At 36.4% G+C, this 70,696-nt stretch overlaps 8 protein-coding genes and 2 long non-coding RNA genes across 11 annotated transcripts; 3 read left to right on the top strand and 7 right to left on the bottom strand.

The window, feature by feature from the left end:
- Positions 1-294: 294 nt before the first annotated feature.
- Positions 295-4,772, top strand: LOC103334027 (bifunctional riboflavin biosynthesis protein RIBA 1, chloroplastic-like). Its single transcript, XM_008236952.3, has 7 exons — positions 295-592; positions 1,136-1,511; positions 1,637-1,858; positions 2,305-2,627; positions 3,093-3,222; positions 3,894-4,190; positions 4,335-4,772. The coding sequence occupies exons 1-7, from the start codon at positions 537-539 to the stop codon at positions 4,599-4,601; spliced, it is 1,671 nt and encodes a 556-aa protein (XP_008235174.2). The 5' UTR covers positions 295-536; the 3' UTR covers positions 4,602-4,772.
- Positions 4,773-12,947: 8,175 nt separating this feature from the next.
- Positions 12,948-19,725, top strand: LOC103334037 (ATP-dependent RNA helicase DEAH12, chloroplastic-like). Its single transcript, XM_008236963.3, is given in 4 exon segments — positions 12,948-14,031; positions 14,501-16,807; positions 16,809-17,625; positions 18,211-19,725. Coding segments are annotated over 4 exon segments (5,175 nt in total). The 5' UTR covers positions 12,948-13,194; the 3' UTR covers positions 19,425-19,725.
- Positions 19,726-20,224: 499 nt separating this feature from the next.
- LOC103334047 (uncharacterized) lies at positions 20,225-21,505 on the bottom strand. Its single transcript, XM_008236975.3, has one exon. The coding sequence runs from the start codon at positions 20,989-20,991 to the stop codon at positions 20,317-20,319; it is 675 nt and encodes a 224-aa protein (XP_008235197.2). The 5' UTR covers positions 20,992-21,505; the 3' UTR covers positions 20,225-20,316.
- A 1,766-nt stretch (positions 21,506-23,271) lies between these two features.
- LOC103334057 (uncharacterized) lies at positions 23,272-24,569 on the bottom strand. The gene is made up of 5 exons (XM_008236985.3): positions 24,249-24,569; positions 24,069-24,140; positions 23,857-23,939; positions 23,574-23,776; positions 23,272-23,478 (listed from the first exon to the last, which is right to left on the bottom strand). Exons 1-5 carry the CDS (start codon positions 24,455-24,457, stop codon positions 23,389-23,391), a joined length of 657 nt encoding a protein of 218 aa, XP_008235207.2. The 5' UTR covers positions 24,458-24,569; the 3' UTR covers positions 23,272-23,388.
- Positions 24,570-26,182: 1,613 nt separating this feature from the next.
- Positions 26,183-27,727, bottom strand: LOC148920956 (uncharacterized). Its single transcript, XM_008236996.3, has 4 exons — positions 27,155-27,727; positions 26,974-27,056; positions 26,614-26,813; positions 26,183-26,495 (listed from the first exon to the last, which is right to left on the bottom strand). Exons 1-4 carry the CDS (start codon positions 27,424-27,426, stop codon positions 26,373-26,375), a joined length of 678 nt encoding a protein of 225 aa, XP_008235218.2. The 5' UTR covers positions 27,427-27,727; the 3' UTR covers positions 26,183-26,372.
- Positions 27,728-29,346: 1,619 nt separating this feature from the next.
- On the bottom strand, positions 29,347-30,596 carry LOC103334067 (uncharacterized). The gene is made up of 4 exons (XM_008237004.3): positions 30,218-30,596; positions 30,035-30,117; positions 29,707-29,906; positions 29,347-29,598 (listed from the first exon to the last, which is right to left on the bottom strand). Exons 1-4 carry the CDS (start codon positions 30,457-30,459, stop codon positions 29,476-29,478), a joined length of 648 nt encoding a protein of 215 aa, XP_008235226.2. The 5' UTR covers positions 30,460-30,596; the 3' UTR covers positions 29,347-29,475.
- A 7,164-nt stretch (positions 30,597-37,760) lies between these two features.
- On the bottom strand, positions 37,761-41,503 carry LOC148920957 (uncharacterized). Of its 2 annotated transcripts, XR_016123392.1 has the most exons (5): positions 41,265-41,503; positions 39,863-40,215; positions 38,772-38,930; positions 38,246-38,693; positions 37,761-38,126 (listed from the first exon to the last, which is right to left on the bottom strand). It is a non-coding gene; the product is annotated as an uncharacterized LOC148920957 (long non-coding RNA). The 2 variants fall into 2 exon arrangements; XR_016123391.1 differs by having other exon boundaries at positions 38,246-38,930.
- Positions 41,504-46,520: 5,017 nt separating this feature from the next.
- Positions 46,521-48,741, bottom strand: LOC148920958 (uncharacterized). Its single transcript, XR_016122594.1, has 3 exons — positions 48,438-48,741; positions 47,660-47,968; positions 46,521-47,573 (listed from the first exon to the last, which is right to left on the bottom strand). It is a non-coding gene; the product is annotated as an uncharacterized LOC148920958 (long non-coding RNA).
- Positions 48,742-49,044: 303 nt separating this feature from the next.
- Positions 49,045-50,994, top strand: LOC103334089 (RING-H2 finger protein ATL16-like). The gene has a single exon (XM_008237025.3). It carries the CDS (start codon positions 49,298-49,300, stop codon positions 50,600-50,602), a length of 1,305 nt encoding a protein of 434 aa, XP_008235247.2. The 5' UTR covers positions 49,045-49,297; the 3' UTR covers positions 50,603-50,994.
- A 6,138-nt stretch (positions 50,995-57,132) lies between these two features.
- Positions 57,133-58,877, bottom strand: LOC103334098 (transcription factor bHLH94). Its single transcript, XM_008237037.2, has 3 exons — positions 58,112-58,877; positions 57,493-57,909; positions 57,133-57,355 (listed from the first exon to the last, which is right to left on the bottom strand). The coding sequence occupies exons 1-3, from the start codon at positions 58,568-58,570 to the stop codon at positions 57,254-57,256; spliced, it is 978 nt and encodes a 325-aa protein (XP_008235259.2). The 5' UTR covers positions 58,571-58,877; the 3' UTR covers positions 57,133-57,253.
- Between the last annotated feature and the right edge of the window lie 11,819 nt (positions 58,878-70,696).

Genomic DNA, 70,696 nt, shown 5'->3' on the forward strand with positions numbered 1-70,696 from the left:
ATAAACTATTACTGTATGAATCAATTGCAATTACTTGTGGAGTCAAATGATGTAATTGCCTCAAAAAAGCAGTTTCGAAACTCAATTGAAACTCGAGGTAAAATTCAAGGATCTCTGTAGTTAAAACTCCTAAAAATAAAATATTTTTACATGTCTCATGTATATTGGAACCCCCTCCCCAATTGTCACCCGGGTTCGAACTAGCATGAGTTATTGAAATCTTGTGATACCCGTTTACTGTACAGTCCCCTCCCCTCTGGCCCAAAAAAAAAATGTATATACGATGGTAAGCCTGTACCGCAACATACAAAATTTTCTCCCTTTTTGGTCTGTCTGAGCAAATATGAACCGTTGAATCATTGGTTTGCTTGGCGGTGGTTTTGGGCGACCAACCGTATACAGCCACCTATTATCCTATGCTCTATGTACTGCTCTTCTCGTCCGTACTCTTCCTTCTCTTAGCTTTCTTTCGCGGGCGTCTCTCTCTCTCAGAGGCTGCTGAGCTTAAAGGAGCTTGACCTCAAGGCTTTGAACGAATGGCTTCCATCATTATCAACCCCAATTGCTCCTCAATTTCTCTGTCCCGTTCTCAGTGAGCCTTCTCTCTCTCTCTCTCTCTCTTGCCTGCTATAAAGTTCGTAGTCCTAGTTTGATTTGATTGTTTTCGGCACAAACGTAGGAAGACAAATGATTAGAAATGTAAGTCCTAAAATTACATAGAGTATTGAGGTTTTCATGTTTTGGTCTTTCAGAAACACTACAAATTGGGTGTTATACATAAATATGCTTGCAATGTTGAAAATAGGGAGAGCAATTGAGCATCACAGTGATATACAGAGTTAATCGGATATGTGGGAATTCCCTGTTTAGTCAAGAAATGGTTTTAAACCTTTGGTTTTGTAACCCTAATAAAAGTTTTGGGATAAAGAATTTTGGATGAGGATTATGGTTTGCATGACCTAATTATTAAAGTTATATGGGATTTAAGGTTAGCAGCTCAACACTGTTTAAGGGTTCACTACAAGGTTAATTGATATGTGAAGTATTTGGTTTTGGATGGTTTGTTGGTATTGCTATTTCCTCAATTCAGATTAGCAGGTATATTTGTTGATGCCTAATTAATTCTTATCTTCAGAGGGCGTAATGGTCTATATCGTGGGACTTCATTTGCGGCAAATGGGTGCTTATATGATTTTGTCACACCAAGTTTGACTTGGAAACTGCGCTTTAGTTTCAAGGGCTCAAATAAGACAAGAGCTTTGTTGGGAGAAGATGATCTCCTGTCCTACTCTAATGGCAATAGAACTGCAGACACTTTTGTCAACTCCCAGGCTGCCAAACCAACTGGGATTGAAATACAACCTGATGCATTAGGTTTTGGAACACTTGCAGCAGAAACAACCCCTATAATTAGTGGTTTCTCTTCCGAAAATGATGAAAATGATCTGGATCATCCTGTAGAAGGATTTTCATCCATACCAGAGGCGATTGAAGATATACGTCAAGGCAAGGTTTGTCGTTTTCTGAGCTAGTTATTTTGTGTTTATAATGGATACGGTTACTCTCTTTTTTCTTGTGCTTTTCTTTTTTGGAGGTTGATAAGATAACAAATTATTAATTCAAGAAAATATTGCAGATGGTAATTGTTGTAGATGATGAAGACAGAGAAAATGAGGGAGATCTTATAATGGCAGCATCCTTGGCAACGCCAGAAGCTATGGCTTTTATTGTCAAGCATGGAACTGGGATTGTTTGTGTTAGTATGAAAGGAGAAGACTTAGAGAGGTTGCAACTTCCACTTATGGTGACACAGAAGGAGAATGAAGAAAAACTTAGTACAGCGTTCACTGTCTCAGTGGTACGTAGTTTAAACTTTCCCAAATAAAAACTAAAGTCTAAGTGTGCACTTGGAGATGTGCTATTAGGTGGCAAACAATGACCTTATCAATGATCACAGGCCTCTTGTTCCATGTCATTTTACATTTTGGTCGAGTCATGCTTTGTAACTGCATCCAAGTTTGTTGGACCTCTCAAAGGCTAGGGAAAGAGTGAAAAGGATATTGTAGATGTGTGGCCGGAATCCAGATTTTGACGCAAGTATTTTGACTCAATATTTTTGTGGGACAGTGGAGCTGAATAGAGTTGGCATTGCCAATCTTGTCTGTGTCTTGGGAATTGATAGTGAAGATAAACAAATGAATGTAATAATTTTAAAATGTCTAATGTGTTACTTTCTAAATCGACCAATTTTATGACTTGTTATAACCCTTATGTGGTTGACTTCAATTGTATTGGACTCTATAGGATGCAAAACATGGTACGACAACTGGTGTTTCTGCTCGCGATAGAGCTGTGACAGTCTTGGCTCTTGCATCAAGGAATTCAAAACCTAAAGATTTCAACCGCCCAGGACATATCTTTCCCCTAAAGTACAGGGAGGGAGGAGTTCTAAAAAGAGCTGGTCACACTGAAGCTTCAGTTGATCTTGCTATGCTGGCTGGGCAAGATCCGGTAGCAGTTTTATGTGAAATTGTGGATGATGACGGTTCTATGGCTAGATTACCAAAGCTTAGTCAATTTGCACAGGCAGAAAACTTGAAAATTATTTCCATTGCTGATTTGATCAGGTACTGTGGATGGTTGTGTCTTTCCAGTAGGAGTCCAAAGTGTACTAGCTGTAGTTACCTAATAAATCCTTGGTACTTGACAAGGTTAAACAGTTGGTACCTTACACAACTGTTTCATTAATGGATGAATGTTATTACATACTGAAACACTAGTGGATGATCTGGAATCCACTAGCTAGCATGTGTGTAAGTGAAAAATGTTTATTTGACATCTTAAATGTGCTTTAAATAGTTATAGCTTATATCGCTCTAAATCAGTTCAGAACTGTCCGCAGCTGCCAATAAGTCTGCCACTCATTTTTCTTAAGAGATTTAACATTTAGTGAAGTAATGAATAAATCTTATTGTTCCTTCTTGGTATACTTTGTTAAAACAAGTAATTATTAAATGTTGATTCTTGCCCTGCTTTTTGAATTAGTGGAAGAAATTCGAATTTTGATATTGGTTATCAATTAAAACTTTCAGATATAGGAGGAAAAGGGATAAGTTGGTGGAGCGGGCTGGAGTTGCACGGATACCCACAATGTGGGGGCCATTTGAGGCCTACTGTTATAAGTCATTGCTTGATGGGATTGAGCACATTGCAATGGTTAAAGTAAGCAAACCATTGATGTAGAGTATTCTCCTCTTAAAACTGTCTACCTTTATTACAGAACACCAATAATAAATGGCAGTTGGAATAATTGTCAATTTGTGAATTGTTAAATTTTACTCATGATATTCGCAATGCTTTTGTCTGTAGGGAAGTCCTGCAATTATTCTACAATGTTGATGTTCGGGAACTTGCTTTGACTTTGTTACCTGCGATTGTTTTTATAGCTATTTTATTGCTCACTTCTTAGAGTTGATTTTTGAAGACGCATACCAGACATTGTGTACTTGACTTGTCAGGATGAATTTTTTGAATCAGTTAATTGTAATCATTAGATGTGTATATGGAAACTGCAAAAGAATTGACAGAGATAACATGAAAGGGCTTTAAGCTTATTTTAATAGAGTTTCAGACTTTGGCTATTGATCTGATGATAAAGAACTAGGTTACTGTACCCCTTCCCTCTCGTTCTCCAGCTCTTCTCTTCAACCTCTATTTTACCTTTTTCTCTCCCCTTTTAACTGTAGCAATTTCTCTGCCTAAACTGATATCACAAAAATCTTTATCCTACATCAATCTTTCCGTAATAGGTTGTCTGATAAATGAAAACAAATTTTGCGTTTGATCAATGTTATTCCTGTAAGTAACTGTTTGCAGGGTTTTAATATGAACAGGGTGAAATTGAGGACGGGAAAGATATACTTGTGAGGGTACATTCTGAGTGTCTCACAGGCGACATATTTGGATCAGCCAGATGTGACTGTGGAGACCAGCTATCTCTTGCAATGAAGCAAATTGAAGCAGCTGGTAGGGGTGTTTTGGTGTATCTCCGTGGACATGAAGGTAGAGGAATTGGTTTGGGTCACAAGCTCCGAGCCTATAACCTGCAGGATGATGGGAGTGACACGGTTGAAGCCAACGAAGAGCTAGGATTACCAGTTGATTCTCGTGAGTATGGCATAGGTGCACAGGTACTGGTTTCTTAAGAGTCAATCGTATCTCACATGCATTGTCACTTTCAGCATGAAAGTATCTATTCTTGGCAATGTAATGTCCTGCTGCTGAAGTGTTGTACACATGAGCCTCTCTGAACGTATGATTAATTTTTTTGGCAGATACTACAAGATATAGGTGTTCGAACAATGAGGCTGATGACGAACAATCCTGCAAAGTATATTGGACTCAAGGGTTATGGTTTGGCCATTGCTGGCAGGGTCCCATTATTGGCCCCAATAACTAGGGAGAACCAGAGATACTTGGAGACCAAACGTTCAAAAATGGGGCATGTCTATGGTTCCAATTCTAATGGTAATGTAAATGGCACCACTGATGAAAGTAGTTCAAACATTGACAACCCATCTACCGGCATGTCGGAGACATGAGCACTTCAGGTGTGTAACCTGCTGTCAGAGTTATTCAGATATATGACTTTGGCTACAATCTTTTTGTCAGTCATAATGTGTTTGGCACACTGGATAGTAAAGTGCGGGATTGGACTGGATTGAATTATCGAGGACGAGATTATTATATTCATGGGTTCTACTTGTCTCTCATCTCATCAACATTTCCCTGCCATTACTGTGCCTGTGTGTGATCATTTTTCTTATTGCGGCTACCACAGCAAGTACAAATAAATATCAAGTAAAATGTTTATTTATTTGTCAGACTGGATCACATACTATCTAAAAAATAATAGTATCTTAAATCCGATTCTGTCGATCTAATATTGTGTCAGGATCAGACCAAAAAAAATTGTGTCAGGTTTTCCATTTAGATTGAAATGTTTGCACGTGTTGGTTTAAGGAAGAAATAGAAAATGTTCCGTCCTATATAAAATTTATAAATAAATAAATAAATAAAAGAAGAGAGAAAAACTGTTTTTTTAGGAAGCACGATAAAAGCGATTTTATTATAAAAATGTTGAAATTTTCATAAGAAATCAAAGTGTTTCTTGAAAAATTACTTGAGAGTGCTTTCTAAAGAAGTATATGACAGGTGCATTTTTAAAAAACGTTTCTACGACCTGTAAGTACTTCTAAACTTACTGGTTTTTAAAAAGCACTATCAGAATCACTCCAAACGGCCTTGATGGTGCTGCGTGTTCTGATGCTGGTGCAGGTAGGCATGTAGTAGGTACTGCTTGAGTTGAGAGTCGCTTTCGTTTTTTTTCTTGTGATTTTCGAGGAAAGGGTTTCACGAGTCCCTAAACGAGATAAAGGATGGTGGTCCCCAACCGACGTGGCGTCTTCTGTTTCTTGGCCCCGGCCTAATACAAAAATAAGAATTTGGAGAAGGAATCGAGTGCTCCCTCCTTTAACAAAGTTGGAATGGAAGCAGGATGAGGTGGAGCCCTTTATTCTTTCTTTTTGTCCCGCATTACTTACTTCACCCCTCTTCTTGTAAACTTTGTTGATAATAAATCCGTTAACTTTACTAACCTGACATGCGTGAAGCCCTTTTTCTTTTTCTTTTTTTTTTTCTTTTTTTTTCATATATAGAAAACTTTACTCTTGTTTTATAAACGATAATTTATTTACAAAAATACTTTTATAACGAGACAACATATTCATAACAAAGTTGCATCATCATAATGATGTTAACCACAATAAATATTGAACTCATTATAAATATATATATCGTTTTGCATCCATATAAGTCAGATCTTTGATTTCACAAACTAAATGAAACAATTACCTATGGAATGAAGACCTGTTGGTATAGCAAATGTTTTTCATTCCAACTCAAATTTAATTCTCTCCTATGAATGAGTTTATGAGACTCGTTTCTGTGAAAGATTTCTTCTTTTAATCTTTTGGGAGGTGGAAATCGATCTTAGAACCTCTTTCAATATTGTAGAACAAAAGTACCATTAGACAAATACCTAGTAGGTAATATGAAATAATTTAAAACGTGTAAAGAATAATATTTTAGGTATACACTTGTCTAAATTTTGCAAATCACATGTTAAGAATTCTAACCTCGTATAGTAAATTGTTTTCATGATATTTTTTTTCCTAATATAATATATTTCTGGCATATTAGTTTGTGGACAATAAAATTTTTCTATATGCATAGATACACAGTGGTCTTTGTTTCACAAATCTCATGTTAGGAAATCTAACCTCATTTAGGAATTAGTTTTTACGGACAACATTTTCTTAATATGATTTGCTTTTTCTATATCAAATTAAAAGCCCTAAAAGAAATAAGTCATATTAAGAAAATAATATCCCAAAAGACTACTTATTTTGAAATTAAAAATAAAACAGGAAAATAAATCAAGACCTTGCCAAAATACTAATTTTTGGAATGCATTGTGATGTTTTATAGTAACTATGAGTATCTAAATTTTGTCTACAAGAGACTATATGTGAAAAGAAATTAGGTGTGATTTTATAATGTTACTCAATAAAGAATAGAGAAATAAAGTTAATTAGTTACCAATCATACCTTTAGTGACCAAATTGCATGTTTTAAGACTAACAAAATGTTACAGTTTGAAAATCTCTTCCAAACTAGCACTTCTGACCATGATTGGTAAGGGTCGAGATGTTTGGGGAGTTTATTTGTTGAGATATGAGTCGAGATTTGGTGCATAATCTTCAATACTAATATCTCTTATTTTAACTATTATTATTGATCAAATCGCAGATCAATTCACAACCATGAACAAGAAAATAAGTTTAAGACTTTTCTACAACAACAAAGTTCTAATTAAGACTTTTATGGAATGAAATTTTTGATATGATATTGCTATGTTTCTGTTATCATATTGATATGAAATTTATTGATTAGAGTTAATAATTGTTATGTTTCTTATTGATAATTGTTATGTTTTTTTTTGTTTTGATTAATAATATGATAATTTGTTTTTTTACTGATAATGTTATGTTTTTTAGTCTTATTTTGTTCTTAAAAAAAATTCATAATTTTTACACTATGACTCCTTGTCCGGAGAATCCGGGATCCGCCATTGCACACAATCAACTCACGTGTAGTCTAGTGATATTTCTCTTTTCAATGTTGAAAGATGTACCGAATTTGAATCCTTCATGTCCTATTAAAAATAAATTGCATGCAAATGATTAAATAAGAAATTTTAGAAACTCCATTGGTTAAGAAAACCTATATTTTAAATATTTTCTTTTCTGGCCTATGTATGTTTACTTTAATTTTCAGTCTAGTTCCAACAATTAATTTTATGCATCTCTTTGCATTAATTTTTTTGGGTTCTATATGGTCTCTTCCACTAGAATTCTCTCCTAATAATACACTAAACATTAACCCTATTACACAAGGAACCTAAATCAAATAAAAAAAGCATTGCAGTTACAACCCCAAGAAGTTAGAATGTAATGTAAAATCGTATTTGATATAGTTTTATGTGGCAATTTGAAGTTTAGTTCTAAATTTCTCCACGACCAAACAGAGTTAATATGTCAATTTATTACTTTAGGGTACCAAGTTTGTTACTCTAGTTTTATAAATTTGCACTACTTATTTCTCTTATGCTTTCTATATATCAAATGAATAGAATAAAAATGAAAGTCTAAAAATATGGAGTAGGAGTGCATGTACAAAATAGAAATATGAAGCAAAAGACCCACTAGTGTAGTGGTTTAGAGTAATTGTTCCCAGGTAAGGTCTTGAGTTCGAGTCTTAGCATCTGTGTAGTGTGTGTAAGTTTAGTATATTATCGCCCCTCTCAATAGGAAATGTCTCCCAAAAAAAAAAAAAAATAGAAGTATGAAAATCATCACCCTTATTTTATTAATGTGGAACCTACTAGTATAACATTTGTAAAGAGTTGGGGCCACCACCCAAAGAAAAATTGAAAAAAGAAAAAGCTTAACTTTTGCTTTAGTTGAATGAAACTATTTGCAAAATGATACTACTTGCCTCCTTATATACTCCTTCTTGTGAATTACAATTTGACACATATACAAAAATAATTCATTAAAAACACACAAAAAAAACAAAAAAAACTTCAGCACACATATCACATTGCTATTGGCAAGAATGGAGGAGCTTCTATTTACCTGGTAAGAAGGAAAATATTTTCTTTTGCAAAATCCTATCGTATCTACATAGCCTTTGATAGCCTGGTTAGATGCTAACACAACTAAAAATAGGTGTCAAGGCAGCTCAATTTGGAGTGGCATCTCGATTGAAGCTACCAAAATAGTTCAAGGACATATATTAGGAATATTAGTAGGTGAGTTTAGAAATACAATGTTATACAAATAAAATTTATTGAGAACGAGATAAACATAAATATGATGAGTAATATTAAAAAAAAAGTATAACTAAAGTATGTGTTGTTCACGTGTGCATCATGCATGAGTGTATAGACTTCCAACCATTGATGCACGTAAAATCACGATCGTCGTTCATGTGTACATCATGCATGTGCATAAAATCTGTCAACTATTACTACGAACTAAATCCTTTCAGAACTTCTCTACACACTTATGAATCATGCTTGCTAACCCACTCCTTGTATTTACTCAAGAATACATATTAGTGCATTGTAAACTTTATTGATTTTCTATAAGAAAAAAGAAAAGAAGGGCTCTACAAACACCAAATTATTGGCATGAATGTAGGAGCTCTTACTTACCTGGTAAGAAGGTTTTTTCCTTTACAAAATCCTACCATATCTACATAACCTTTATAGCCTGGTTAGATGCTAACACAACTAAAAATATGCATCATGGCAGCTCAATTTGTATTGGCCTCTCAATTGAAACTACCAAAATAGTTCATGGACATAAATTAGGAATATTAGTAGGTGAGTTCATAAATAGAATTTTATACAAATAAAATTTATTGAGAACGAGATAAACATAAATAAGATGAGTATTATTTAAAAAAAAAGTATAACTAAAGTATGTATTGTTTACGGTGTCATGGGCTACCAACCATTGATGCACGTAAAATCATGATCGTCATTCACGTGTACATCATGCACGTGCCTAAATCTATCAACTATTAATATGAGCTGAATTCTTTCAAAACTTCTCTACGCACTTATGAATCATGCTCGCTCCCCCACTCCTCGTGTGTACCCAAGAATACAAATTAGTGGATCGTGAACAACTTTATTGATTCTCTACAAGGAAAAAGAAAAGAAGGGTTCTAAAAACACCAAACTATTAGCAGAAATGTATGAACTCCTACTTACTTGGTAAGGAGGGAAGTATTTTCCTTTGCAAAATCCTACCATATCTACATAACCTTTGATAGCCTAGTTAGATGCTAACACAACTAAAAATAGATGTCAGGGCAGCTCAATTTGGATTGGCATCTAGATTGAAGCTACCAAAATGGTTCAGGGACATATATTAGGAATATTAGTAGGTGAGTTCAGAAATAGAATTTTATACAAATAAAATTTATTGAGAACGAGATAAACATAAATACGATGAGTATTATTAAAAAAAGTATAACTAAAGTATGTATTGTTTCCGTGTGCATCATGCATGGGTGTATGGGCTACCAACCATTGATGCGCGTAAAAGCATGATCGTCGTTCACGTGTACATCATGCATGTGCATAAAATCTATAAACTATTAATATGAGCTGAATTCTTTTAAAACTTCTCTACACACTTATGAATCATGCTCGCTCCCCCACTCCTCGTGTGTACCCAAGAATACAAATTAGTGGATCGTGAACAACTATATTGATTCTCTACAAGGAAAAAGAAAAGAAGGGTTCTAAAAACACCAAACTATTGGCAGAAATGTATGAACTCCTACTTACTTGGTAAGGAGGGAAGTATTTTCCTTTGCAAAATCCTACCATATCTACATAACCTTTGATAGCCTGGTTAGATGCTAACACAACTAAAAATAGATGTCAGGGTAGCTCAATTTGGATTGGCATCTCGATTGAAGCTACCAAAATGGTTCAGGGACATATATTAGGAATATTAGTAGGTGAGTTCAGAAATAAAATTTTATACAAATTAAATTTATTGAGAACGAGATAAACATAAATACGATGAGTATTATTAAAAAAAGTATAACTAAAGTATGTATCGTTTACGTGTGCATCATGCATAGGTGTATGGGCTACCAACCATTGATGCGCGTAAAAGCATGATCGTCGTTCACGTGTACATCATGCATGTGCATAAAATCTATAAACTATTAATATGAGCTGAATTCTTTCAAAACTTATCTACACACTTATGAATCATGCTCGCTCCCCCACTCCTCGTGTGTACCCAAGAATACAAATTAGTGGATCGTGAACAACTTTATTGATTCTCTACAAGGAAAAAGAAAAGAAGGGTTCTAAAAACACCAAACTATTGGCAGAAATGTATGAGCTCCTACTTACTTGGTAAGGAGGGAAGTATTTTCCTTTGCAAAATCCTACCATATCTACATAACCTTTGATAGCCTGGTTAGATGCTAACACAACTAAAAATAGATGTCAAGGCAGCTCAATTTGGATTGGCATCTCAATTGAAGCTACCAAAATGGTTCAGGGACATATATTAGGAATATTAGTAGGTGAGTTCAGAAATAGAATTTTATACAAATAAAATTTATTGAGAACAAGATAAACATAAATACGATGAGTATTATTAAAAAAAGTATAACTAAAGTATGTATTGTTTACGTGTGCATCATGCATGGGTGTATGGGCTACCAACCATTGATGCGCATAAAATCATGATCGTCGTTCACGTGTACATCATGCATGTGCATAAAATCTATCAACTATTAATATGAGCTGAATTCTTTCAAAACTTCTCTACACAATTATGAATCATGCTCGCTCCCCCACTCCTCGCATGTACTTAAGAATACAAATTAGTGGATCGTGAACAACTTTATTGATTCTCTACAAGGAAAAAGAAAAAAGGGTTCTAAAAACACCAAACTATTGGCAGGAATGTATGAGCTCTACTTACTTGGTAAGGAGGGAAATATTTTTCTTTGCAAAATCCTACCATATATACATAACCTTTGATAGCCTAGTTAGATGCTAACAAAACTAAAAATAGATGTCAAGGCAGCTCAATTTGGATTGGCATCTCGATTGAAGCTACCAAAATGGTTCAAGGACATATATTAGGAATATTAGTAGGTGAGTTCATAAATAGAATTTTATACAAATAAAATTTATTGAGAACGAGATAAACATAAATATGATGAGTATTATTAAAAAAAAGTACAACTAAAGTATGTATCGTTTATGTGTGCATCATGCATGGGTGTATGGGCTACCAACCATTGATGCGCATAAAATCATGATCGTCGTTCACGTGTACATCATGCATGTGCATAAAATCTATCAACTATTAATATGAGCTGAATTCTTTCAAAACTTCTCTACACACTTATGAATCGCGCTCACTCCCCCACTCCTCGTATGTACTTAAGAATACAATTTATACAAATTAGTGGATTGTGAACAACTTTATTGATTCTCTACAAGGAAAAAGAAAAGAAGGGTTCTAAAAATACCAAACTATTTGCAGGAATGTATGAGCTCCTACTTACTTGGTAAGGAGGGAAGTATTTTTCTTTGCAAAATCCTACCATATCTACATAACCTTTGATAGCCTGGTTAGATGCTAACACAACTCAAAATAGATGTCAGGGCAGCTTAATTTGGATTGGCATCTCAATTGAAGCTACCAAAATAGTTCAAGGACATATATTAGGAATATTAGTAGGTGAGTTCAGAAATAGAATTTTATACAAATAAAATTTAATGAGAACGAGATAAACATAAATACGTATAAAAAAAAAGTATAAATAAAGTATGTATCGTTTACGTGTGCATCATGCATGGGTGTATGGGCTACCAACCATTGATGTGCTTAAAATCATGATCGTCGTGCACGTGTACATCATGCATGTGCATACAATTTATCAACTATTAATATGAGTTGAATTCTTTCAAAACTTCTCTACACACTTATGAATTATGCTCGCTCCCCCACTCCTCGTATGTACTAAAGAATACAAATTAGTGGATCGTGAACATTGATTCTCTACAAGAAAAAAGAAAAGAAAAGATGGGTTCTACAAACACCAAACTATTGGCAGGAATGTATGAGCTCTTACTTACCCGGTGAGGAGGAAAGTATTTTTGTTTGCAAAATTCTACCATATCTACAAAACTTTGATAGCCTAGTATGATGCTAGCAAAACTAAAAATAGATGTCAGGGCAACTCAATTTAGATTGGCATCTCGATTGAAGCTACCAAAATAGTTTAAGGACATATATTAGGAATATTAGTAGGTAAGTTCAAAAACAGAATTTTATACAAATAAAATTTAATGAGAACAAGATAAACATAAATACGATGAGTATTAATTAAAAAAAATTAACTAAAGTATGTGTCGTTCACGTGTGCATCATGCATGGATGTATAGGCTTATCAACCATTGATGAACGTAAAATCGTGATCGTCGTTCACGTGTACATCATACATGTACATAAAATCTATCAACTATTAATACGAGATCAATCCTTTAAAAACTTCTCTACACACTTATGAATCGTGCTCAGTACCCCACTTCTCGTGTGTACTCAAAAATACTTATTAGTGAATTATGAACAACTTTATTGATTCTCTACCAAACTTAGTCCTCAAGTCACAAGACCCTTCACTTCCCCAATTGATACAATACCCTTAGATCTTCCATAATCTATGAAAAAAGCGACAAAAAAGCAATTTGGTGTCAAGAGAGAGAGAGCATTAATTGACTAGCGGTGACTTCCACTCACCAAACCCCCACTCTCTCTCTCTACTCTGTTCTTCTTCTTCTCTACTCTTATAAAGTCTTTGCCCGCCACGTCTGTAACATCTCAACCGTTTCCAATTGCCCTCAAGATTGAAATTCTCATACACTCTTTTCTCAAGCCCCAACCTTTCTGCGTTTCCGTTTCTCACTCTCTCTATATCTCTCTCTCTCTCTAGGGTTTCGTCGTCGCTCTCGATGCCATGAGATCGTCGTGCGGACCATACCCTCGCGCCACTTTCCGCCAACCTCAGCCGCCGGAAATTCCCCACCGGTACCCTCCCAGGCAACCCAATTCCCTGCCGGACGGCTGCTGTCGTCGACCCCCTCCCAGGCCCCCGAGTTTCATCGTCGTGCTCCTCTCCGACCAACGTAACCACCGGAAAGCCGACATCGACGCCGTGATCGCTAAATGCAAGTTCAAACCCGAAAACGTCGAGTTCTCTCCCTCTAATGTCATAGTGGTCTCCTTGTTCTACACACAATGGGCCCACGCGCTCGAGGCCATTGTTTGTCTTTGGGAATCGCGGCTCGACCGGGTTCATAATCTGACACCGAAGTTGAACCGGTTTGTTTCTGTGCCGTCCGATCTCGAGGAGCTCCAGGACCGGCTCAGAGGCTTGTTCACCGAAAGAATTAAGAAATTGATCGACGGGGAAGCAGTGAAGAAGTGCGAGGCGAAGCGGGCCCTGTTGTCTAAGGAATTTGAGCGAGTTTCGAAGTTACTTCTGAGGCCAAGCCCTGTTTGGACTCTGGATGACTTAGCTCAGAAGAAGAGGAGGAGTAAATGCGAAATGGAATTGGTGGAGAGAAAGATTGGGGAGTTCAAGTCGGCAATGAACTGTTTGCTTGCTTATCTTGATGGGAACGGGTTGGAGGTGTGTGGTGAAGAAGGCGTGCAAGTGTTTAAATTTTCAAGTGAAGTTTATGATTGGGGTCGAATTCAGAGCATAATGGCTCGGGAGTGCCACAGGCTCGAAGAAGGGTTGCCCATTTACGCTTATCGGCAGCAAATTCTTCAGCAAATTCTTACCCAGCAGGTATAATGTGCTTAACTCTGGTTGTGTAGTTGTTTTGCAAGTTGGGTTTTATGTTATTTTGGATTTGATTAGCAATCTTCTTCACTCCAGTTTTTGTTGACATTCTTGATTAGCAACCTTGTCTGTTTGTTTAAGCACTCTACTGGAATGCCAGGTGAATGGACCAGCTTTGTTAAACTGCGCTTGATTTTTTTATTTTTTTATTTTTTTGCTTCCGTATATATTATGCTTTAAGCACTTTATTTACGTGATACATTGTATGATTTGTGGAAAAAAAATGCTAAAGCAGTATTGAGACCTGAATCATTTGATAATATGCTTTTCTTTCTACCTTGTAGGCTATTTATTTATTGTTCAAGCACTTATTAATTATTTAAGCTCAAAACTAGGAGCGTCATTTTTGGTAGATATGCAATATAGGCATTTCAGATTTTCCTTTTTGTCTTCTTTTTAACTAGAATTTGCACAGGTCCTGGTGTTAATTGGAGAAACTGGTTCAGGAAAGAGTACACAGTTGGTGCAGTTTCTTGCTGATTCTGGAATTGCTGCTGAGCAGTCTATTGTATGCACTCAGCCTCGCAAGATTGCTGCCACGTCGTTGGCCGAAAGGGTTACACAAGAAAGTAGTGGGTGTTATAGAGAAAAATCAATAAAATTTAATCCGACATTTTTGTCAGGGCAGGAGTTGAATTCTAAGGTAATATTTATGACGGACCACTGTCTACTGCAGCACTACATGAATGATATGAATATGTCTGGGATTTCTTGCATCATAATTGATGAGGCTCATGAAAGGAGCTTGAATACTGATCTCCTTTTGGCATTGATCAAAGGTTTACTAGGTCGAAGACCTAGTTTACGACTTGTTATAATGTCTGCAACAGCTGATGCAGAAGTGCTCTCAAATTATTATTATGGCTGTGGAATCTTTTATGTGGTGGGGAGGAGCTTTCCCGTTGATGTTAGATATAAACCGTCTTTCAGTGAAGGAACTTCTAGTGATGCTACTTCCTATGTTTCTGATGTGCTGAGGGTAGCAACGGAGGTACACAAAAAAGAGAAAGAAGGGACAATTCTTGCCTTTTTGACTTCCCAGATGGAAGTAGAATGGGCTTGTCAGAAGTTTATAGCACCTGGTGCAATTGCACTGCCACTGCATGGAAAACAAACTTTTGAAGACCAATATAATGTTTTCCAAAACTACCCTGGAAGAAGAAAAATTATATTTTCCACAAATGTGGCTGAGACATCTCTGACAATTCCTGGGGTAAAGTATGTGATTGATTCTGGTATGGCTAAAGAAAGCAAATTTGAACCTGCAAGTGGCATGAATGTTCTAAGAGTTTGCAGAATCAGCCGGAGTTCTGCTAATCAAAGAAGTGGCCGTGCTGGAAGAACGGAACCTGGTATATGTTACAGACTCTACTCAAAAAATGATTTTGAGGCGATGCCTCCTTGCCAGGAACCTGAGATCCGTAGAGTTCACCTTGGTGTTGCAGTTCTGAAGATTTTGGCTTTGGGCATCAAGAATTTAAAAGATTTTGAATTTATTGATGCACCTTGTTCTGAAGCTATTGACATGGCCATGCGGAACCTTATTCAGTTAGGAGCTGTGAAGCAAACTGATGATGTTTTTGAATTAACCAAGGATGGTCGGTTCTTGGTTAAATTGGGTGTTGAGCCTCGGCTTGGTAAATTAATCCTTGGTTGTTATAACCACAGCTTACGTAGGGAAGGCCTTGTTCTTGCAGCTGTAATGGCAAATTCCAGTAGTATATTTTGTAGAGTTGGTAATGATGAAGAAAAACTTAGATCAGACTGCCTTAAGGTGCAATTTTGCCATCGTGATGGGGATCTTTTTACCCTTCTCTCTGTGTACAAGACATGGGATAATTTGGCTCAAGAGAAGAAAAACACATGGTGTTGGGAAAACAGCATTAATGCCAAAACTATGAGGAGATGCCAAGAAATGGTAAAGGATTTGGAGTCTTGCCTTAAACATGAACTCAATATGATAATTCCTAGTACCTGGTGTTGGAATCCACATGAATCAAATGATTGTGATAAATATTTGAAAAAGGTTATACTTTCTTCCCTTGTGGAAAATGTTGCTATGTTCTCGGGACATGATCAACTTGGTTATGAAGTGGCATTAAGCGGGCAACATGTTCGGTTGCATCCTTCGTGTTCATTGTTAGTATTTGGTGAGAAACCTAGTTGGGTAGTATTTGGTGAACTCCTGTCAATTTCTAATCAATATTTAGTCTGCGTCACTTCCATTGATTTCAACTCTTTGTCTACCCTATCTCCTCCTCCTTTGTTTGATGTATCTAAGATGGAAAGTCAAAAATTGCAACTGAAAGTTTTGACTGGTTTTGGCAGTACTCTGCTTAAAAGATTTTGTGGGAAGGGCAACGGTTATCTGCTTCATCTTGTTTCACGTGTTAGGTCAATTTGCAAGGACGAACGTATCAACATTAAAGTCGATTATTATCAGAATGAGATTACGTTGTTTGCCACCTTGCATGACATGGATAGGGTTTCAAGCTTTGTATATGATGCCTTGGAGTGTGAACGAAAATGGATGCGAAATGAATGTTTGGAGAAATGCTTGTATCATGGTTCTGGTGTCTTGCCTTCAATAGCATTGTTTGGAGCTGGTGCTGAGATCAAGCATCTGGAGCTTCAAAAAAGGTGTTTGACTGTTGATGTAGTTCATTCAAAACTAGATTCTATGGATGACAAGGAGTTACTTAGTGAGCTTGAAAAGTATGTCCTCTGGTAGTATATGTGCTATTCATAAGTTCACTGGCACTGGGCAGGAAAGTGTTGATAAAGGAAAGTCGGCCAGGATAACATTTTTAAGTCCTGATGTGGCTCAAAAAGCTGTTGAACTAAATGAATCTGAATTTAGTGGCTCCATACTGAAGGTTATTCCTTCTCAGGTTGGGGGTGATCGTAAAATGTTGTCGTTCCCTGCTGTTAGAGCTAAAGTTTATTGGCCTCGCAGGCTAAGCAGGGGGATTGCAATTGTCAAATGTGATGTGGATGATGTTGCTTACATGGTTAATGATTTTTTTAACCTTTTAGTAGGAGGAAGAATTGTTCGTTGTGAAACTAGCAAAAGATCCATGGATTCTGTTGTGATCAGTGGACTTGAAAAAGATCTTTCTGAGGCTGAAATTTTGGATGTGTTGAGGACTGCTACAAGTAGGAGAATCCTGGATTTTTTTCTGCTGAGAGGAGATGCTGTAGAAAATCCACCATGTGGTGCTTGTGAAGATGCTCTCCTAAAAGAAATATCAACCTTTATGCCTAAAAGATACTCCCACAATAGCTGCAGCATTCAGGTTTTCGAGCCTGAACAAAAGAATGCTTTCATGAGAGCTTTGATTACATTTGATGGAAGATTACACTTGGAGGCGGCAAAAGCTTTGGAACAATTAGAAGGGAAAGTATTGCCTGGGTTCCTTTCATGGCAAAAGATGAAGTGCCAGCAGTTATTTCATAGCTCTCTATCCTGCCCTGCCCCTGTTTATCCTGTGATCAAGAAGCAGTTGGATTCGTTACTTTCAAGTTTTTTTCAACTAAATGGTACTTCTAGTCGCATATAGTAATCTTGCTGCATTTTCTTTTCCAATTTTATGCAATATTTCTTTTCTCTGGCTAACCATTAATGAATTTCATTTGATCTTAACCTTTTCTGTGGTTATAAGTACTTGGATATTCTTCTGTCTCTGCTTCACTTTTTGTATTTTATTTCTCTGTGGTTATAACTTTTTCATTTTTATTCATCCTCCTTCATGTCTTGTTGGTTTGGAGTTGCTTTATCTTTGTTTGTTCTGTGAATTACTTTTTTTCTTTCTTTCCTGGAAATGGTCTTGCACTTGATATGCATTTGGACTGAATTCTTTCCATCCTTGCAAAAGTGTGTCAACTTACATAATTGTCCTTTTGATGGAGCTTTTAAAAATATACTGCACTCTTTAGCTTTATTTCATTGATTCTTAGAAAGCATATAATACCCTGTGCATTGCACCAGCTAATTCATTCTTATATTATTTTTTATTTTTATTACTGATTGTATAATGCTTATGACTAAATTTGAGAACATCATGTATGTTTTCTTATAGATAGAAGTGCGTGTTTGACCATCTTGAGTTTTTTTCTTGTTTACAGGTGTAGAATGGAGTTTAGATAGGAATGCTAATGGCTCCTACAGAGTGAAGATATCTGCCAATGCTACAAAAACAGTTGCAGACCTGAGAAGACGTGTGGAGGAGCTTGTGAAAGGGAAGACAATAGACCATGCCAGCCTCACTCCAACTATTTTACAGCTTCTGTTCTCCAGAGATGGCATCGCTCTAATGCACTCACTAGAGAGAGAGACGGGAACCTATATTCTTTTTGACAGGCGTAACGTCAGTGTACAGGTCTTCGGTTCTTCAGACCAAGTTAGTGTGGTCCAGCAGAAATTGGTTGACTCCCTTTTAACGCTCCATGAAAATAAGCTGATTGAGATCCGACTTCAAGGTAGTGCCTTACCTCCTGAGTTGATGAAAGAGGTTGTTAACAGGTTTGGGGCAGACCTCCATGGGCTCAAAGAGAAGGTACCAGGGGCTGATTTTAGTCTAAATGTTCGCCGTCAAGTCATTTCCATTCATGGAAACAAGGATTTGAAGCAGAAAGTAGAAGATAATATTTATGAGATTGCACAGATGACAGGTAGTTCGACTGAGAGGTTTAATAGTGAAGCTGATTGCCCCATATGTTTGTGTGAGATTGAAGATGAATACCGGCTTGCGGTGTGTGGGCATTTATTTTGTCGTTTGTGTTTGGTGGAGCAGTGCGAGTCTGCAATAAAAAACCAAGATAGTTTCCCAATGTCCTGTGCACACGAGGGTTGCAGGTCTCTTATTGTGTTCAGTGATCTGAGATATCTCTTATCAAGTGAGAAGCTGGAGGAGCTCTTTAGGGCCTCATTGGGATCATTTATTGCTTCAAGTGGGGGAATCTACAGGTTTTGCCCTTCTCCTGACTGCTCATCTGTGTATCAGGTAGCTGCTCCTGGGACAGATGGTGAACCATTCGTATGTGGTGCATGTTATGCTGAGACATGTACCCGGTGCCATTTAGAATATCATCCATACTTGTCGTGTGAGCAGTACCGGGAGTTCAAGGAAGATCCAGATTCATCATTGAAGGAGTGGTGCAAAGGAAAAGAACATGTGAAGAGCTGCCCGGTATGCAGGTATACAATTGAGAAGATAGATGGGTGCAACCATATAGAATGTAGGTGTGGGAAGCATATTTGCTGGGTGTGCTTGGCGTCTTACGGAACCAGCAATGAATGCTATGACCATTTGAGGAGTGTTCACATGGCCATCATTTGAATATCAAAGTGCTCATCATGTTTACTTATATGCTGCTGCCTTTAGCTTTGTACTATTAATCTATACACAGTTTGTAGAGTAGAAAAAAGATGGAATAGGTAAAGATAAATAACAGCTGGTGTTGCTGTGGTTGCTTAAGCTAAAGTAGTTGCTTAGTGTGCCCTTATTTTTTCTTTAATTTATATTTTCTTATCGTCACAGGGCTCCTCAATCCTCCTCACACATGTATAAATGGTTAGGCCTCTCTGTACAGTGCTTTTAACTTGAGTGAATTCTAGCCAATTTTCCGTTTCTCATCCAATTTGGATGTTATGAGCTGATCTACATTTTTAGCGCTTGGTTTTAACAGTAAACAGGCAAGTGCTCTCAACTCCAACAAGCTCTTGTATTCAGTAATTGTTTACATAGAAGTGCTAAGTTCAATCGCCCATAAGTGTGAGCTGTTTTTGGGGCTCACAATTTATCTACAGTTGTGGGGCTCGTAATGTATCAATAGTCCATGAGACTCGGGCTGATCTTGACCGTTGATTCATATGGAGCTCACAATGTATCACAGTATCTAGAGGGTGATTAAAAACCCTTCTTATTTCTAACATGGAGACAGATATTTGTCTGGTATCGGCTATATGGAGAAGAGCAAAGTGGGTCCTAAACTCAATGGGACCCACTAAACCATAAGCCTAGATAATCTCACATAAACCTTTATATTTTATTTTTTCCCCATAACACAATGTTGCATAATTGCAGAATATTTCTTTGACATATGCTCTGCAGTTGGAAATATACAGATACAAGTCACCTTTTAAGCTTGAAATGTGTATTCATTTACCAGGTATGATCATGTATACACCTATTTTTCTCTTTCGCTATGGCCTTTTACAAAAATGAAATTTCAACATAAATATCTGCAGCCAAATGCAAAGCCTACCCCGGCAATGCCAAAACAAAGAGCTAAAGCTACAATCCAAGAAATGCCATCCCCATTCTCACCCTCATCTCCTTCCTTCACCGACTGCTCCTCCAAACCCTTTGATCTGCCACCCCAAAAAGATCCCTCTTCCTCTTGCTGTGCCCATTGTGACTCCAACTTGGAAACTTTAAGCTCAAGCAGCCTCACCCATTGCCTATACGCAAACAACTCCCTGGCCTCCGCAAGCAGAGCATCAGAAAGGCAGTCTTTCTCCTTTCCCAATTTCTCAGCCTTCTTCTCTGCCTCTCTTGCTCTTGTCTGCGACAGCCTCAACGCCCTGAAAAGCTCCAACTTCTCATTCTCGCCGCCGTCACCTCTGTTTCCACACATGTCAAATTCATCCCTGTTGTCATCTTCTTGGGTCATACTCATGCTGCCAGCCCTGTTCATGGATGACAAAACAGTCTTGTTATCGGAACCCGTAAAGAATTTCATCGGAGGAGGAAGATCGCAGTTCTGTATGAGGTCCAAACCAGAAGACTTGTGAGAAACAGGAGTTAAATTTAGACCCTTCAACATTTCATTCCCATCCACCGCTTTGGGAGTCAACTTTGGGTTATTTGATGTCCACCCCGCCATGGATATGGGACTGATCATCGTGCATACAATGAATATAGGCTAAATCTGAACGATTTAGCCAAATGGGTTCGATCAGAAAAGCAAAAAAGAAGCAAAAAAAGGGGGAAAAGAAACTGATGAGGCGTGGAAAGTAAGAGGAAGTTTGGTGGAGATGGGGGTGGTTGGGATAGCGTGGCCGAAAGAAACGGGGTCGTGTAGGATTGGGCAAAGCTAAGCTACAATTTACAAAGGGAATTTTTATGACTTGAATTGTTTTGTTGGTAATTGCTTTTAGTGCAAGGGAAAGGTCGTTGCTTGTTGGGTTAAACAAACATATATGCGTTATACAATTTGGTGGGTGGGGAGAGGGGAGAGGAGAAAAACTTTCCTTTCCTGACATGGGGATGCCAGGTCAGTTTTCCCCCTCATTATCCCAAGCTAATAGAATACTGCCACCTGTTCAAAGTCTTTCTTGTCTTTGTTCAATCCCTTCTCCTTCCCCTCTTCTATCCATAGAATGTTTTTATATTTTTATTTATTTATGAAGTAATGTATTTTATTGCTACAAATAATGACATTTTATTTATTTATAATGAAGTAATGCTAATAAAATTTGGTTTGATGTACAATTTTGTTCATAATATTAATAACTCAAAGAAGAAATTTTTTGTTTTTTTTCTTTTCGCTTGATATCAGTAACTCAAAGAAGAAATATGTTTTTTTCTTTGATCAAGTGTAACGTGGGTAACTGGCGAAAAGAAAAACATACTTTACCAGTTATCCATGTTACCCACCAAGGCACTGACGTCTCCACCCTCAGCGATTTGGTTGTTTGGAGTTTGGGCGCTTGGGTGGCTGGGGTGTTGGTTGGGTTACAGGGAGGCGGTGGTTGGGTGGGGTTGGGTGTAGTGTAGGGATTGGGCTAGGAGCAGTAGGGGGGAAAGAGGACATTTTATTTTTATTTTAAAACTATTTTTTTATAATATATATTGTTTCTTTTTAGAAAGGAGTGGATTTTTAAATATTAGTAGACCGAATTGCCCTTCCACAAGTAACAGAAGTTTAACCAAATTGACAGAAATTTAGAATTTTTCTTGAATTGCTTCAAATTAAAACCATAAAGACAAAATTGATCAAATTGAAACAATAAGGACCAAAATGATAAAAAATGACATTTTGTCTTTATTTTATTGCACAGTAGATAGTATCAGAGTTTTATGGGAAAATATTCAAGGAGGGTGATTTCAAAAGATTCGAGGTTACAATAAAAATATCCCTTTCATTTTATGCATATTTTTATTATTGTTAAAGGGCCATTTGATAATCATTTCAATTTGAGTAATGATACTCTTACCACATTTGTATACCACTTTATGTAGTATATAAAGTAGGCTATCAAGAGGTCCATATGCTGATGCCACAAATTGTATTCATTTTTCATAAATGAAATAATGACTTAATACATTGCACAAACTGAGATGTCCTCTCTCTTTTCCCTCTTCTCTTGTGGGATTTGATCTATGAATGATGAAGTAGCCACAGTGAAAAAGATCATATAACTTATTCAACATATACCCCCATTGGCAGCGCATGTATCTCGTGAGGGTGGGAAGTTTTATTGGGATCAACTTTGGCCTTAGTGGTTGTCTGACACTCTTGCTGCTGATGTAAACATTTCAATTCGGCTTTAATAAATTTATTCCATCGTTTGACCAAAAAAAAAAAAAAAAGACAGCCACATCAATTAAAAAATTTCAATAACTCATAAAATAAAAGAAAATGTTAAATTAATTTTAATTGATGTGGTTGTCCATCTCAACTGCCATATAAGGTGGTATGTGAATGTGGTATATAAATGTGGTGAATGTGGTATACAAATGTGATAAAAGTAGCATAATCTTTCAATTTTAGTTTTTAGTTTTTATTTTTTGTGCTAGAGTATAGAGAAAAATGAGAGTGAAAATAGGAGTGAGGATGAGATTAAGAAAGAGGATGAGAGGTAAGGAAGGGAGGGATGAGTAACAAAAGTGAAAACAATTTCAAATAGATTTTAGTTTCTAGTTTTTATTTTCACTTTTGTTACTCATTTCTCCCATCATCCCCTAGCTTCTTCCCTCTCAATCCTATTTTCACTCTCATTCTCACTTTCATTCCCCTTTATTTTTCTCTATACTCTAGCACAAAAAATACAAAATAAAATCTAAAATTAAAATGATTATCAAACGGACCCTAAATGTGCCAAATGACATGTAAAAAGGTTCTTCACTTTTTGATGCAAAAAAAATTATTCAGAGCAATTGGCAATTTTGGCATAGCATAAAAACGCAAAAGAGAAAAAAAATTGCAAATTATTTGATGAGTGATCTACAGAGAAATTGACAAGTTATTGCCAAGGTGAGTGGAAGTCTGATCAATCAATGTAGTGGTATAGTGTTGTCAAGACTTCTTCTCACCCTCCCCTTTTACAGAATCAACATCCGACCCATTAGTTAGTGCCTTCTCAACCTCTTCCTCCACTTCCTCTACCTGCAATTAAAATATATGAAAACCAAAAAAGAATCCAAATTTAATTAATTAATTAATTACAATTTGTAAAGTTAATTATGGAGTTACTAATTCACCTTGCGGATGACATCCTTGGCTAGCTCAGCTTTTTTGACTGCATCTTCAGCGAGATGTTCAACGGACTCCACAGCATCTCTGAGCTTAGCATCCTCAGGAAGCTTGTCTTCTACCTGCTCAGCCACCTTCTCTACTTCCTCAGCCAACTCTTCCACCACCTCTGTCACAGATTCCACTGTGTCTACTGCCACGTCCACCTTGTCTGATTTAATCATACAGAGGAATTAATAACTTCAGAGAATAATTTTAATCATAACAAATATTAAGAACTTGAAAGTGTACTTTTAAGGGCCAGCAAGGGTCCCCATTTGTGTCTCAAAGAAGGTATTATTATTGACAACATTAATCCCAGAATCCAGTTTTTCCTGCACAGAAAGGCAAAAATCATAGGAAACTGATGATCAAAGAGCTGCTGATGATTTCTGTTGCCTGCCACTAACAATTAACAGACTAAACACAAAAACAAAAACAAAAAAATAATTAATTAACCTCACCATGTAGATAATGGAGATTTATCTGCAGGACTTTGAGTTTCTGGTGGAGATTTTTCTGATGCTTGAGTCACCCTTCACTCCAGCCAATTTTTGGGACAATTTAGATGACTTTCAACTGAAGGATTGATGCATATAAAGAACATCCTTAATTATAATTAATGGTGTATTAGTGAAACTTACTTGGTAATTAGCAGTCTGTGATGAGCTCTGATCAATTGATGATCATATGGGAATTTGGTGAATGATGATCTTTGATAAGCCAACATGGGATGCTGCTGATCAGAAGTCAAAGGCAGGCTCTGCAAAGTGGCATGGAGGACTTGGAGCTTGGTTTTTTGGCTATGGAGGGTGGACATGGGGGGAGGGTGGAAGCCATTGATGGTTGCCATTAGATCAAATGGGAAGCAATTTCTACAACTTCAAGGCCAAAAACAGAACTGAGAAAAGAAAATAGAAATGAAAATGGGGTTTTTTTTTCCTAAGGGCTTTGCTTATTTGATGCCAGGCCCCTACTACTGTACTGTGAATTGGACCCATGTGCAGGGAGCTAAATAAATGAGGATGGAAAATTTAAGAGATATTTAGTCATATATTCATTCTTAACATTAATAATATAGATAAATTCTACATCATTTAATTTCTATAAACAAATCCAAAAACTGACAGCTGACCCTATTGAATTAAAATTTGATTATTAAATTACTTTGGTGTCTTATTGAGTGTTTTGAGTTTTTTTAATGAGGTTTTGGAGTTGGTTTTGTTTTAAGAAATCAATGGCAGTTTTGTAATTTAAAAAAAGTTAAAAGCCTTTTTATTATGTTGTAAATGAATTTTGGGTGTGTTTCCAAAGTCCATTTCATATAAGTATTTTTTTATAATTTAGGCTCCTATATTAGGTATAATAGTGACTCTCTCAAAATTTAATTGCCTCCATCGACCAATAGGAAAACACATGTTCTAATCGTTAACATAGAAAAATAAAACAAACAAATAAAAAAGGAGTTTATTTTCCTACTCCTCTTTTTTTCACTTGCACTCCTTTTTTTGTTAATAGTAATGTATTTAAAAAAATAAAATGGAGTGTAAACGGACAAAAGAAAAGCGGGAAAATTGCCACCCATAAAAACAAGAAAAAAAAAACATAGAAAACACATGTTAGTACAAATCATCTTTTACTAGAAAAAAATCTTTTGTGAATGATAAGATACTCTAGAAAATCTTTGTGAATTATAAGATACCCTCTAGGCCAATGGGCTAGTCTATTTAAAAAAAAACTTTGACTTACAAATTGATGGTCTTAAATTTGGCTGAAGACACATTATTTTAGGGCAGAAGTGTAAAACAACTAAAAAAATATTTAAAAAATAAAATAATGGCAATGGGATAACCACTGTGTTATTATTATTATTATTTTGGGGATAACTATAACTAATAGAAAATTTTAAATTAAAAAAAAAAATTGTAAGGTCTCTGTCGCCATAATTGATCTCCAACTGCAATCATCGAATTTCATTATCTTTTTTACATCGTTTATGTCGTGCAGGGATAAATCATAATCATATCCCATAGTATCTTCCACAGGATATGGATCTTTATTGTACCAGAGAGATGACTTGCAATGTTCCCATATGATTTACAGCGCGACAGAGAAAACTATGGATAGGGACCCATAAATCAGAAATTTGAATATATACGGCCCCAGGTCCATAATATTTAGGTACTGTATTTTCAGTCCAAAAAATGAAAAGGAAAGAAGTACACTATATTTATATTATTTTAATTGGTCAAAATTGGACTTGGTAAGTCATGTGTCATGTTGGAAATGATAAAGTAGTGCTAGTAAAGGCGGTGCTCACATTTAAATGCACGATCTAGAAGTTGGCTGGGTTTAGCTCAATGAAAAAGACATTGACTTGTAGATTGGTGGTCTTATATTTGTATTTTCATGCCACCTTGATATTATCCGTTACAGAAAACCACCCTCCCTCGATATTATTTGTATTAAAAAAAATGCAGGATCTAGAAGCTTTGTTTTTGTTTCGTTTTTTTATAATTTTTTTCATCCAAGTTTTTTTGTGATTTGTGATGGGAATGAAAGTCAAACAATACCAACATGAAGTTTAAGTTGGTCTAATAACAAATAATGAATACATTCTGTTATATCTAACTGTAATTTGTAAACACCAGTTCAGATTTCGTATCTGTTTTGTTAAAAATTGAATTCATTTTGTTGTTGTTTTTTTTACAGTTAGATATAACAGAATGATAAGTTAGTTCATCTCTGATTTGAACATCAAATTTATATCACTGAAATTTCTTCTCTACTGGTACAATATTTGGTTCATCAGCAACAACTTTGGTCAAGTCTCCTGCTTTATCCATGGCTGATTCAAAAAAGTTTTCCACCCGATCTTCCACTTTTTCTGCCTGCATTTTTTTGCACAGAAAACATAATTAGCTCCTGATGAAATTGAACTAATTTCATATGTGTGTGTGGAGAAAATTAATTATCTAAGTTTTATATGTTATATAAACTTTAACTAACCTTCTCAATCAGCTGGTCTGCAAGATGAGCATCTTTGGCTGCTTCTCTGGCTAAACTTTCAACTAAATCAGCTGCAACCTTAAGCTTTCCATCGGGAAGACGATCGCCTATTTCATCCGCCACTTCCTCCACTTTCTCAGCTACCTGTTCTACCACCTCCACCACTGCTTCAACATTGTCTACAACCATGTCCACCTCCTCTACACAATCGAAACGAAATTCGATTTTTTTGATGAGAAGGAAGTCTTAAATATAGTCATGAAAGGTAATTTTTAGATTCAACGACACAAACAAGTCTTGTGCATGAGATTTGAACTCGGGACCTCCTCCACCATAACAAGAGTAAATTTGAAAACTTACTTTTCAATTGTAGCAAGGGCCCCCATTTGTGCCTCCAAAAGGGTATAATTACTGAGAGTACAATCCCAATCATCCAGCTTCTCCTGTTTACATGATGAAATAATTTACAGTTTTTATTATACTACTTGAAGAAAAAGGGAAGAAGATCAAATGAATTCATTAAGGTCTGATTGCTAATTACAAAGAGTGTGAAGGGGCTCCAGAAGGACTTTGAACTTCAGGTGATGGAGAACTATTGCACACAATCTTATTCCTACATGGTTGGCTGCTAAGAGTTCTCCTCTGTCCTATTGTGAGAGACAACAATGCATGGTTGGTTCTGAAACCTTGTTGGCATTTCCACGTTGACGATGATGAAAAATGTTGAACTACTCCAGGTCCAGGATGCTTAGCAAAAAGGCGATGATTGCTCGTCCATCGGCTAAGATGAATCGATGATGCGATTGCCGACATTGGTTATCTTGATCAAATCCTCCAATTGACAGTTCCAAAAGTGCCTTATATCAATCTCCAAATTTTTTCAAAAATGATGGATGTTTTGGTGATGAGAGGTTTCGCTGTTTTGGTGGTAGTATATATAGCCTACTGGGTTCAAATGTGAAGAACGTAGTCTTGGAAAGTACGAAGAAATTGTCCACAAGAGGAAAGTACGAAGCAGATGACTTGTTCTATGTACGTTCCCCATGGTCAACTACGAGCTTTCTTTTTTCCCTTTCATTTCAAGCCAACGCGCTTAATTGTTATGAAAGATTTGAGCTTCAAATCCGTTTGGTTGAGTTGAAAACATCAGCTAAATTTCTTATCAAAGTTAGCTAAATTTTTTAAGAAGTAGCTCATCTGATTCTTGAAAATTCCGTTCACGGATCTACAACAGAAAAAAGAAACTGGTCATTTCTTTACTTCACGGCAGATTATTCTTACAACTCATTTATCTCATAATTTATAAGTTTCACATGCAATATGAAATATATCCAGAGGTGTGTGACTATATGTTTGAATGAAATTGAAAGGAAGATAAGCATACTTTTATTTGTGCAAATTTCCTCCGAGGAGAATATTTGCGAATAATCCTTTTTACACTCTTCCTTTATCCACGTGTCATCTTTTCATTGATTGTCAAAATTCATGTTTGCACAACTGTTGGGATAGAGATGCTTTTAAGGTATAGAGATATGTTAAAATAACAAACGCATTATTAGTGTTTCTTTTGAAAAAGGAGCGGTGGCACATGCCCTATGAGCTTTCCAACCCTATGTATATTAATTAATTACAAATAATCTTTGGGTTGATCCTTTAATCCAATTCAATATACCAAGGCCAGCTAGACTCTGATAGGGATGACGCTTTGGAAGGGCCGATAGAGACAATTTGATATTACGCAAGGACAAAACAACAAACAAAAGAAACACGTTTTCTGGCCAACATATATGTTAGAATATTTTATATATATATATATATATATATATATATATGACCGTTGGCTTAAGCTTTCCTCAAATGATAGTAAACTACAAAGTTTAATATGACATTAAAACAAACAAAAGGTGTAATATGATAATGTTCACTTGTTATACACCAATTGTTTAATTGATCCATTTTAATTAATACATGTTGGGAGTTCAGTTGAGAGAGAGAGAGAGAGAGAGCTGTTGAGGAGGGAGGATGGGAATATATATATATACAATAATATAGGAATAATTTGATTTCATTGGAGTGTCAATATTGTCAATGATAAAACAGGGGAACCTTGAATTCTTAGGGTGAAAATTTTCATATGCGTATATGAGTCTAAGTAAGTACGTTGACACCAAGGGATAAGAAGAAAGAATCAACCAAATGAGAAATTATTGTAAGGTATTAGAATACGGTCATGTGGTATAATCTTTGTGCATGTTATAATATAGACAGATGACAATAAACTTATTATAATATGTCAATGAGTTATATCAATTGACAATGTTTCTTCAAAGAAAATAAGGAGATTAATAAATAAACAAATAAAGGAGAGAAATTGAATGTAACCGCTACCAAACTCTATTTCCTCATCCATTCTTTCACCAAAACTAGAAGAGAAATAAAATGTAATTACAATTTTATATATATGAAATAACGCTGAAGGACCATTTATACACACACAAACAGTGAAAAAAAAAAGGTTTAATAAAATTAGAATTGCAGGAAGCTTACCATGAAAATTAATATTTTTTCTTATTGTCTTGTAGAGAAAAGATGTTTTGAGAATAATAGAGAGGAACTTAGGAATAGAAGGTGGCTGGAGAAATATTTGTTCTTTACTCTTTTTTTTCTTGGTAAATGGAGAATATATGTTAATTTGGTGGTGCAAATAAGGTTGCCGGTAAGATGCAGTAATGATTTCACCAATAGAACTTGATAATCTATTAGAAAAGAATGAATATTAATTAATACAATTTTACAGAAACATTTAGAGATGACAGAATTATTGGTATCCTGTTCATCTCTGATTGGAAAATCTCATATATATCACTGGATTTTCTTTTCTACTTGTACATTTTGTTCATCACCAACATCTTTGGTGATCACATTCCCTGCTTGATCCACGGCTGACTCAAAGAAGTCTTCTACCCGATCTTCCACTTCTTCAGCCTGCATTTTTGAGACAAAACTCTAATTAATTTTTAGCCACCTTCTCGTGTGCTGAAGAAAAAATTATCTGAATTCATTTTCATGTTTTACATATAATAATTTAAGTACCTTCTCAATCAGCTGGTCTGCAAGGTGGGCATCTTTGGCTGTTTCTTTGGCTATACTTTCAACTGCTTCAAGTGCATCCTTAAGCTTTCCATCAGGAAGATGATCGCCTATATCGTCTGCCACTTCCTCCACTTTCTCAGCTACCTGCTCTACCACTTCCACCACTGCCTCAACTGTGTCTACAATCATGTCCACCTCCTCTGCACAATCAAAACCCAATTCAATTTTTCTGATGAGAAAAGTGAAAATACATTCAAGATACGCAACAACACAACTACGATTCGAACCCAAAACCTCTTCCAATAGGGTAAACTAGAATATTACTCACTTTTCATTGCTAGCAAGGGCGCCCATTTGTTCCTCCAAAAGGGTATAATTACTGATAATACTATCCCTATCATCCATCCTTTCCTGTTTATAATAATTTGCAAAAAGTTAAAAAATAGTATAAATGAATATTCATTAATATAGATTATAGAGCATTGAAAGGTCTGATCTGATTGCTAATTACCAAGAGTGTGAAGGGCCTGGAACTCCAGGTAATGGAGAACTATTGCACACAATCTTATTCCTACATGGCTGCCTGCTAAAAACATTCCTCTGCCCTATTGTGAGAGACAACAATTCATGGTTGGTTCTGAAACCTTGTTGGCATTTCAACGTTGCCGATGAGACATGCTGAAACACTCCAGGATGCTTGACGAAAAGGCGGCTACTCGACCGGCAAAGATCAACCGATGTGATTGTTGACATGGGTTCTTCTTGATCAACTCCTCCAATATAACTGTCCAAAAATAATTTGAATTTTGTTAATGAGAGTTTTTCTTTTGATGGTGGTATATTTATAGACTATCTGGGTTCAATGTGAAGATTAGTCAAGGAAGCACGTTCCATGAGGGGTTCAACGTGAATATTGTAATCGTATGCATTTTCTTAATGGATTTGGTGCAATGGATAATTGCATATGCATGACAATAGGAAAGTACGAAACAGATGACTTGTTCTCCATGGTCAACTAGGAGTTTTTCTTTGACAGTATTTTGTTTAAAGCCACGTGGGAAATTATATATTAATAATATCTCTGATATAAATAATATTTCCTTCGTCATAGGTTCGAGTGATGTTGAAGACTTTATAGGAATTGATTACAAATTAATGCTTGGCTTGAAGCATAATTAATTAATCCAATCCAATACCAAGTCCAGCTTTTTGGTCCAAAAAAAAACCAAGTCCAGCTGGAGGCTGACAGGGATGAATAATTCATCATGAATTGATAGCTTTTGGAAAGTCATGTGGAAACAACTTGCTTTTACTCAAGGACAAAACATTGGTAAACCAACGTTTCCAACTTGCAAAAAAACATAAAATAACACGTTTTATATATAGCCCAAATATTCAACACAGGACTGTTAGAATATAATTAATATAAACCCTCGGCTTATGCTTGTTGGTCGCACCGATTATTTTTTTAATTGGGCTTACATCCACTCTCCTTAATTAATCAAAGGGCTCACATGTTGGAGTCCAGTTGTGAGAGGGGGATGGGAATATTAAAAATATAGGAACAATTAATAAAAAAATAGGAACCTTTAAATTATTGTTAAGTGAATTGCTTAGGGTTTATGTCTAAGTCAAGGAAGTAAATAGAAATCAATGAGGAAAATTACGAGAAAGACTTCAGAGATGTAGGTGACATGCGGTTCATTGTATGCAAACTAATTACCGCATTTCTTCAAACTCAAGATGTTTTAGGCAACATGTGGATTGGTAAATGGTCAATGAACAGGAACTGGAATTGGCAACTGGAGCAAAGATTGGAACAAGAACTTGGAGATGAACTAGAACAGGAATTGATTAAAACGATTAAATCAATTAATGGATGGCAATATGAGCAGATTAGGGAAGCTGAGGGTAGAACGGAAACTAGAGACAATGGTTGATGGTTGATGGCCACCATCTCCTAGGGTGGTGGGGGCAAAATGACATAATTAAATTAAGGGAAAAGAATGAATTAAGAGTTATTACGAGTTAATTGGTTAAATGAATTGACTTTTATGCCTATTAAAACATTGAAAGTTAAATTCTCATCTAACAAAATTTTATATGGTTTAAATTAGTACGAGTAGGTAACATGTGGTGCATTGTATTGTACGCATGCCTTACACCGTGAAGGAAGTGAAAAACATGATTTCTCTCGGAGAAAAAGAGGCATAATTGACAAGAAAATAGGGGGAAATATGGAGAAAATATGTTTTGATGGGAATGATCTAATTGTTGGCATTAGTAGATTAAAGAATAATCACTTTAATTAGGCTTTCCAAGTAGATGTGTAAAATCCATGTTGAAAGTATAGGATCAAGGCTTTCATATATGTAACGTCAAAGTAAGGACGAGGTCAAGGAAACTTGTAGGAAAAAACGTGACAGTTGGCGAAGGTGAAATCTTTAGTTAGTAGAGATTAGGTAACGAAAATGTCAATTTGGGAACAATAAAGGCAATGGGGGGCAGGTAGGGAAATATGTTTGGCCGTGACAATAGCACCATTTGTTTATTATTATGAGATGCAAATTGTAATCCTGAATTGCCTGTTGTTGAGGCCCAAAAAATCCATGGTTGAGCTCGAATAAATTTCTAGCCCAAGACGATATATTATTGAAAAAAGATCCGATTTGGAGCACATGAAAGTATGACATACACGAGTCATACTCCGCACGCCATGCTAAATAAAAAATCCGTTAAGCTAGGAATTGAGATTAAAATTATAAAATGCATTTAGCTCTACAAATCCATGCCAATTATCCTATCAAGAGCCATATTTAAAACATGTCAAGCAACATGCTATGCTAAGCGGAAAATTATTATTTCACACCCAATCACACTACAAGCTTAAGTGGGCCCCAAGCCACTCAAGTGACCCGGGACTCAAGCCCATTTTCTTAGGCTCAAACGTGGGTAAGCACAAGAGAGGAAATAACCCAATTACTTCAACTAGAGTAGCCCAACCAAAATAACCCATTACTTTAGATAGCCCATAAAGCCCAAATACTTGGTGAATTTAACCAACTTATTAGATGACTTGGTCTTCTATATTAAAGGGCCCATACCATTTGAATAAAAGGAGTCCAAGGCCTTCAGCACTTGGCTGAAGCAGAAGGCCACGAAGAAAGCCAAAGATTCACATGTGAGGGGCTGCTGCGAAAATAAGTTCCAAGTGCAAACATTCAAGAAACCAAGGGATATTGGCACGCAGGGGAAGATGCTATCCCTTAAACTAGCAGGCGCACCCATTTTCTTTCCTTCATCAGATTTGGCAGTGAAAAGAGGAGGAAAGAAGAGAAAGAAGATGGGTGAAAATGGAAGCTCTCCTCTGAAGCTGCTGAAGCCTTGAGCTCCCAAAAATCCCTGATTTTGTGGGATTGGGCAGAACTGATTTTTCCCTCCATGAGGTAAGTCAAGAAAGAGGAGAAGAAAGGAAGAGGAAAGCTTAGCTAGATTGGAAAGAAACCATTAGGGTTTCTTGGAGAAGACCCATTCCCAGCAGCTATAAATAGAACCCTTCTACCCAACACAATGAACCCACAATCTTCAGAGAGCAAGCTTTCTCTATCACATGCAAACCCAGGAATTTTCGTGCTATCGTTCCTCATTTTCCTTTATTTCCCATGTTTTGACAGATTGATGAAGCTTTGTGAGTCACCGCTGTCAAGCTGCCGGAAACTGCGAAAGTCACCCAAAACTCTTCACCATTCTTCTCCCTCTTCATCAAACCTCCTTAGAACCTCTCTCCTTCTCCATTAGAACCTCTGTACCTCATAAGGAACCCATAGATCTCTCTCCTAAAGTGCTAAATCCATGATAATTTTTGCTCCTATGCCATAAGTCACTCATGCCAAGCTAGAATATTTATCTGTAATTTGTTGTCATTTTTATTGGTGAAGGTAACCAAGGAGTTTCCTAAGGCGTCATCACCCTTTCGAGACATCCTTGGGGCTTGATCTTCGAACTCAGACACAAGGGGACACTTGCATCAGATTGCTCTTTACAAAGCCCACTTGCGCTAAGAAAAAAAGCCCTACATAAATTGGCGACTTTGCTGGGGATTAAGCCACTATCTGCACCAATGCTTCCAAAGAAGAAGACCAGAAGCAATAAACCGGAGGAAATAAAGAGACAAGAACATTTCCTCTTTATTTTTCTTTTTCCTTTTGTTGGCTATTTACTTTGTAGAACAAACATAATATAGATTACTCACATGCTCCCTTTGCTTGTGTCTTAGATCTCCATTCTCAAGCAAAACAAGATCTTGTAAGAGGACTGGGGGCTTCAGCCAACGTGCAAGCCGCTGACCACCGTCGTCAATTGTTGAGGCTAGCTCTGCCGTTCACCTCTCCGCCATGATACATCATTAGCAAGTCTGGCCATCACCGTAAATCACCTTCATAGCAGCCCTCACCTATCTAGAGTTGTGAAAACACAGTGCGAGAGGGAGAAGGAACACTTGCTCAATGCTCTCAGCTTCATCTTTGCGAATGGCTTCACCAAGATAAGATTTTTATTATCATGCCTTGTTGATCTCAATATAGTATATATATTTGTTTGTTGTTATAAGATATCCATAAAATTTATGTTTCATTGAACAATCTCAAACATAGACAAAAGCATGTGCATTCAAGTCCAAAAAAAAAAAGATTAATTGATTAGTTGTTATTCATATGGTACACCAGCTTGCATCATTTTCTTGTTATGTATTAAACCACCTTTCAATTTTGCATCTCCAGCAAAATTTCTCAGGGCCTTATTCCACGCACTATTCACTTATCTTACTTCTTATCATTTTGTATCGATCCACCTTTGTGTTAATCAATCCAAGTTACACATTGCAATGTAAATGCCAACTATGCATGCTCAGTACTAAAATCATACCTGCTCAGCATGCTTATGTCAATTATGTTAGTCATTTGCAAGCTACAATGCTTATATTATTTTTATGCTTTGGTCATGCAGCATTATATCGGTCATGTGCAAGGGACCCAAGCCTCCAAACAACAAACAAGAAAACAAATGCTCTCATGTTTCCTACCCAATATCTCAACGCACTGCCATTATCATCCATTCCTTAGACAAATTTCTCTCTATACTTCCAGTCATAGAAGTTCAAGCACCACTGAAAGAGCCGCTGGAAGGGTGGAAGAAGAACAGAGCCGGTCAAAATCCAAACACCATTGTTGGAAGAGCCGCTGCCAAAAGCACATGCTACCACCGAATCATGCCAAACTGTCACCGTTGCAACAAAGGGATATCCCAAGTTCATCATGTCATACAATGACCCAAACAAATACTAAGAAGGCCATGTTGCAAGAGTTTTTGTAGCCTATGCCCATCAAATCCTTTTCTGATGATTATGGTGCACTTGGGGGCTGAGGAAGGAATTCATTGCAATCACCACAGCAGCAATCCCAAAACCCCAAATGAGCTTAAAAATCCATTATTACCAAAACAACTATTCCCAGACCAAAAATCTCCTTGAAATCCCAATTATGTTACTATGACCTCCAAGTTTGCCATCACTTATTGTTGTAACCCAACACATTTGCTGCAGTGGCCACATATAAAGCTCAAGCTTCAATAGCCAAGTCCAAGCTTTTGGTTCCTAAAACATGTTCACAACAGCTCCAACAAACAATACCTAAGTTGCCATAACTGATATGCTCCAACGCCTCAAGCACTTTCTAAGCCTTGACCATTCCAATGACCAAGTTTAGGAGTCAAAACCAAAAGGCTATCGGGATGTCTCAATTGCCACAATTCCATAATCAAGCATCATCAAGTCCCCAAGCCTTAGTCAAGAAATCCAAGAACTATGCTTTACTCAAGAAGGAAAACATCTCAATTCATGGCAAATGAAAGGAAAATATTGCGAAGGTAGTGCTATGATACTGCTGGAAGAACCTAAATGCTGTCAAGATGAAGTTTATTTTACCAAGCAATCAGAATTTTTGAAGCGATGTCAAGCTTTCAAGAAAAGGGGTGCTGGAAGCGTATTTTCCTATATTCATCCATTCTTCACCTGCAACATCCACCACTGCTTGCCATACTCTAAGGAAGATCTTACACGCCGAGATACATGACAGAACTCTAAGAGGCAAGCTATTAACAAGGACCCCTTGCCAAAACGAAGGGGAAAGTAGATGGCTACTGTCATTACGTGCTTTGATGACTTGCTCGACGACGACGTATTGTGCCACCCGTGAAAAAATGACCCAAAGCCACCGGAGGCTATGTGGGAACCTTGTGGAAATATGAAGAAAGCCAACTGGAGCAAATATTCAAAATCTGCAAGCTATAACACCCCATGGCTACTTGCTAATGGATGGGAGAATGGTTCCAGCAGCGAAGTATTCACATTGGACATGCTGGAAGAAAGCCACTCGGAGGCTTCATTTGGTCATCAAAATTACCAAGAAGCAGCTGTTGTAACCTCTCATAACTTCACAGAGGTTGAAAGTACAATGGGTTAGGAGCTGCAAATCACTCTTTGATTAGTTGGGTTATCGGCTGCAGGCAAGCAAAGCAGCAACTGTGGCTCTGTTAATATCTCTACAAAGCATGGCATCCTAGTACAACACATGCCAAATACATGCCAACCTAAGCCACAAGCTTTCATGCTATTGCAAGTCATGCACAACCTTGGGCCCTTTCATATTTGGGGGCTTGATTTGATTGGAGTATTCATCAATGCAAAGTGGCTCAAGGTCTTATTATTGCTAAAGCTTTTGCACCTATCATTTTGTTTTTGGCTTTTCAAAATTTATTTCAAAAATGAACTCTTTATGTATTTTCACCCTATGCTTTCACAACTTTTGTAAAATGCACCACCATTATAGCATGCTGAGGTGTAAGACGATATTTGCAATGAGAATGGAGTATTTTGGAAGAGGAAAAAGCCTCTAGAATTCTTCCTTGCTTTTATCTTATTATGTTTTACAAAACATGTTCTTTGATAAAAATAAAAAATAAAAAAAATAGACAAACAAACTTTTCATTAAAAGGCTAAGCCTCTCAGCAGTAACTATACCAAGCAAAGCCACTTAAATGGGGTCCCGAATTGAAACAAGCATAAGTCTAAGCAAAACGATGTGGGGTATGCAAAGTCAAGCTATTACAAAAAAACGAGCAGTAAAAGTGTATTTTGAGGCGCTGGAATAACGAAACCGTTGACTCCCAATCAGAATGCTCAAAAAACTTCACAACATCCGTCAATTCATACAGGAGCCTTTGTGGAAATCATGCATACAGTGGCCTGACCCTTTTAAGGCACGAAAAGAGGGTGCATTTTAGGCCAAATGAGTAGACGAGCCTTGCAAAAGTTTTAAAGAGCAATGCATCGAAGATTTAGCTTAAAGGTCCTGTCAAAATTTTGGGCAGCATATACTTTGTTTTTAAGGATATCCAACATGTCAGAGAATCTCCAGAAGTTCATAAAAACAAATTTTGCCAACCAAACAATATATATATATATATATATATAGACATGCAGATTACAACATGCGTCAAGCATTCAGAAATTAATACAAGCTCCAGTGATTCAACACTACATTACAAAGTCATAACGACATGGTTGTTAGAGTGTCCAAAAGAAAAATGAAAAAGAAGAAGGCACTGCTGGAAGCTGTGGAGAGGTGCCGGCAGTTGTGTCGGATGTGCTTAGGAAAAGAGGAGCGGAGGTGCGCTTGCTAGAAGGCGCAGGCGGTCGCAGCTACGCTGGACGTCCCAAGAAGAGGAGTAAGAAGTGTATCCTTTGCGACTTGTGAGATGCTCTCAACCTGAAAAAAAAAAAAAAGGGAAGGTCATGCTATGAAGGAAAATCATCCCAGCCCTTGCAATATTTGAAGAGAGTGTATGTGTTGGAGTGCTGTGAAAGAAAAAATCAGATCACATAAGAAAGGCCTTGTGGAAGTAGGAAAAAAAAATGCAGAGGCAATAGGGCAAACACTTTTGTGATCCTGTAAAAAAAATTGGCAGCATGTACCTTGCACCTACCACAACCCAACCTGTTAAAATCTCAAGCAACTCATGCATTTCAACCAAACAAAGTGTACAAAACAAGCTGGAAATCATTATCTCAATGCAATCAACCTCAACAATCTATACATTTCAATATTTCTAACCAAGAAAAGCATACAAAACAGGCCGAAGCTTAATATCTCAAGCATTCAACATCAAAAGTTCTGACAGAAAATATGCAACAATGCTGTGTTTCAACTTTCCAACAACACGAGTTTTAGGCTCTCCAAAAAAAAGAGGGGCACAACTCAAGCTCAAATGCAGCCAACTATGTTGCAGATCAATACATCATCAGTTTCAAAAGGAAAAGCTACTACGCACCCAGCCAGCCACCCCTCACAATGAAGAAATGCAACCTGAAAGGCGAAGTAAGGATATGTGTTATAGAAGGATGGTGCTGGAAGATATGTCATTTCTATTAAAAGATATATATATATATATATATATTACGGTGCGAAGAAGGAGAATTGAGTACCTCAACTAGATCATGGTGCATGACTAAAACAGAATAGAAGAAGCGTTATGAGATGATCCTTTCGATGTTTCCACCATGCACCAAGCGCCATTCTCAGTCGCTCATTTGTCAAGGAGAAGGTCTCGTAGCTTAGGGCATTGGCTCTCCAATTCGTGTTCTTGAAGGCTTAACGCATTAACAACAACTCTTACTTAAGGGGATCATGCATAAATCTTCATGCTACAAGCAGCTCGTGCTCTAAAAATAGTGTATGCTATAACTTCTTCTAAGTATTCAGCGGGAAGTCCACGCAAAATCCTAATAAGACACACGCTCAAGCCCTTCTAGCACACTGCTGTAAGATAATAAAATAAAAAAACGATGTTTCCTTTGCAACCTTCAATCATCCGCAAAACATCTTTGGTAGTTGGGTCTGTCATCGAACCACTCTATCCAGCCCTTAGTGATGCTGCAAAGGTATTGAAAAAAAAAAAAACAATCAAGTAGCCGCCAGAAACATGCATTTTCTCTAGCCTCCAAAGCTTACCCAGTGCCTATGATCAAGTTTTGGCAAATGTTTCTAAGCAATGAAGGTAGGCATCTCTTCTTCAATCTATCGTGCAAGGGAAAATAGGCCATCACTCATCACAAAGGTCATTGGGACTTATTATGTGAATCCCTGCAAGAATTGCCAACAAAGAATATGCTACAAAAGAGCAAAGCATCTCTGTGTTAAAGCCAAGTAATTTCCACACTAGCGTGCAAGCAATATGAACTTCACAAGCCAAGCCAAGCAAGCTATCTCACGCCAAGCGGAATGCATAAACAAAAATGTTTTCGGAGCATCATGCAACCTATTACTCGAGCTCATGACAAGCAAAGTTCCCATTCCATGCTTAATCAATCATTCCAGCAGACTCTTTTTCACAAAGCAAGTGTTACAAACTAAACACTACTTACCTCCTAGTAACCTTTTTCACAAAAAACAAAAAAATCCCTATGAGTTACACGGCATTCTTGCAGACCCGTCATACACATGTTCATATCTATCCCCATAAAGCCAAAAAAAACCAAAAACAAAAAACAAAATAGTTATCCATGTCCAAGCTCTGAAAAAGAAAACCAATGGTGCTTTCCTCAAGCTTTCAACAACCTCTAATCCTATGCATTAATCATACGATTACAAGCATGCGCTCGTGATGCATATAGTTCAACAACGTTAAAGAAAAAAGCGAGTCAAGAATGCAGCACACTCAAAATATACCCCAAACAGGGCAAGTCAAGCTCAGGCCAAAGGAAACGCTTAAGCAAATACCCAAGCAGCATACAATTTATCCATGGCAAGTGAAATTTTCAAGCAATTCCCATGACAAGCAAATTCTCCCTCAAAATGCAAAAGGATTCAAGCATTGCAGAGCATGCACTCTGTCAATTTCTATTTCCACAACATGGGAGAAAAGTCTAAATTTATTCAAGCATGCGAAAAACAAGCCTAGGCCAAGATATCAGTCTACATCTATTCCTACAGAGTTAAAAAGAAGGACCTGAAATTTCAGTGAACGAGCAAAGCCCATGGGCATGAAGAACCCAACAAGCCTCTCGATAGATTCAAGAAATTGCAAAGAGGAAAGGGCATACCTTGTCAATCACCTCAAAGGACGACCTCAAATGCACCAAGAAAGAAGGGAGGTTGGTGCTGGAAGAAGGGAAGTTGGTGCTAGAAGAAGGGTAGTTGGTGCCGGGAGAAGGGTAGTTGGTGCTAAAAGAATATCGTATCTTCTATTTCACATTACTATCTCCTTCAGCATCATTGTTGATCTCATTATTTATGCAACCAGCTGACCCATCATTGCAATTATCCCCATGTTCTTCTGCGTAGACTTTGGCACCATCATTATTTTCAGGCATATTTGAGAATTGGCCTTTCTGAAGATGGATACTTCAGCAACTAATACTTGCAAGAACTTCTTCTCATGGCTATACGACAACTCCTGAAAAATATAAATACATCAGTTAAAGAAGAATGATCATGTTTCAAGAGTACATTTGCAGCTGAACATGCTTAGGGATTGGCACAGAACGTTCTGCTCTGGCCTGGAGAGGGCTAATCGAGACCACTTTTGGTATAAACTTCTTTAGTCTCTTAGAATTTCACCGCTTTTGGAAGTAAAAGCCAAGTTGCACCTTTCACTTAGAGAAATAACTTTCTCTTCGAGCACTAGCCTTGGATGACGATCAAGCAGAGAAATGCATAAACAATACGCTCAATGCAAAAACATGCCAAGCAAAACTTATAGACGAACTTTCCTACCATGTCAGCTGGACATCCCACCTTTGGAAAATCGCTAAAAATCAAGCCTATAACCAAAAAATCCAAAACTTTCCAGATTCTTACTAGACATATCAGACTTCATTTTCCTAAAAATTCATTACATTTAGAGTTAGGGAAGGCTGTCAAACAGATTCCCGAAACATGTCATGCAACAGGAATTGCACAACCACAGCAGCTTAGCCCCATACTTTGAAATTACTCCAAAAATTCATTTTTGCTTCAAATGACACAAGACCAGTTCCAACACAACCATTGAGAAGTCTATTTTCATGTATCAAAAGTTCCAACTTAGATTCGAAAAGAAAGTTTTCAAAAGTTCACAAAACAGCCAGCAAGCTACTATGAGTTACTTATCACAAACACTTGGCATGCATTATTCAAAGGGAGCTTGTATGAGTCTTGTTTATCACCAAGCTGAAATACTAAATCACAAGCTCAACCACAGAATTCAGTGCTTAATTCACATATTTTGAGAAATACAAAGGAATTCAAGCTTCAAGAAAACAAGCATGCATTAAAGGCATCAACATCAATCCATACACATACTTTAGAAAAATGAGGGCAGAGAACACTACAATGGTTGGATGATTCTCAATTTTGGATATGTTGTAAACAACCCGATCTCAAGCAAATTTCATGAAGCAAGCATAGTCATCAGAGTAGTAGATATTAAAAACAAGTGCAGAAACCGAATCTGCAGAAACTCACCAGCCATTGATGAATACAGAAGCTGTGGACCAGTTTTAAGGCATCAGAAAAATTCAGAAAATTCTCAAAAGTTTACAGGCTTTAGTCCTCGAGTAGATGAACAACTTTCATGGAGAAAGTTTTCTGATTAGAACTTCCGAAATGGAGCTTCTAAATTGATGAATAGTACCCACGGGTTTGGATTCTTGAAGAAAAAAGAAAGAAGAAACCAAATGAGGAAAACATAATTGTGGCATAACCGTAAATCCAAGCAAAAGTCATGGCAGAATTCGAAATATAAGCAAAGGTGGTGGCGGAATAGTAGATTCAAGCAAGATTGGGGGCAGAAATGTAAATACATGCAAATTTAGTGGCATAATCATAAATTCAGACGAGATGGGGAAGCAATTCTTGGCAATCCAAAGCAATCTCTACAAAACACCAAAAACAATCCAGATTGGGAAACCACAAATAGTTGCTGGAGCGTATAAATTTGATTTTTGGGTCGGGTTTAATTATTCAGCTCATTCTATCCATGGCCCTAATAATTAAGGGGGCTAATTTTGAGGCCCAAAAAATCCATGGTTAGGCCCGAATAAATTTCTAGCCCAAGACGATATATTATTGGAAAAAGATCCGATTTGGAGCACATGAAAGTATGACATATACGAGTCATACTCCGCACGCCATGCTAAATAAAAAATCCATCAAGCTAGGAATTGAGATTAAAATTATAAAATGCATTTAGCTCTGCAAATCCATGCCAATTATCCTATCAATCGCCATATTTAAAAGCATGCCAAGCAACATGCCATGCCAAGCGGGAAATTATTATTTCACACCAAATCGCACTACAAGCTTAAGTGGGCCCAAGCCACTCAAATGTCCGGGGGTTGCTTGAGTGGGTTGTGGTATGGATGGTAACGAATTGTCATGAGGCCCATTGATGGGCCAAGAAATGGAAGTCTCGGGTCACTTGGGGGCTCGGGACTCAAGCCCATTTTCTTAGGCTCAAACGTGGGTAAGCACAAGAGAGGAAATAGCCCAATTGCTTCAACTAGAGTAGCCAACCAAAATAACTCATTACTTTAGATAGCCCATAAAGCCCAAATACTTGGTGAATTTAACCAACTTATTAGATGACTTGGTCTTCTATATTAAAGGGCCCATACCATTTGAATAAAAGGAGTCCAAGGCCTTCAGCACTTGGCTGAAGCAGAAGGCCACGAAGAAAGCCAAAGATTCACATGTGAGGGGCTGCTGGGAGAACAAGTTCCAAGTGCAAGCATTCAAGAAACCAAGGGGTATTGGCACGCAGGGGAAGATGTTATCCCTTAAACCAGCAGGCGCACCCATTTTCTTTCCATCATCAGATTTGGCCGTGAAAAAAGGAGGAAAGAAGAGAAAGAAGATGGGTGAAAATGGAAGCTCTCCTCTGAAGCTGCTGAAGTCTCGAGCTCCCAAAAATCCCTGATTTTGTGGGATTGGGTAGAACTGATTTTTGCCTCCATGAGGTAAGTCAAGAAAGAGGAGAAGAAAGGAAGAGGAAAGCTTAGCTAGATTGGAAAGAAACCATTAGGGTTTCTTGGAGAAGACCTATTCCCAATAGCTATAAATAGGACCCCTTCTACCCAACACAACAGAACCCACAATCTTCAGAGAGCAAGCTTTCTCTCTCACATGCAAACCCAGGAATTTTCGTGCTATCCTTCCTCATTTTCCTTTATTTCCCCTGTTTTGGCAGATTGACAAAAGCTTTGACAGAGTCACTGTCAAGCTACCTGAAACTACGAAAGTCACCCAAAACTCTTCACCATCCTTCTCCCTCTTCATCAAACCTCCTTAGAACCTCTCTCCTTCTCCATTAGAACCTCTGTACCTCATAAGGAACCCATAGATCTCTCTCCTAAAGTGCTAAATCCATGATAATTTTTGCTCCCATGCCATAAGTCACTCATGCCAAGCTAGAATATTTATCTGTAATTTGTTGTCATTTTTATTGGTGAAGGTAACCAAGGAGTTTCCTAAGGCGTCATCACCCTTTCGAGACATCCTTGGGGCTTGATCTTCGAACTCAGACACAAGGGGACACTTGCATCAGATTGCTCTTTACAGCACCCACTTCTTGCGGAAGAAAAAGCCCCTACACCTGTTTCGACTTTCTTCAATGTTAAATACCTAAATTACCCCTGATTGTATTATTAGTTTGGAGAGGGAAAAAAACTGACGTGGCAAGGTAAATGTGAGTTGTCTTCCCATTTGTCTCATCTTAGAGACCATTTAGACTGTTTATGTAGAAAACACTTGTATCTAGAAGCGTTTTTACTATAAGCAAATTGAAAGTTTAGTTCAAAATTCAAGTGCTTTCGAGAAAAATAGGTGAAGTGTTTCTGAAAGAAGTACCTAGCATAAAACGTTTTTATAAAGTTTATCATCGGCAATTTCAAAATTTTGATATGGGTGTGCGGAGACATGTCTCGGGTGTCCATAGAAACCCTCTTATCAGAAACTGTGAGGTCCTAGTCAGAGAGTATTAAGCCCATATTCACTTCACACACAGGCCCAATTTTTTGTTTCCAATAACTTCCTGGCGAGCATTCAATCTTTTGTTTGATAGGGGCGATTTGCAGTGGCCGAGTCATCTCAAGTTCTAGGAAAAAAAGCCAGGACTTTTCTCTCAAGTCTGGATCCCACCCAAACCGTGCCAAACCAACCGACACGTTTTCTCTATAAGATTAAGATCACTACGTTTAACAACTAATAAATGGAAAGGGAAAATACTTGGCTTCTCACATGTATGCAAGGAGTTATTTTTCTTTATAGATAAATATTAGTTATATATGTGTTTAAAAATATCTTTCTGTATTTTTAATGAGTTATTTTTGCATATATATGTCAGGCTATGATTTATCTTCTTTTTTTTTTTAAAAAAAAGAATTTTTACATGCAAAGAGCAAAACAATGTTACGAACAACCTTAAGGAGATAACCTAAGGGGTGAACATCTCACTTGCGTAAGTCTTGTCCCTTACAGTACAAGAACTTCCTATGATTTTTCTACGATTTTGGCATACAAAACGGAAATCAAATCAGTTGGGTCTTTTTTGCTTATTAATTGATGGACAATTTCCATAGTAGAAGATAAAAGAAGGGAGTTTCACTAAAACACCCAAAATGAGGGCTGAAATTATAAAAAACTCCAACATCCAAAACACTTTATAAACACACCCAAAACCCATCATTATACACACTCAAAATCGATTGATAAACACACCCAAAAAATATACAATTGTTGATTTTGGGTGTGTTTCTATGTTTAAATAGTGTTTGGGTTTTTTTATAAATACATGTCTAGGATTGAGTTTATTTATAAATTTGTAATAAAACAAAGGGTGATTTTATTGGCACCCCATTATTTACTCTTTACACCCCATACTAATTTTAAATATGAATAACCTATTTTACCCTTGTACACAATTACCGTTAAGGACAAAAAAAATTTAAAATTAAAATTAAAATTGCTCACTACACCCCACATATGTTCCTGCAACCCTAGTTCGACTTTTTTTTCGCAAACCATCATGTTCCCAAACCCTAAACCCTAGATTTATACGTTTATATTTGAGAAAAAATATATTGTATTTATTCATGAAGGGTGAGATTGAAGTTAGAAAGGCTTCGAATGAGGTACGAGTTTATTTTTTGGCGTTTTGCAAGTTTAATATTTCATAATGGTCGCTGGTTGCGTTCAACACATTAGTACCGAATGCGACAGGTAAATTCGGTGGGATGCCACCGAAACGTTGCACCATTTTCGGTTGGGTTTGACCGGTCATGAACTTAATATTCGGTGGAGATCCACCGTAACATGGAAAGTAGTTCAGTGGTTCCCTACCGAACTTTTACCTACATTTCAGTGGCATCCAACCAAAATTTATTTATTTTTTCAGTAACTTATTGCCGACCACAAATTTAATGCAAGCTATTTTGATCTTACTCCCATTGAAGGAACAAAAACAAGGTGACGCCCCTACTGAAGGCAACAATGTGGGAACAAAATGTGTAATGGACTATAGTGATCAATTCACAACTTATTCGGTAATTATTTGTCTGAAATCCTTTTTAGTATCATTAACGTGGCAATAATGTTTCAAATTTTATGTTTAAATAATATGAGTTTTATGTATAGATATTCAATGGTAGAGATGCATTACTTAGATGGGCTCGTGCACAAGGAAAAATGAATAATATTGTCATTGTAATTAAAAGCTCTGATTATGGAGGTGAAGGCAAGAAGATACCTCGTGTAATACTTGCTTGTCAGAGGAACGGTAACTATAAGTCTTGCAAGTCTAGTGAGACAACTGATATAAGGTCGGATACAAATAGTGATATGAAAAAATGTGCTAGGGACACTGGTACCAAGAAATGTGAATGTCCATTCTTGTTAAAAGCTGTCAATATTAGTGATGGGGATGATTGGAAGTTGGAGGTGGTTTGAGGAGTACACAACCATCATATTTCAGAGTATCTTCAAAGTCATGCATTTGTGAGGCGACTTTCTGAATAGGAGAATGCCTTGTTGGTGGACATGTCTAAGAGTTTGGTGAAACTCAGAGATATTTTGATCACCATTAAAGATAGAGATGCAATGAATGTTTCAACTATGAAGACAATATACAATGGTAGGATTCGAAATAGAACCAAAGAATTTTCTGGGAGAACCCAAATGCAACAATTGCTTACTAAGTTATCCCAACACAATTATATTGAGTGACATAGGACATCTGGTGATATTGTAACTGACCTATTTTGGACACACCCCATTAATATTGATATTTTGCATGCATTTCCACATGTACTTATCATGGATTGCACCTATAAGACTAATAGGTATCGTTTCCCACTATTGCAAATTGTGAGGGTGACATATACTAATATGACATTCTCTGTTGCGTATGTGTATATGAATGCCGAGAAGGAAGACAATTACACATGGGCATTGACTGCATTGAGGAGTTTGTTGGATGATAATTGTCTTCCTGGTGTTATTGTCACCGATCGAGAGTTAGCGCTCATGAATTCTATTACGTCTATATTTACGAAAGCACAACTTTTATTATGTAGATGACATATTAACAAAGGAGTGTTGGCAAACTGCAAGAAGTTATTTGGGACCCTCAAACAATGGAAGCAATTTAATGAGGATTGGAATACTTTGGTTGGTTCAGAAACGGAGGATGAATATTGGCTTTGTTTGCGGTAGATTGAGTCTAAGTTTAGTGAATTTCAAAAAGCTCTTGAATACATACATGACAATTGGTTAAACCCTGGTTCTACTGCGCTTACTGAACCAAAAGAGAAGTTGAAGACCAAAGGGAGACCGCGAAAAGTCGACACTTCTACTCGTCTTTTGCCATATGCATTTGAGATTGACAAGGCCTCCATTGCTCTACCTAAAAATAAACCAAAGCAAAGCCTCACTGCCTCACTACAAATAAAACCGAAGAAAAGTACCACTGCAGTGCCAAAGAAAAGAAACATGGTTGCTTCTAGTTCCATATTGTCTAATGTGAAAAAATTTAAGGTATGTACTACAAATGTTGTATTTTACAATGTGTTATTACCATATAACTAATATTTTGTTTTATTTTCAGCTCTATAAGCCTCGTGAAAACCAATTAGCGTTCGATACATATATGCATATAGAGAAATTCACTAAGGGTATTAGGAAATATATCACTCACCAGACTGAAGTTCTTCCGGATGGTAATTGTAGATATAGAAACATAGCTATGGCAATGGGATTTGATCATAATGAATGGCGTAGGGTACGCAAGGATTTGTTGCAACAACTATATGATATGTCTTATGTTTTTAAGAAGTGTATTCGGGAACTTAAACTGTAAAACAAGATTGAACAAGCACTAAATTATTTTGGTGATGGATTTGCACCATTCTTTTATTGGATAACCATGCCTGATATGGGTCATATTATTGCCACATGTTATAATATGGTTTTAATCTTTCTAAGCATGCGTCAATGCCTTACATTTCTTCCTTTCTCAGTTCAATCAAGTGAAACCAAGCTACGTGAGATTGCCATTGGTTTTGTTGATGATGATCACTATGTCCATATATGAATTTATTTGTTTACGAAACATTGGTTAATTTTATATGCAATGTGTATATCCAAGTAAGAACACCTAATAAGTTGCTCTAATCCAGGCCTCTGAATGTACACTTTGAATATACCATTATTTGGATTACCCCACCAATTCTACTCACGAAGGGTAGATGTCTTCAACATGCACCTAAGGGGCTCATGTTCCTAGTTAAACAAAAAAAAATATTAAAGTTAATAACCATGAACCAGACTTATATTCTACCTTCTATTGTCACAGTAAAACGACTTACCTGGTTATTCCAAATTGTAGCTGCTATGTGAGTTTTAGAACTCGTAAGTAAAGATGGATCAATGGGACCTACTCGAGATGGCTCAATAGGCTCGGCATGTACCTCAACAATACTATCCTGAGTAGCAGCTACATCTTCAACCTCTGCGTCAACATTATTATCATGAGTAGGAGCTACATCTTCAACCTCTATACTATCCTCAAAGTGTCCTTGGTAAGCCGTTCTCTGTCTTTTCGTTGAGGCCATAGGACGCAGTGTATTAGGTCGGGATGATAAAGCCTCAGTAGTACCTCTGCGAGTCCTTCATATCTAAAAACAAACAATATTAAATACACACTCAGTAACGTATTCGGTATATGATCATTGAAAAACGGACATAAATTCGGTGGACTATCACTGAAAAAAGAACACATATTCAGTGGAACACCACCCAAAAACCGAAATACATTCGGTGGGAATCTCCTGAAAAATAGAAACAAATTCAGTGGACTACCACCGAAACAAGGTAACAATTTCGGTGGTAACCCACCAAAAGTAAAATCAATTTTAGTACAACTTAGGTTCAAATTCGGTGGACTACCACTGAAGCAATGTAACCATTTCGGTGGTAATCCACCGAAACTAAAATCCAGTTTCGTAAAACCAAGTTCGAACCATACAATCCACAACGTTGAAATCAAAAATCAAAATTAGACTTTGGCTTTTCAAAAGTGAAATCAAACGTAGGCTTAATCAACACTTAGAAACGTAAATATAGAAATCAAAATTGAAATCAAACCTTGGCTCTTCGAAGGATTTGTGAAAACTTAACAGAGATGGGTTTGGGTTTGCAGAGATGGGTTGTGCGATGCGGTTCGATGGTTTGCAAAGATGGGTTTGGTGGTGAGCAAAGATGGGTGTGATGGCTCTGTTTCAGAGATGGGTTCGGATTTGCAGAGATGGGTTGTGCGATGGGGTTCAGTGGTTTGCAGAGATGGGGGTTCGATAGTGAGCAGAGGGTTCTGCGATGGCAAAGGAATAGGGGTGGGGCTTGATATCAGATGAGGTGGGGTTTGATTTTCATATGGGGTGTGTCTAAAAGGGAATGGGGATTTTGGTGGGTGATGTATGATATGAGATGAGGTTTACACAGTGAGTTAGGAAATGGGGTTCATGAGGGCAATTTAGGGAAAAAAAAAGGATATAATGAGTAATCTGAAATTTTATTAAAATTTAGTGGGGTGTAAAGAGCAATTAATGGGGTTCATATAGAATTTCCCTAAAACAAAATGAAAAAGAAAACCCAGTTGATGTAGATATGGAACAGTGAACGCGGAAAGAGTCGTTAAAGCTCATTGACTTTGTTGCACAGCGACAAAAGTATAAGCAAACATCCCAAGTAAATGCAAAAGTCTTTTTGAAAACGAACTCCCCCAATTAAGCGAAGAACAAGTTGTGGAAGAAAAAAAGGAACTACGCCCATGTTGTCCATGACAATCAATTTCCAAGCTCAGTATATGGCTGGAAATCTAGTCCTTTGCCTTGACTCTCTCTCTCTCTCTCTCTCTCTCTTCTGGCTCATAAACAAACAGAGGGTATGAATTTCTAATTTCTAATCCCTGTTTTGAATCTCCTCTGTTTTTCTTTTTCCTTTTTTAAATGGGGTTTGATCACAGAAAACTCATCCTCCAAACCAATTTCAGTGAGGAAGATTTCTGTCCAATTCCGTGTAAGCAAGCTCCGATCCAAGGGGGTTTCTGTTTTCTTCCTTGTTTCAAAAAATGCCGTGATGTATGTAAGAAACTTATAGTCTTTGGTGGTAGTGAACTTCGTCCTCCACTTTTTCCAGACCCTACTCTTCCACCACCATCACCACCATTACCACCACCGACTGGTTATTATGAGCCCTTATCTGAACAGAAACATATACTTGAAACAAGCATGAAAATTACAGGTTGTATGATTGGGGTTGCTCTTCTTGTTGCTATTGTTTTCTCTATTGTAAGATTTTATTGGCGCCGCAGCAATTCCAGGAGGAGGAGGAGTAGTTCTTTACCAATTTTGTTTGATACCCAACAAGATTTTCTTGATGAAGATCATGGATCTGTTCTTGATCATCCCATTTGGTACATCTATACTGTTGGGCTTCCGCAATCTGTAATTGACTCCATAACAGTCTGCAAGTATAAAAAAGATGAGGGGTTGATTGAAGGAACAGATTGTTCTGTTTGCTTGAGTGAGTTTGAAGAAGATGAGAGTCTTAGGCTTTTGCCCAAGTGCAGTCATGCCTTCCACATCCCTTGTATTGATACCTGGTTGAGAGCACATAAAACTTGCCCTCTTTGCCGCGCTCCAATTGTTTCTGATATTGCTAGGGCTCAAGAAAGTGTCCCTGAGCCTACTCCGAGGGATTCAGGTTCGAGGGAAAGCATTGAGGTAGAGAATTTGGAGAATAATGGAGGGGTTGGAAGCCTTGGAAGTGGGACTAGTGAGGTTGGGATTACAGATGATGACAATGTTTTTGCAATTCCAACTGAGGGAAGAACTGCTGAAAATTCAGGAAAGGTTTTGCCAAGTTCTACTGTGGCTGCTGGTAGTCGTGATCCAAGAGCTTTAAGTGATTTGAGTGGCAATCGCCGTGTTACTGAAGAGGACATACAACCAATTAGGAGGTCAGTTTCGATGGATTCGTCATCTGCTTCGCGAATATACCGTGATGTGGCCAATGTCATTCCTGAAGAAGGAAGTTCAAATTCCCAATTAGTACATGTTAAGAATCTGAATTCGGGGATTGTTTCCAAGTATGGCAGTTCAAGTTCTAGCCTTGCCAAGCTAATGAGGAGCTCTTCAATTGGGTTTTCTCTGCAGATGGGGCCAATATCAATGAAAAGGCCTTTCTCATCTGGCAGGAAGTTTTTCTCATCCAAACATGGAAGGAGTCAAAGCTCAATCCTTCCCTCATGAAGATTTGGTTAGCCTTTTTTATGTCTCAAGTTTCAAGTCAGTTCCAAGTAAAATTAGGGAATATATATATATATGGCCTTCTCAGTGGCCTCTGCTGTATCTGTAGAATAAAACTTAAAAGTTGGTATAGAGCGTATGTCAATCTGAAGTACAGAAGCTGGTTCTACATGAAATAAGGGTTTTGGTACTGCAATTTCAATTTTTTAGGTTTTCAAATGTAAGAAAGAACATACAGACTGCAAAAGTGTGGTCCTATGGCCTCACTGATGGCAAATTTTGTTTTGTTGTGAAAAGATATACCTTCAACAGGGGATACTTGAAATCTTCAAGACAATATGTACTTTTTTTTACCACAGAAATTTGCAATATAAGTACACTTCAGTTTTGATTTATCTTCTGTTTTCACCCCCTATTTTCCTGCATATTATTCCAATGCCAGACTTAATAAGCATGGTTGAAACTTGTGAAACTGCTCTGAACATTCCAGCTCCTTTAATTGTTTTTAAAGTTGATACTGATGAATTGGAGTTATAGGAAGCTGAGTTTATAAGTAAACGCGGCTTTAAAATTCTATGAGGATTCTTGTTTGTTGTGATTTTTGTCTGTGTGTTTAATTTTATTTAGCATGATGGGAAGCTGCTGGCATACATTTGCTGCCAGTGCACGCAAACTCATTATTTGTTGTTTGAATAGTTCTCTAGTCAGCAAAAGACTGCATAAGTCCACCACAATTCAATGTGCAAATTTTCTATGGAAAACCGTGTCACATAAACAGGTTCCCAAGGAGGTAAGGCAATTAGGAATTGCCCAGCAAACCACCACGTCTCTGGTCTCCGCTGTCGTTGGCATCAAGGACAATACTTCCCTCCTTACCCACAAGGAGGAACTCCTCCTTATCTTCTATCGTGGCTTAACTACAAAATGAGTGTGTTTTCTCTTTTTCAATTGTCAAAACTTCTATTTTTTCACTTTGATTTTTCTCAGCCATTTTAAAAAATAATAATTTTTCTTCCTCAGTCAAAATTTTAAGTCTTTGTGGCCCTTTCCAACTCTAACTTTAATAATCCCTCTACAACCAAAATTGCTACTAACAGCATTTGTAGACATAGTTTCTTCATTGAGGTTTTTTCAATACAAGATCATGTTACCAAGTGGAAAAAAAAAAAAAAAAAAAAATGGGAATTTTATTTTTATGTTTTGATAAAAAGCCCTAGACATTTAAAAAAGAGAGGACACATATCACTTTGTGGTTGAACCACAATAGAAAGTAAGGAGGAGTTCCTCCTTATAGTTAAGGAGGGAAGTATTGTCCTTTCTTTAAGCCTTCATTCTCACAACTCTGCAATATACTATGCTCAAACTTCAAGGGGAATGTGTCGAACAAATAGGATCCCAAGTAAAATATATTCTTCCGTTTTTGCACGTGTTTCGTGACAATGAAACCAGAATTTTGTGCATGGCTCTCACAAAATATAAACAATAAAAAAATCGATTTCAACACATACCAAAACATCAAAAATAATATTGTCTATTCATAACAATCATAATTGTCCTTGACAAGTTTTCATATTTTGAAATCATTGCATAACAACCATGCCATCTATACTATTAAAAATATTTTTCTCTGCAACCAAGTAATCATTCATCCATGAATTAACCTAACTTTAAAATTTGATAATATAATAATGAGGTTGAGAGAAAAACTCACAAACAATGAGAAAGTTTGCTTCCTGTCTGCGCCAAGAAAAGAGAAAAATGGATTAAAATCTCTTTGGTTTTCAGCAATTTGTGTAAAGCGGTAATATAATAATAATAGTTTTATTAAAACTTTTGGGAATGGGTTTGCAAAAGGAGGCGTAGTCTTGGAGGAAACATAGGTTTGGTTGAGTAGGGCCTAACATGGTGAAATAAACATGTTAATTAATATGGGTTATCCAATAACAACATACTACTTTCTTTCTTTATATAAGAAAAACTGAATAGGAGCCTGGAACTGCATTGGTCCCAACATGCCTTCGCCCCAGTTTCATGAGGCCAATGGTGTGGCACATCAACTAGCTCGATGTGTTTTTTCTTTCTTCTATCAAGGATCACTTGCGGTCCTCATTTCTTCTTGGTGCATTACTTGAGGATAGTTGTTCTGAGCATTAAGTTGCTTTAATTATTGACAAAAAAAAAAAAAACGTTGCTTCAAATTATTGTTTTCCCAGCAAGGAATTTGTAGTTTAAATGGTTAATAGCAGTTATCCATGGCCTTCACACGAGTTTTTATGTATTCAAATTTTCCTCTCCAATATATACTCATATGCGGATGTTCGTGCGGACATCTAGATGTTATAACCAAACGCCATGAATTTTTTGCTACCCCTTCCAACTTTCCTCCCTATTTACAATGGATCTGCACGATACTAACATACACACGTCCGCATAGGAGTATATATCATTTCAGTTATTCCGTTATTACCGTGTGGACCCTTTGAAAATAGGAAGGAAAGTAGAAATGAGTAATAGAAAATACATGACGTTTACACAGTGAAAAATGTCCAAATGTCTGGCATAGGAAAAGAATTGTATATAATTTTCCCTCATAACCAAAAAAAAACAAGATAAGCAAAACGCATTGAACATTTATGGATTAGTTGGGCCTGCATGGGTGATAAAAAGTCTTTCCAACAAGAAAACTGGGCGAGGGAAAAGAAAAGCAAAACAAATAGTATTAGCGGATAATAGATACATACTCTGTCGCCCACAAAGGAGCGGGCATGCTACTTGCAACCTTGGGCTTTTTAGCCCATTATACCTGTGGCTGGTCCGGGTAAAGACCCAATATGACACGATTTTGTACCTAAACAAAAATGATGTGTTTTTTTTTGGGAGTTTCACTAAAACACCCAAAATAGGGATTGAAATTATAAAAAAATTCAACACCCAAAACACTTTATAAACACACCCAAAACTCATCATTACACACACTCAAAATCCATTGATAAACACACCCAAAAAATATACAATTGTTGATTTTGGGGTTAATTTTGTGTGTGTTTCTATGTTTAAATAGTATTTGAGTTTTTTTATAAATACATGTCTAGGATTGGGCTTATTTATAAATTTATATTTATTTTTTTTTGGTTTAAAAAGGAAAAGAAAAGAAGTGTTCGGATCGAGCTTTATTGGGGTCGCATGCAACTGGTTGTATGCAACCCCAATATTCATTCACGAAACATGTGTAACACGTTCATAACATGTTATCTTTATTTTTTTGTTGTGGCTTTCTTTTATTTAGAAAAACCTTTTAGCTTGTATTCTTTTTGGTAACTTGTTTAGGCATTTGTATTACTGAGTTAGATATATGTTTTTATTGTATTATAAAATTTTATACTTGTGTTATAATTATTATTTGTAACCTTAATTTATTTTGTTACCAAAAAAATAACAACATTACAAAAAAAAAAAAAAAAAAGTGGCAACAGTCACCATTATTTGGTGACATTTGATGACCGTTGCCACTTTTTTTTTTGGTAGTGCGAGCATAAATAGGACACAGTAAATTTGCATTATAAAATTCCCTGTACAGTTTTTGATCCGTTCTCTTTTGTTTCTTCCGGCCAAAGTTATTCCAAAAGATAAAAAGGGCATGACCTGAAAAAGCCAACACCAAGGAGATTCGGTTTTCACCAGAGGTTCAGTTGAGAGCAGGTACATATATAGGGGAGAGAGAGGGAGAGAGCTATATAAAGTTGGAAAGAGAGAGCTTTTTAAAGTGTAAAGCCATTTGTAAATTATACATACATATCATACGTGAGGTCAAGTACAAGGCAGGCAGGCAGGGTTGCATGAAGCAGCCTTGAAATGCCTAAAAAGCTTTCTACATGTTCATAAACACATGTAGCAAAGATATCTCATATCATATCTGCACTGCACCAAGCCAGGCCACACCCAGAATTTATGCTTCAAAATAGAGAAAGCAATAATTTGTGAATTGAAAAATATCGTTGTCAGAGCCGATTGAATTAGTATAGCCATCAATAATTCGCAAATTGAAAGTGTGTTAACAGTCAGGACTCTACACATTTCTCATGATGGCAGCTGAACAAAGAATCTATCCTACCTCCCCCTCTTTTTTTTTCTCTTTTTTTTTTTATTTTTTTTATTTGGAACATTCAAATGAACCATTATGCATGCATGTTGTTTAGAGTTTCCTCTATTTTCTTTCGCAGGATTAATTACTGAATCCGAATATTGCCAATGCCAATATCTATACATCCATTGATCTGTCAACTGTTAATGGAGATACGGTCTTGTAAGTACATAATGGTAGGAAAATGATCTCTTACTAGATAATCTAATTTGTTATGCTATTAGATTCTTATTTGAATGCATGATGTAAATTAATATATAGTTTAACATTTGTAAGGAGCTTCTGGCTTGAGTGGTTAAGAGCAGCTACCCTTGCACTCGAGATCCTGTGACCAACAAAATAGACAAACACTGTGTTTCAAAAAAACACTAAAATAACAACAATTAATTAAGTGGTCAAATGAAATTCGGATTTAAGTGATTTTTTTTGGCAGAAATGATATTTGAAGGATATCTAAAAAAAAGACGACTTGGATTATGAAAGTACAATACGTGTGGGCCCTACAAAGATGTCCATCAAATAAACTTATTTTAAAAATCCCTCAATAAAAGGGTAAATTAAAATACAATACAGTCAATATGCACGACAATGCTCACTAGCTTCCCTCCTTTCCTTTGAATCCAAAATAGTATACTGTCAAATTAATGGTCAAATTTATTGTGCTTCGTTTTCTAATATTCCTGCCAAAGAGGCCTAGAAAAGAAAAACATCAAACAAAAGGGTTAATCGTCTTATTAATCTTTGAATTTTGACCCGATTTGCATTTGAGTACCTCAATTTTCAAAATAGTTTCCGTGGTCCTTTAACTTTATTTTCGTTTGGACAAATGGTCATGCCGTTAATTGTTAACTTTTTCTATTAAATGCAGGGGCAAAATGGTATTTTTATATTAAAACAAAATAAATAAATAAATAATCATATCTTTAAAATAACAATAAAATCAAATCAAATAAAATAAATAAATAAAGTTTTGGGGGGAGTAGAAATCGGGATAGAGGGGGAGAGAGAGAGTTTAATTTTAATTTTTTTCTTCATATTTTAATCAATTTTGATACAAAAATACCATTTTCCCCTTCATTTAACAAAAAAGTTAACAAAATTGATGGCATGACCATTTGTCCTAATGAAACTAAAGTTAAAGGACCACATGAATCATTTTGGATATTGAGGTACTCAAATGCAAATCGAATATAAATTCAGAAACCAATAAAACGATTAACCTCAAACAAAAATATCTCAGCTGTTTCAAACAATGTGACGGAGAGTATGAATTAGGTAGCTAGATGCAAGCCCAGTAGCCCACCAATTAACATTGGATTAGTTAGCTGCTGATGATGCAACTTGCTATAGAGGGGATCAAATTTTAGGTGAACACTTTCAAAATCAAATCAACTGGAAAAGACAAGTTGCCATTTTCTGAAAACAAATATTAGATTTATATATGAAAGTACTAGACATATAAAATATAATAGATTAGGTGCGTTGCATATATGACATAATTCCATGCAGTCTGCAGATAAAGTGGACGGACTTCTTAAAGTCATCAAAAAGTTGCTTCCAAATCCTGAATTGGAATCTTTTATTTATTTTATCTTGCTCACCTATATGCAATCAAATTTTGCACTTGGGTCCCAAATCTCTCTGGTCATGACTTTCGGGTTGTTTTTCCCTTTCAAAATCTGGCCCTCAAAGATTTAACGTTTTGTAATGCCTCCCCCTACTCTAAACATTCTGTTTTTGTCTGCATATTAATTATTCTTAAAGGCTACAGCCTAGAGCTAAAAACAATTAAGCAGCTCTCTTGTCGTTATCAGCAGGGTATAACTTAATTGATTGAGCTTTTTCACTTCTATTCATGTAGATAGAGATTCAAAATTGACACCCAATGAATATTTATGTAACCCCTCTTCCAATCGCTTGTACTAAAAGAAAAAATAATTAAGCATATCCATGGGCTACAATATATTGAAGAACTGTTAGTCTTTTTGCTTCCTATTCATTAGAAAGTTAGCGCAATAAGTCAAATATATTGAATAATTTTCATATAAACTGAATCCAAGCTACAAAGTTGGCTTGCTTGACAACTTATTCGACAAGTTTAATGGGACTTAGATAGCATACGGGTTCGTTTAAGTTACATAATAAAATTGATGAAGTACTTTTATATCTCTGCACCGCATATATGAAGGGAAAATACTTGGCTCTTCACATGTAAAGAGTTATTCTTTATTGCAAGCAAATTACAGTATGGCACGTGTATAAAAACTTTTCTTATTGTAATTTTAATGAGTTAATTTCGCATAGCCAAGCAGTATCCGGCATAAAAATGTTCAAGTGTGGATATATCCACATACCAATCTGCAAGCAAGCATGCGTAGAGGCAACAACTTGGTTCATCTAAATTTTGGGCCATTGAAGGACACATAAAAATACAAGATAAGTTGTTTTCATCTACCGATTACATAAAGCATAAAGCATATAATGCCAATAAGTAGACAAATTATTAAGAAGGGTTATTGAGCTAAAAGCTGAGCTTCCTCTTGAATCCTACCCACCATTTTATACACATCAGCCGCAATCTCATTCATCGAGGTCAGCTGAGAGTTATCTTCAACCTGTCTCGTCAATTCAAATTTATTTATCAAAACAAAAATAAATAAATAAATTATTTTTACTGAAAACTTTAAAAGAAAGACCTCTTATAGTTAATTAAAACTGAATTTGTTTGTATTTATTTTAATTTTGAACTAACCTTGACGCTGAAAGTGTAGAGGATCATATTGTCCGCAGTTGTGACATTAACGTGAAGAATCATAAGGCCCAGGGAGTGCAAACCAAGCACCATCTTCAAAAGCTGTCTGGGGTGCTTTTTCATAAGCACTTTAACATTGGCATGGCTTTCCACCATCGTCACTTCAACATCTGCAATGGCAGACCGCTTCTCGGCCATTAACTCATTTGGATGCACTGAGCTATTGTATACGCCATGGCCATGGCTGTTCAAGCAGGTCGAATACTGAGGGAAGGTGAAGAAGCTTGAGAAGATTGAGGCCAAATTCAAGTGATCTGATTGTTGCTCGGTTCGTCTATGGCCCTCTAGAGATTGCAAAAGTTGCTCAAGCTCCTTCACGAAATTAATAGCTCCACCTATGATTGAAGCTTGGTCCCCCTATATACCCAAATGAGCTACACATCAGTTATTAGACAACATTAATTTTTAGTATATGTATATAACATAATAATAATTTTATCTTTTTTCAGATAATCTGACATGATCATCTAGCTACCTGTTGCGTATGTAAAGATAAAAAACATAATCTGACATGTTATGTTGTAAGATTGTGATGTATGAGAGATGGATCGAAAAATACTCTTTGGGCGTAGCAAGCAGGCATCATAGCTCGGAGCGCAGCAAGGTAGTCGTTCATTTGTTTTCTCCGGTTGCGTTCAACAGCAATGTGGGTCATCCTCTGAGTCTCCATATCTTCCTTGTTCTTGATGTTTTGGATGCGCCGTCTCTTTCTCCTGCCTGTCGAAGCTGCCGGAGCTTCCATTGAAGAGAACACACGATTGAAAGCCGGCCCACTGTTGGTTTCAAAGTCGTTGACACTTTGCAGCATTGAAGCTTCCAAACTCAGGTTATTGAAACCTTGTTGACCTACATCATTGTTGAGCATATGATGATCAGTGTACACTTTTTCTTCCTGATGATCTTCTCCAAAACCAAAGCCACGGCTCCAAGATCCTCCTCCTCCTCCTCCCATGGAGTGGAAATCCTTGAAACCATAGTTATATCGGTCTGCTTGTAACACCACAGCTTCTAACGTCATTCTCTCTCTCTCTCTGCACGGACTAAAACCCAATTGGAAATTACAAAATTTGAGGCAATAATTTTTTTTTCTGCTCCGTGTATGGAGATCTAGGATCACTATAATTTATAAGGAGAATAATCTTCCAACAGACACGAAGACTTAAGTGACCGATTAGCTTAGCAAGTGGCAGAGAGAGAGAGAGAGAGAGAGAGAGAGAGAGAGAGAGATATGAAATATTAATCTAGCCAACTTGTGGGCGTTGGAGAAAACTCTGTATATGTGTTCGATCAATATTTCACTCTCTATCTTTTTCTTGGTTAGTTTGATCATATATCTTTGTTTATATAGGTGTATATTTTTAGGCTGATGCGCATATTGTATTAAATAAATAAAGGTGTATATTGTTTAAAGTTTGTACACACACATGTGAGAGTTTGTGATTCTTTTGCTTCGAAAGTAGTGTGCATTTTCATTTGGTCATAATGACTGTTTGACGTAGGACTGACTCTGCAGGTAGAGTACGTGGCATACTGGGAGAAGCACAAAAGCAGGATGGGGTCAGTCAGTATACAAAAGTTTCGTTGTCAGGGGAGAGAATCCATGGGAGTGACCAAACAATGAGAAAGGGGGACATGTTCTGCGATCATCCATGACAAAGACCAAAACACACCCAATTATTTACAACTCCCTTTTCCATTGACCGATTGAATGTTGTATAATTTTACAACATTTGCAAACACCATAAGGTAGTATTCATACATTATCTTATGATTTGTATTTAACTTTCCATCACAATTTGTGTTCAACATTCCATAACTATTTTGGAGAATATTATGTCAAGTGATATATGAGAAATATAATGTCAAGTGATAGATAAAAAAATATGATGTCGTCCTTTGTGCGTAGCATCCGTATCATATTGTCAGGGATGCCTTAACAACACATGGCTCGCATCCATATCAATCACATCACACGAACCTCCATGATCTCGAAAGCACTCTACCTCTACCAACAAAACAAGAAAATCTACAGTATGCAAATGACCATTGAAATACGAAATGTCAACCTTAATTTGAAAGTCGTCAATGTGTTAGTTACGATTATTTTGATTAGGCGGATTCTGGGCTGCTCGCCTGCAATAACATGGAACTCCTCCTTGGACTCTTCGCCACTCTCAATTACAGGATGCGGATTGCAGCCACTTTAATTAGGTTCAACAGCAGGTTGACAGAATTGATTTCCCAAACCCACCAAGAAACGACGAACATGTTCTACTTGCGTTGAAAGAGCTTCAAACTTGACATGAGTAACATAATCCGCGGTGCCACCGGTCCTATCACTCACATCTTGGTTGATCATCGGGCCCACCATACTTGCTCCGATGCCAACTGAAGCAGGGTGACAATTAATAGGCTAAAACTAAGCCAAGAAACAAGAACTCTGGAATCCACCAAGAAGAATGAGAGAATCTCAAGTTTATTCAAAGTCCGAAAATAGCATAACATCTATAAACCACGGGTTAAAGTTTGTTTAGATACTCCTAGAAACCTTAGGAATTAAACAAGGAATTAAAAGGGAAAATAATAAAAATTCAAGAAACAAGTTAAAATGATAAAATGTTGTTATAGGGTGCTAAACGACGTCAAACGCCCGATTCCGAGCTCGGGGCCCAAACCTGCAACTTTCCAATTTTTTTCTTTGCACAAGCAATGCTCCAACTCACTTTCCTCAATTGCTTCTGCCATATGTTCTATGTCACTTTCCCAATTAATGATTTCCCCTCCACTTTTTAAGTAAGTAGACATACCATCATCAAACTAATTCCCTCTAGTCTATATCGAGATATATGGTTTAACTCATTTCTATTCTACTATATAATAGCATCTATTCCACATAATCATTGGGTAATGAAATTTTGAAACAGTTGTATAGCTTCCCAGTTGAATGGATTCTATGGAAATCTGAAGTGATATATAGTTCTGTAGAAAATTCTGTCCATTCCAAGCTTGTCTACTTCTATATATTCTTTGCAATCACCAAAATTGATGCGTTGTTGTTGTGATCCACAAGTCGTTACAATCATCAGAGAAAGAATCACACGTAGCTTTGCTTCAAATGCATAAAGTCAATTATTGATGAAATACGTTTTCATTTACGTCTTAAGTAAAGCCTAGCTACACTCTATATTATAATATGCTTCTGTTTCCCTTCCTTTTATCTATATGATAAAATCTGGACTTTTCTAAGGAAAGCGTCTTGTAGCATGTTTGCCTACACCAAATACTGTTTTTTTAGTGTTCAAGTTATTCTCCCAAACCAGAGTCTAATCAAAACTTCTGTAGCAGGAAATATGCTACGCCAGCTTAATTAATTAAATTCCTTAGTTTGTTTTTATTTTTTAGTACAAGCGATTGGGGGAGGGGATTTACACACAAATATGAATTGGGTGCATGGGGTTTCGAACCTCTGCCCATATGAGCGGAGGTGGAAGAGCTGATCAACCGACTGAGCTATACCCCACACATTAATCCAATATAGATTGAATTATGATTTTTTTCAATCCAATCCGATCATATTAGAGGTTTAAATCCAATCTAATTGATATTGGATTGGATAATCAGTTTTCATAATGGAAAAAAAATAATGATGAAATATGAAACATTTATCATCAAGTTTAATATAATTCAACATTTTATTAGACGTAAATGTAAAATATAAATGAAATGCTAGAGAAAATTATTTTGATTTTATAATATATTAAACATAACTCCATCAAATTACTTAAAATGTTTATAACTTTCTTAATGAAAATTACCTAATGAGTAAAATAAACATGAAACTAACTAGATTGTATTTGATTGGATCCTCACAAGCAAATCCGATCCAATCATGTCGGTTTTGAAAATTAGGGATCCAATCGAATCCGTCAAATCATCAAAGCCGATTAAAATTGGATTAGATAGGTCAATTTGGGCGGATTGAATTGAATCTTACACACCCCCACTGACTTAAATTCCGTAATCTTAAATCAACTTGATTTTAACGGATATATATATATATATATATATATATATGCCTGTCGCCAGGTTGTGCCACAATGCATGTGTTTGAACTTTGAAGTTTGCCCTTTGAATGGCCTCTGGCTACCGGGTTGTTTGGTTTGGACTTTAGTTTACACACTGTCCTGCAGTTTCTGGGGTAGGGGCATGTTGTGTTCAAAATAATTGCCTGGAAATCTGTTTTCCTCCAAATTTATTTTGTTTGGTTGTGCCTAGGATAGACGCCAGGGGAAGTTGTGGGAGAGGCAGAGAAAAAGTCAAGTAGAATCTTAAATGATTTGGGAAATTAATTTCAACTCAATAAGCTCCAATTGTTTCCTATTAGCTGGAATTTCGTGGAGGATTGGTAATCATGTTAGAGGACAAACATGAAGACACGTTTATGTAATTAAATTAAGGGGTGGTTTTACTCCAAGGATCTGGATCCTCTAATTGAAATTGTCCATTACAAGTTTATAGCTTCTCCTAGTTTTTTTAGGTCAAGGGGGTTGAGACGCGTTTTTGTGTCCCATTATAACTGCAGCAGTTACCTCCTTCAAAAGAAATTTTGTTTTGGGTTGACAATTCTTGTAACGATACCATCGATGACTCAACTCGATACAGAATTATTACATAAATTCAACTTAAAATGAATAGCATACGAGTCGAGTTAGTGTCAAACACAAGCAAAGCCCGATTCTGACAAAATAAATACCTGACTAATGCTATTCTTTTATAATCCTATAATTCTGATGCGGTAGGCAAGTGCATGATTAATTATAGACAAGTTTGGTAGGCTTTATTGGCCTTATTGTGACACTGTTTTCGACCTATATATCACGGCTCTTGATCTTGTTTATATATATACAACTTCAAGGAAGACTAACACCTAAGTCTTATGTCTTGATCAAATTAAATTAATATAGGTAAGCGTTTTGGACTCAAATTAACGTAACTAAAATTGCTAAAATTGAAAATGTAAGTGACAAACTCAAACTACATAATGCAAAAGTGTATGTATTGTCAGTGCAAGAAATTAATTATTACTACAAAATGTTATGTACAAAATGAATATTTGAAGTTTTTTTTTTTCTTCCTAATAACTTTGTCAATTTTGATGACGTGACAATGCTATTTTAGTCTTTTTACCACAAGTGATGATGTGTCATGTAAATGGCCCACTTTTTTGTTTAAATTGAATTAACTATTAAATAATGCAATTACTTGTTTAATTAAAATATATATAAATTAATAAATAAAAATCGTTCTTCTCTACACTTTAAAAAGAAAAGAAAATATTTATAAATAAAAAACCGTACCAAGATCAAGATTGTAGTAAATTAACAAAAACAAATGAAAAACAAAAGAATAAAAGATTAAAAAACAAAACAACTGAACTAAAAATTAAAATAAAATAAAAACATTAAGGGCTCGTTTGGGAGTGATTCTGGATAGGCCAAAAAGCATTTATATGGAGAATCACTTCTCCATATAATCACTTTAAATGATTTTAAGTGATTTTATGAAGAAGCACATGGGAGCTACTTCTTCCCATAATCACTTAAAATTACTTAAAGTGATTATATGGAGAAATACGTGGGAGATGCTTCTTCCTAGAAGTGATTTTGGTCTATCCAGAATCATTCCCAAACAAGCCTTAAGAAAACAATGCAACCTCACCCTTTGTCCAATAACCACCATCTTCCTTATAGCACCACCCACACCAGCGCAACCACACACCCCATCCACCAAACCATCACCCAAGCCAACCACACTCCCCCTATCCCCAATCATTTGAGCCCCGAGCCACAACCCACCAACCCACCAACCCAGCTACCAAACCATCACCCATGCCATCCATACTCTCTCACCCCATCATCTGAAACCGACACCATATACCCTGCTGCCCCTTGAACTTCCTCGACCCCAATCACTTTGGCGGATCTACAGAGGCGCAAGGAGGTGCAGATGCACCTCCTCGCCGGAAAATCAGTTGGAGAAGCTGAAATGCCCTCTGCAATTGCCCACCAGCTATTCGATTATTTGCTCCAAAGAGGCTCTAGGCGGTAGCTCTTTTGCTTGGTGCTTGGCTTTTTTTTTTTTTTTAAGTGATATGTTCAAAACGCATAGTTTTGGTCCAAGTGAAAACAAAAAACAAATAATAATAATAAAATAAAAAGAAAGGGCCAACCTCAAATGAGTTTCAATCGAAATTGGATATCCCAAATAAACCCTATCATCCCCAACTCTTAACCTTACCCCTCCACACCTGAACCGCCATTACCCACACCGGCCAACTCCCCAACCACATTCCTTTTTTCTCAATCCTCCTTTGCCTCCATCATCCATTAGCTTTTCTCTTTGTGCTTTTTTCATTATCATTGACTATCTCTCACTCTCTCAAATTAGTACAAGTAAATTCCATTACATTCATTCAGCAAGGAAACCATGAAAGGATCTCTCTCCCTCTTTGTATTCTTTGATTCATTTGGTAGAAACCCATTTGTTTTTAGAGGCAAAAGAAGGGTTGTGAAGTGGGCATAAGCCATGGCAACTCCTAAACCATAACAGATAAGCCATCCACCAATGGACCAACCCTCCACAATTTGTTTGGAAAATTAATTTCTCTCTCAAATTTCAAAGTAATTTCTCTTTATGCTTTAATTAATTAAGATGGATTGTTAGCTTTTGGTTAATTGATTGAGTTTTTGTTTTGGTTTTTGTATAGATTTTTTTGAATTTATTTATTTGTATATATTTTTAGTTTTTAATTAATTAATAAAGATTGTTGTGGTTTGATTAAATGATTAATATGGTGAATCGGTTAATATGATTAATATTGTGTTTTTAGCCTTTTAAATATCGTTTAAATTATCAGGTTATTTGGTTGTTTTTGTTTTGTTAACCTCTTAACCTTTGAAATATTGCCCCTTCCTTAAAAAAAATCTAGATTCCGCCATTGACCCCAATAACCACCTCATCCCAAATCCCCACCCCAACGGAGGGCAAACCTTTGCAATTAAAAAAAGTTTTAATTTTTTAGTTAGTAAATTCCCCTAATTCATATATAGGGGAATGACGCCAATTGCAATGGATGCCAAATTCATGGTCAAAATCTTTGGGGATTGGGTGGGTATGGCTGGTGAGGGGTGTGGGTGGGTGATTATGGATGATGGTATGGTGGTTTATTGTAGAGAGAGGAGAAAGGAGAAAGGATGAGGCCATTCTTTTGGGGGATATGGATCTTTGGCGAGAGTTGGATCTGGGTAGGCTTTTTTTTTCTTTCTTCTTTTTAATATTTTATTTTATTTTATTTTTAAAGTATAGAGATGCAATATTTTTATTATTAATTTTTCCATTTTTAATATATATATTTTAATTAAACAAGTAATTACATTATTTTATATTTAATTCAATTTAAATAAATAAATAAAAGTGGGTCATTCACACAACACATCATCACTTGTGGAAAAAGACTAAAATAATCTTGTCACGTCATCAAAACTAACAGAGTTATTAATGGAGATAACGGTGAGGGTAAAGTGGAATACGAAATCACGGGGTTAAGTGAGTCACTTTAACTTTAGGAAGATAAAGTGAGATTTGATCGAAATTTCAAGAGCCACTACAATAAATAACTATAAACCTAACAAATTATAATATCTTTTATTCCTTGTCAATGGGTGATGGGTGAGTGGTTATCAAATAATTAAATACTAATGCAAGACTTCATTTTTCTTATGTGAGACATTTACTCTCAACACTCCCACACGTGTGTAGTGTCAATATGCACATACGTATACGTATATTTAGGTATAAGTGAGTAGTACATGACGTTGCGGACGATGATATCTGTTGTGTACAATTTGGGCTGGTGGGGATGTCGCGTGAGAGGCAGAGCCAACAGTCTCTTGTCGGGAACAGCAAACTAATATATTCAACGCATTCACATTATATAATTCCATATCAAAAGACAAAACATCGCTCTTAGATATGTATATTTACATATCAAACAGAAAACTGAAAAGAAAAATGATAATGATCTCAGTTTGTTGTGTGGTGGGATCATCATCCGGGTTGCTACAGTTATAACACTATGGCTACGTCATGAACAACCTTTGTTCATGTTTTTGAATTTTGTACAACTTGCCAGAAACCAAATTAAATAAACTCCCCGAAAGGGGGGCATTGAATTGTGCAATCCCTTTGTTTTCAGACTTGAGAATTCCGAGAGTACCACTCTTTCCACATATCCTTTGTTTTACTGATTACAGTGAGAAGGAAAGACATGGAAGGCATTTCTCGCATAAAGAAAGGTGAACATGTAAAATATAATGCTTTGTTTTACTATAAAAAAATAAAAAAATAATACCAATGCTTTTTGCAGAAGAAATATATATATATATATATATATATATATGATATATAAAGCGATTCTATATTGTATTTCACTAATCCAAACTCTATTTTTTAGATAATCATTCAAAGATCATTTCTACAAAAATCACTTGAATCAGATAGCATTTGACCACTCAATTGAGTTATTGAATTTTAGTCTTTCAAGAGTGTTCATTGATTTTGTAGAAAAATAAATCGTAGGAGAAATAAAATTAGATATATATATATATATATACACACACACATTCAAAATATCAGAAAATTTTTAATTAATTCGAATTGAAATTATTAATTAAATAAGGATAATATAGTAAATTCACATTTTTTTCATATTAAAAAAATTAAAATTAAAAACAAATAAGATAATCTCAAATTTTTTTTAAAAAATAAATTTAAATTTTTTCAATAAACAGCCTCTCGTAAACGCAAAAACGCATGCGAAAAAATAATAATATATATATATATATATATATGACATATGTCGTACGATATATGACATATGGTCAAGTGTGGACATATCAATGGATATCTATACATGTTAAGCAATTGGTAGGGCAGGGGCGATATCTGCATGGATATGTAGTATCTCATCAGTTTCGTCTTTACATGCACATCTAAGGCTTAGATTTGATATATGGCCAAATGGGATTTGTCGGACTCGGTTGGACAAGCATACAAGCATCTGGTCAATTTCCTCTCAAACCTCATGCTTGTTCAGATTCAGACTTGTCAGCATCTGCTTTACAAGAACCAATTGTGTTCTGATATACTACACACGTTCATCCAAAAACCCAACTGTTGACGATCGATAATATTAACATTTTACATTGTTTTATTTTATTCCATATTTTTGAATAGGAGTTAGAATTTACTTCTCTTTATGGAAATATATATAAAACTAGACGGTTCGAATTATTGAAATACAATGTATAATGGATCCTATAAAGGTGTCCATGAATTGAAGCTCTCAGTATTCAAAAACGAAAACATAAACATGACATGCATAGAGCTTGCAAGTGTTCTTCCAAATTAATATTCCATATGTTTTTCCTCGTTTCTGGCTGTCGACATATAGGGTTTCAATTATGATTGATTGTTTTCTCCTTCTATGGGGTTGCGACGTGTGAAGGGGGAAATATTCATATAAAAGCAAAAGTGGATTATTGAAGGAGAAATCCATACTTATAAAGGCAAAAGGAAGGTTCCGAATTGGCCTTCTTAATTTGAATTCTCCTCCTCATGATCCAAATTGGCCTTCTTAGTTTTACAAATTTGATGAGACAGAAGATGATATGTTTATAACCATAGGATGAGTAGTTGAAATACCTAGGATGGTGTATTTCCCGCAACAACAAAAACAAAAGCAGATTTAAATAACAAGTGGTGATTCGAGTGAAGAAGAAGAAAATTTGTATTGTTTTTATAGACCAAGACACAAAATAATTTAAAATAATTTCTTATTCATCCAAATAATATCAGGCAGCTTTTTAAACAATCTTGAGGCCCAAAACATTGAGGCCACTGGCCACTACCATATGTTATGATTCAAAACCCACATTTCTCTCCGACTAGTTTTTAAAGGATGGCTCAAGCTCAAGGCCTTTTACCTGTTCCACCTAAAAGTAACCTCCTCCCCCTTTACCTGTTCCACCTAAAAATAACCTCCTCCCCTTCCTCTCCCGCTGGCGGCATTCCCCTCATGTGATTTAGGACAAAATGGAAGTTGTAATCTTGTGAAAAAAATTTAGAAAAAGGAAAACAATTCAAAATCAGGCAAAATCATGCTTCAATATCAATTATGAAGCTAGAAAAAAGAAGAAAGATGCATCGTTGTGATATTTGGTTGGTTTAGGCCCAATTTGAAATTGTTTTTTTGGGCCAAAAACTTGCTTAACTTTAAAGTTAAACAGTTTAAGGTGTTTGATAAAAATAAAAGATCTCGATTATTTTAAAAGCAATGGTCTTTTAACAGCAACTTTTAAAAGCAAGCTCTGGGTTTCGTTTTAAAGCTGTTTTCAAAGAAAGCAGAGATAAGTCTTTAATGAATTTTTAAAATTCTCAAAATACCATCATTCATTTTTAAAAATGACACCACCTCCACCTTCACCTCCACATCCAACTCTACCACCTCCTTCACCACCAACAACACATCCACCTCAATAACTGCCATCCCTACCACCACCACTACCACCTTCACCACCTCCACCACCACCACAGCCATCACCATCACCACCACATCCTCCTCTATCACCACCACCACCACCACCACAACCACCACTCATCCTTCATCTCCACCACCTCTACCACCACATCCACCACCAAAACCGCTATCCCCACCACCACCTTTTCCCCAACCTCCACCACCTCTACCTCCACAACCGTCATCAACACCACCACCACCACTACCACCTCCACCACCTTCACCACCTCTTTCACCACCATCTTCACCTCCATCTCTTTCACAACCTACACTACCACCACATAATTATTACATAACACTTTCAACATCATATCTATTTGAGTCATTATTCACAGTTACAACAGTTTAATATTAAAATTTACCAAGAGATTTTGACACTACTTTTTGTACTAACAACACTTTAAAAGAATTATTTACCAAACATGGAGTTGCTTTACTTACAGTTAATTATTTTCAAAGCATAGCATAAGCAATTGTTTTTTAAAAGACTGGCACTTAGTAACTTTTAAGTAAAAATGATTTCAGTAAGATTTATATTTAATTTACCGTTTTAATTCTAAAACTAGCCCCTTGGCACACGTGTGCCAATTGGGTTTTTATTAATGAGTGTTATCTTATTTTTAATTTAAAAAGTGTTATAAATCCATGGAATGTGGATGACCACCATAACATCCATTATCTCCAACCATTATTGCTTTGTAACCTATGCTCTTATTATTGTAATTAGTAGATATAAATTGTGAGGTTAAATACCTCTATTGTAAGCCTATAATTAGGCGCTTATCAAAGATGAATAAGATAAGTTGATACAAGTTCATAGAACAAATTCCTTGTCTTTCTCTTCCTCTTTGCTCTCTACAATTCCCCCTAGTTTTATAACACGTTTTCAATACGACATTGCTCTTGGTATGTTTTGTTTCTTCTTATATGAGCTAGAGTCATCACATGGTATAGAGTTTCTTTATACTCACCATCAGACTTCATCATGCTTGTTTAAGGAAAATAAAAATTTCTTATTCTTATTACACATGAATTTACTTGTTTATTTATTTAATTTTAAGCATTATCTTAATTAATTACAGCTTTGTTATGATGAGTTTGTATTATACAAAATATTAGGGCCTGAAGCTCCTCAATCCTCATCGTATAACTAGATTAAGACATGAAGGTTTTTTTATTTTTTATTTTTTATTTTATTTTTATTTTTATTGAATCAAAACCTGAAGTTCTTTGATTCCAAATAATTGAGCGCGTGAAGTTCTGCAAATTTAAGAAGCACATAAGGACATGAAACTCTTTGATTTTGTATTAATCAAAATCAGAATTCCATAAGGCCCACATATGTCAAGAACCCAAACCAGAAATTTCGAATGCATATATATTGATTTGAATATGAAGTTCAATGCACAACTATTAATTCTATTTATTTAGATCTACGTATTCGAACCTAAAGTTTCGAATATATGTTGATATGAACCTAAAGTTCATAGTTTTTCGTGGATCTTAATACTATATATGAACTTGAAGTTCATTACTTATTTGTGCCTATATGAACCTAAATTTGGTGGAAATCCAATTCTTAAACTTATATTTTTATCTACATATTGAATCCACATTAATATTGGATTATCTTAGAATTTCATAGTCTTTAATTTATTTATTTTATTCCTCGTTTATACCACTTTACTCATTTTATTTTATTTATGTTGGGTTATTAGTTAATTTCGTTTTATAATGGTAATGTTTTGTATTAACGCCCAAATATTGACAGCCAAAGGCATCTATTGGAGAAACTTCCTAACTTTCTTTTGTGGGTAGGAAGTTTATGATGTCATGAACCAGAAGTTCATGAGGCCCCAATATTACACAACCATTAAAGTAATTGAAGATTATGATGTTATGAACCAGAAGCTCATTGACCGGATAACTTTTATGTTGTGGCATGACTGTCTTGGCAATTCATGTTCCACAATGATATATAAGATTTTTATAGAATTGTAAGAGCATCTACAGTTGGGGGTGTATATGAGGGTGTATGTTAAATATACATTCTGAGTCACCGGAATGGTCTTTAATGGGGAGATGTAAATGGATGTAAATATACATAACCGCCATGTGGATGTAAAATAAAATGTATATTTACATCTATTTTTACATCATTTGCTGGTGGGACCCACTCGAAAAAAGAAAAGAAAAATGAAGAAAAGTCAACATAAAAGGTTGGGACCCACGGCTACACCCCCGAATTTACACCCTCCATTGGAGCAAAAAACATATTTACACCTTCCGGAGATGTAAAGGGATGTAAAAGTGGCTTTACACCCCCGAATTTACACCCTCCCACTATGGATGCTCTAAGGACATCGTTTAAAGACTCAAACTGTTGTCTTATCCAACAAATATCATTGTAAAACATGCTCACAAATAAAAGTTGTCATAAGATCATCTCAGTCAAAAATTGACTTTGAGCCCTCTTTCCTTAAATAATTCAAAGGATATTTGTAAGCC

This window comes from Prunus mume, linkage group LG1, assembly GCF_029339155.1.
Source record: "Prunus mume cultivar Tortuosa linkage group LG1, ASM2933915v1, whole genome shotgun sequence".
In the NCBI taxonomy this organism is placed as follows: Eukaryota; Viridiplantae; Streptophyta; class Magnoliopsida; order Rosales; family Rosaceae; genus Prunus; species Prunus mume.

Excerpts from the sequence above, each read along its gene's own strand:
- LOC103334098 (XM_008237037.2), bottom strand. The coding sequence starts at position 58,570 with ATGACGTTAGAAGCTGTGGTGTTACAAGCAGACCGATATAACTATGGT. Across the intron at positions 57,910-58,111 it reads CTGCTTGCTACGCCCAAAGA|GGGGACCAAGCTTCAATCAT; the intron begins GTATTTTTCGAT and ends TTGGGTATATAG. Across the intron at positions 57,356-57,492 it reads TCTACACTTTCAGCGTCAAG|GTTGAAGATAACTCTCAGCT; the intron begins GTTAGTTCAAAA and ends TTGACGAGACAG.
- LOC103334027 (XM_008236952.3), top strand. The coding sequence starts at position 537 with ATGGCTTCCATCATTATCAACCCCAATTGCTCCTCAATTTCTCTGTCC. Across the intron at positions 1,859-2,304 it reads CAGCGTTCACTGTCTCAGTG|GATGCAAAACATGGTACGAC; the intron begins GTACGTAGTTTA and ends TGGACTCTATAG. Across the intron at positions 4,191-4,334 it reads AGTATGGCATAGGTGCACAG|ATACTACAAGATATAGGTGT; the intron begins GTACTGGTTTCT and ends TTTTTTTGGCAG.
- LOC103334057 (XM_008236985.3), bottom strand. The coding sequence starts at position 24,457 with ATGGCAACCATCAATGGCTTCCACCCTCCCCCCATGTCCACCCTCCAT. Across the intron at positions 24,141-24,248 it reads CACAGACTGCTAATTACCAA|GGTGACTCAAGCATCAGAAA; the intron begins GTAAGTTTCACT and ends GCTGGAGTGAAG. Across the intron at positions 23,940-24,068 it reads AAATCTCCATTATCTACATG|GAAAAACTGGATTCTGGGAT; the intron begins GTGAGGTTAATT and ends CTTTCTGTGCAG.
- LOC103334089 (XM_008237025.3), top strand. The coding sequence starts at position 49,298 with ATGGGGTTTGATCACAGAAAACTCATCCTCCAAACCAATTTCAGTGAG.
- LOC148920956 (XM_008236996.3), bottom strand. The coding sequence starts at position 27,426 with ATGTCGGCAATCGCATCATCGATTCATCTTAGCCGATGGACGAGCAAT. Across the intron at positions 26,814-26,973 it reads GCCCTTGCTACAATTGAAAA|AGGAGGTGGACATGGTTGTA; the intron begins GTAAGTTTTCAA and ends TCGATTGTGTAG. Across the intron at positions 26,496-26,613 it reads CAGACCAGCTGATTGAGAAG|GCAGAAAAAGTGGAAGATCG; the intron begins GTTAGTTAAAGT and ends AAAAAAATGCAG.
- LOC103334067 (XM_008237004.3), bottom strand. The coding sequence starts at position 30,459 with ATGTCAACAATCACATCGGTTGATCTTTGCCGGTCGAGTAGCCGCCTT. Across the intron at positions 29,907-30,034 it reads GCCCTTGCTAGCAATGAAAA|AGGAGGTGGACATGATTGTA; the intron begins GTGAGTAATATT and ends TTGATTGTGCAG. Across the intron at positions 29,599-29,706 it reads CAGACCAGCTGATTGAGAAG|GCTGAAGAAGTGGAAGATCG; the intron begins GTACTTAAATTA and ends TCAAAAATGCAG.
- LOC103334047 (XM_008236975.3), bottom strand. The coding sequence starts at position 20,991 with ATGATCAGTCCCATATCCATGGCGGGGTGGACATCAAATAACCCAAAG.